Source organism: Pogona vitticeps, chromosome 3 (assembly GCF_051106095.1).
Source record: "Pogona vitticeps strain Pit_001003342236 chromosome 3, PviZW2.1, whole genome shotgun sequence".
Classification (NCBI taxonomy): domain Eukaryota; kingdom Metazoa; phylum Chordata; class Lepidosauria; order Squamata; family Agamidae; genus Pogona; species Pogona vitticeps.
In genome coordinates this window covers 196071462-196143550 of record NC_135785.1, presented here as the reverse complement: position 1 = coordinate 196143550, position 72089 = coordinate 196071462, and the positions used below count along the sequence as shown (strand labels likewise).

General features: G+C 41.3%; 2 protein-coding genes and 1 long non-coding RNA gene across 12 annotated transcripts; 1 reads left to right on the top strand and 2 right to left on the bottom strand.

Moving 5' to 3' along the window:
* Positions 1 to 1469: 1469 nt before the first annotated feature.
* NYX (nyctalopin) lies at positions 1470 to 9643 on the bottom strand. Its single transcript, XM_020783859.3, has 3 exons — positions 9224 to 9643; positions 8687 to 8761; positions 1470 to 4972 (listed from the first exon to the last, which is right to left on the bottom strand). Exons 2-3 carry the CDS (start codon positions 8706 to 8708, stop codon positions 3576 to 3578), a joined length of 1419 nt encoding a protein of 472 aa, XP_020639518.1. The 5' UTR covers positions 8709 to 8761; positions 9224 to 9643; the 3' UTR covers positions 1470 to 3575.
* Positions 9644 to 21649: 12006 nt separating this feature from the next.
* On the bottom strand, positions 21650 to 43044 carry DDX3X (DEAD-box helicase 3 X-linked). Of its 10 annotated transcripts, none has more exons than XM_020783882.3 (18): positions 42628 to 42821; positions 41087 to 41144; positions 40407 to 40457; positions 35829 to 35960; positions 34764 to 34887; positions 33434 to 33598; positions 33252 to 33351; positions 31790 to 31925; positions 31248 to 31333; positions 27402 to 27500; positions 27160 to 27320; positions 26904 to 27048; positions 26450 to 26639; positions 26053 to 26234; positions 25846 to 25963; positions 24947 to 25103; positions 24306 to 24457; positions 21650 to 24138 (listed from the first exon to the last, which is right to left on the bottom strand). In XM_020783882.3, exons 1-18 carry the CDS (start codon positions 42670 to 42672, stop codon positions 24059 to 24061), a joined length of 2181 nt encoding a protein of 726 aa, XP_020639541.1. In that variant the 5' UTR covers positions 42673 to 42821; the 3' UTR covers positions 21650 to 24058. The 10 variants fall into 10 exon arrangements, with proteins under 10 accessions (XP_020639541.1, XP_020639543.1, XP_020639542.1 ...); XM_020783884.3 differs by having other exon boundaries at positions 26495 to 26639; positions 42628 to 42817; XM_020783883.3 differs by having other exon boundaries at positions 40407 to 40454; positions 42628 to 42817.
* Positions 43045 to 51308: 8264 nt separating this feature from the next.
* Positions 51309 to 71553, top strand: LOC140705422 (uncharacterized). The gene is made up of 3 exons (XR_012084804.2): positions 51309 to 51793; positions 70742 to 70849; positions 71155 to 71553. It is a non-coding gene; the product is annotated as an uncharacterized LOC140705422 (long non-coding RNA).
* The last annotated feature ends 536 nt before the right edge of the window (positions 71554 to 72089 follow it).

The following is a 72089-nucleotide window of genomic DNA, read 5'->3' as shown; positions in this document are numbered from 1 at the left end:
GTGAGAGGCAAAAGCTGTCGAAAAGATAGATCTCACCCTTGTTTACAGCCATCTAAACCAGTGATAATCATCACACCAGGTGGAAGCAGAGCTTGGAAATGACAGGAATCAAACTACAAAGTTCCAGAACCCAAGCCAATGGGAGTTGCATTCCGAAAAACTAAGTTTCCCAAGGTCTTCACAACAGTTCAAAAGGTTAATTATGATACAGCAAGGAAATCCCAAAGCTGGAAAGTAACAATTAACTTGAAATAGACAATTAAGTCAGTGCTTTGGATAAGAGAGGAGCAATTCAGATTAAATTTTATTTAAATTTAAGATTCTTCAGAAATATGTATTTTACTGAAAAATAAATATCTTCACAAAAAAATAGTTTGGAAAAAGGCAAGCTTTATATGTAACGAATAAATAAACAAGCTTTTGTTGTTATACACTGTTATACAGTTGCTTCTGATTTACAGCACCCCTATGAAGGAATAGCCTTCAAAGGTCCTGCCGTGGACAGTCCTGCTCCCAGCACACATAAGTCAGAAGCAAATAGCAAACACCAATAAACCTATGTATAGGAATAAGAATACAGGGGGGACTGTACTATTAGGCAACTGTAATTCTGTGAATGTCTTAATTCTGTGAATTTCTTTGTCTTAATTTCTTAAGACAAAGCCTCTTTCAGTTCTGATGCATATATACTGTAGAACAAATGAGTGTAAACATGGTCACTTTGCTTTCTTTATTTAATTAGCCTTATGGAGCAAGGTTTAAAGATTTTTAAACAACAGATAATAAAGACTGATTGGAAGGAGTTAGTAGTCTTTTTAAAATATCAAGATGGTGGTTTTGTGTTCTGCGCTACACAGGGACTCCTCATCTGTCCCCAGAAACTGAATTTTGACCAGTCCCTGGATATATTGCTGGGATCCACTTGAGTATCAATAAGTTATAAAAGGATAAGGAAAAGAGATGGGTTTATAAGAGGGGGACAGAGAAACCAAGGGAAGAATTTTGGGGGAGTGCCCGATGGGTTTCCAAAAATTCATGTGACTGCTTCCTTCTCTCCAGAGTTCAAAATAGAGAGAGATGTGGTAGAGGAAAGGCATAAACTTAATAGATGAGATATTTCAACTTTTTTTCCTTGTAAGACTTTGCTGTAGCCATCTAACTTACACAGCAGTTTAGCATCACCCTAACTGTTAATTTGCCCACTCCAACTTTAATGTAACTGAATTAAATTTGGGGGCACACTAACTACTAACTGAAGTGTTGACCATTTTCTACTAACACCAATCAAATTCCAGATTATAATGGTATCCATCCGAGAGTTTTGAAAGAACCCAAATGTGAAATTGTTACCTATTTTGTCAGCTGTTTAGCAACACTCCTAAGATGCCAGAGGACTGGAGATTGGCTAGTGTAATACAATTTTTAAAAGGGGGGGTTTAGAAAGGTACAGACCAGGTAGATTAGTCTCATTGCCAGTTAAATGAGCAGAAAGCTTTATTAAAGATAACATTATCAAGCAGAGAAAAAGACGAGCCTTATTGAAAGAGAATCAGCATGGGTTTTGCAAAAGTAAATTCTGTCTTACTAATCTTGTAGAGCTCTTGTGGGGATCAACAAATATGTGGAGAAGGGTAGTGCAGTAGACAGTAGGGATGAGCACCATATTTGTTCAAAGGCTGAAATGCTAACTGAATCAGAGTTGTTTAAGTTTTTCCAAGGTGGCCACATGGCTGAGCAAAGCTCCAAGGGACACTCAAAGGGCGAAGCAGCATCCACTCCATGGATTGTTCATTTTAAATCTAGCAATTGGAGGGTTGAAAATGTGAAAATTAAATGGACATGGCATGAAACAAAAGTGGGGAAAGGGGAATCAAAGCTAACAGTATCTTATATGGAGGATGTAAATCTTGTGCCAAAGAAGAAGCCTGGCAGCTTCCGCCCCTGCAATGAACTCCCTAGCCTCACCTACCCACTCTGATAACTGGGGCAGTGTGGAGGTTCTCTGAGTCTCTCTGCCAGTTTGGATTGCATTGGAAGGTCTCAGGGTGGGTTGGGCACCAATTTGTGCTTCTTTGTTCAGAATTAGACCAGTGCACATATGTAATAGGCACTGTTCACTTTGAACTTTCACAAGGCCTTTTTGCTGGTCCCCTAACCCCTGAACAATTCCTAAGCAAGCCAAGATGTCAGAGAATAAATGTTCTTATGCTTTGTTGACTGGTTAAATGAACAGGAAATCTGGAGGGGAAAACCAAACAGACATTTCTTTAAATGGAGCAAGGTAAATCGTTGCATCTTGCAACCTGTGTTTTTTGTAAACTTGTTTGCAAATGTTCTGGATTCAGACAAGAAGTGTAGTAGTCAGCTTTGCAAATGACACATTATTTCTAAAAGTCATACAGATTATGAAGAACTCTGAAATACAGTGATTTCTAAAGTGGATACATGCATATTAAAATGGAAAATGCAGTTTAATGCAAGCAAGTATAAAGTGCCACAATTTTAAACAAAAGATCCTAACTTCACAATTATTCTAATGGCATCTGAGAGACCCACGACTGACTAACCAGGTTAGAGGTGTGATAGACGCAGAATGAAAACCATGCATAGTAGTGACTGTGAGACTCTTTGGGATCATTAACAAAAGAATCAAAGCTAGAGCCCTCCATTTCATACCTTTACACACATGTATAGTGTGACCATACTGGGAACACAGTGTACTCCCTCAAAATACTAGAACCTACTGAAGTGAATAGTGGAGTTTCGTGACAAGGAAAAAGTACTTTTTCTACCACAAGATAGTGATTGCTGCCAGTGTGGATGGTTCTTGAAATGGGCTTACATAAACTAAGAAATGGCAATATGTTACCTCCACTAACAGGGGCAATACACCTGCAAATATAATTTGCTGAGGAACATAAGTTTAAGGTTGCTCGTTTTAGAATAAATTTTATGGAATTCCTGAATCGTGAGAAAGACAAGCAAAGGCAGCTTTGATTGCATTTTATCATCCTCTGAGGAGACTTGAATTAGATCAGTAAATATGACAGGGCTTTCTCGGTAGAACCAGTCTCACAAGTGTGGTGTATTGTAGTAACGGTGAGATTTCCTCCACAGTAAAATGAGGAATAATGCAAAACATAGACAATGAAAATAATTATTTGAAAATTGTGGAATATCCTTGTCAGGGGCTGTGTTTATAAGAGCTTTGAGTGGAAAAGAAAACATGATAAACAACAACTAGATCCTGCTAAATTTGTGATTACCAGATATAGAGGATCCATGCAGAATAATTTTCTCCTTGTTTCTCAGCATTTTAACAGCATCAGGTTTCCCCTCCTTTTATGCAATTATAATAGCACTCTATATGTAAAACAAAATGTTTTACTGATCCTATATAAAAGCCTGCTGCTTTAAATTCAGGTTGACTAAGACTGTTTTCCAAAATCTTCCTAGTAGGAAAAAAAACCTTCAACTTTACCATGCAGCCACTTTTCACTGGTCCATGACTGTCCATAATGGCTTTTATCCTGTACAAAAACTAAATTCTTAATTAATCTGAGAAATGCTGTGAGCTATTTACCCTCTACTGCTTGAGATATAATGAGTAGCCAAAGGTTAAAAGAACACAATAGTTTGATACTGGATTCCCCTAGTCCAAAGGATGCCTGATTAGCCAATCCATCGAACAAAGTAGTATTGATAAAACTCTCTGTGGTGTTTACTACTTCTTCTGAAAGGCCCTTCTGGAGTAGAAATTTGGAGATAAGGCTGTTAAACCTGTTCTCTGTGGTCGACTGTGGCTCTCCTGTTGGAAAAAGACTGTAGGCTGTGGCATTTAACTCTTCTGGATCGAGACAGAAGCCATCGAGTGTCCTCTCAAAAGCAACCTCCGTTAAGTCAAGACCAGCCACAGAAGATGGGGAGGCACAAGGAATATCTCTGACAAGTCTGTAATTTTCCATCCACTCCTTAAGCCACTCAATCCTGCAGTCACATTCCCAGGGGTTCCTGAAAAGGTAGAGTCTCCCTATGAAGTAGACAGGCTGGAAGACTGAGAAAGGCAAGGTGGTTAAATTGTTACTGTTCAAGTGCAAAGACACCAAGCTTGTGAGGTTTTCAAAAGCCCCTTCCTCAATGTAGCTGATCCGGTTTCTGTCCAAATACAAAACTTCCAGTTCAAACTGGTCCCGGAACCAAGTATGGGAGACATTCCTGAGGAGGTTTCCACCAATGTTGAGCATCTTCAGTCGCTGCAGACCATCAAAGGAATTTTCAGGGAGATCGCTGATAAAATTGTCATTTAAATAAAGGTACTCCACTTTCTTACAATCCTGAAATGCCCTGTCATGGATTACATTTATTCTGTTGTCTTGCAGATTGAGATATTTCAGTCGGGTCAGACCCAGGAGGGAATTATAAGCTACAGCTTCTATCCTGTTTTTCTCCAGATAAACATGGGTCAAATTCTCCATCCCTCTTATAGCTCCTGGAATCCTTCGGAAGTTGTTCTGAAAGCAAAAGAGTTCCCTAAGAGATGGAAGCTCTATAAAAATCCTGTCTGGAATATTGAAAAGGTTGCAGTCTGCTAAATCCAGTCTTACTAGCCTCTTGAGCGAAGTGAATGTCCTCGTATGCAGATACCGAATGTATTCGTTATGGGCCATTCTTAGCTCTGTCAAGCTAGCTAGCCCTTTGAAAGCTCCAGGAGTGATGAAAGATATATTGTTGTGACTTAATGAGAGTGATCTGAGGGATGGAAGGGTACCGAATGCCCTCTCAGCAAGGAATTTGATGCTGTTTTTATCCAGGTTAATAGAGTAGGCTTCACAAGGAAACTCACTGGGGATCTGCGTAAGGCCAGCTCGGTCACAAAGGATGGAGCAGCTCCTCTCTTGAGTGCACACACAGCTGACAGGGCAAGAGCGAACACAGGCCCACACAGAGCAGACGCGGGGGATGCAAAGGAAAACTGGGAAGTAAGTGTGTCACCACAGAAAGCAAGGGAAGGAGAAGAGAGAAAGCAGAGATTAGTGAACATTAGGGGCATTGAAACACAAAAGGTTCTGAATCATCCATGCAGCAAATGAATCTAGAAACCAATAATCCAATGGAATGAAACACTAATGGAGAGAAGGTTCCATACATTTTGGAAGAATGGAAGTATACTAAACCTTCCCTAGATCTTGTGACGTGATAAGAGTTTAGCAAAACCAACCATTCCTCTTGGCATACTTTTGATACGGAAGGAAGTGCCCTCATTTACAGAATTAGAACATGTCCCCCATCCTCTAGCCATAATTCCAGGGTGTTGCTGGAACCAAGCCTAGGACTCTTTGGCCTGGGCAAAGCTGGGAAGGGAACAGGGAAGTGTGCCATGAACACTCTGCAGGCTAGCCAATGGATTAGGACAGTGATGAGACTGTGCAGACAAGGCGGACATTTAACCACCATGCAAGTCCATAAATTGCACCAGCTTATCTTCTGACGGGACCATATGTTGTTTCACTCTGAATAAGTCAAAAAGATTATTCTAGTTAGTTTGAGCAAATAATTTAGGATCTTAGGTTAAGGAGCTATGGGCGAGAGAAGACAACACCTAGTGCATATTTTGTGACAATGCTAATGCGTATTGACTTAAGTCACAGTTCAACACACAGAATTGTGCACCAGGTCAAACAGCTCTCTAAGGAGTCCCAATTTGCTGGCAAGATTTATGTATTCACTCCCCCAAAAGTAAATCTGCCATAGGAATATAGCCATTTGATGACAAACGCCATCTGATTAAAACAGAATGACTCTTTTGACTATAACTTTGAGCAGAGGAACTGCGTGGGGTGGGGTTGCTATTTAAACTCTTTCCCTCCCACTATTTCCACTCAAAATTGCCCCCCTTCACATCAGACAAGGAATGTACAGTATTGTCTTTGAAGGTCTGTCCACACTGGCATATAGATATGATATATGGATCACTGAGGGCATAGTTTGGCTTGGGGAAAAAAGACTTCATCCTCTGGAGTTTCTACTTTGAACAATCCATCCTTCCCCTTTAAGAGCTGTCACACAACTTTCTGGCCCAGCAGTAAAGCATGCATTCTTTTCAGCAAGCTTATTGTTTAGCTGGAGGATAGCAGGCTCCACCAGCTGCAGATTCTGAGGGAGAATTTGAGAGAGAAAGTGGGAGGAGTAAAAGGGAAGGGAAGCAGGGAGGAGGAAGGGAGAAAATGGAATGGTGTCAACAGAGTGAGAGAGGAGCAATGTAAAAAAAACCAAATTCGCTGTAGAGGATCAGGGGGAATTCTTAACTGACAGCTGATTAGGCTACAAGGTGTTTTGTTTTGTTTTTTCTGTTCAGATAGGTGGAGCACACCAAATGGTACATCACTACTCCCCACAACCTCAACAGACCCTTTGTAGCCTGATTCATCCCACATTCAAAATGGCCAGTCTGGAGAGGCCCTCTGTTCCTTTTAATCTGCAGCTAGAAAAGCTGCAGGAGAGCAACTTTGAATAGAAAATTGGCAGAAACATACCCTTTTTCAGGCTGTTCTTCAAGGAGCTATATTTCATTTCATCCCTACATGCTGTATTAATATTGGCATTTAAAGATATTTCCAATAGAAAATAGAATCTGACTTTTTAATCTTTTTGTTGTTGTCTGGGGAATCACAGACATCCTAGATGATGCTCCAAATTGCTAATGGATTTTGGGGGACCCAAGGGAAAAAAATCAGTTAAAAGCTTTACAAATTAAATGTGTGTCTGTATGTAAGCTTATGGAATTTAAAGGACTGCACTACAGCAATTATCTTATTAAGTGCATACATATACCTTAATTTTACATTGCCTGTAAAATTCCTCCTGTAACAGCTTGGAGGTGAGATAGGATTCTTAATCAAGTGGGTTATAAGACTAAATTAAAACATCTCACTCAAAACCTCTTACTCTTGTTTTTATTAAAGTATAAGGAAGTGAGCAATATACTTCCAGAAACTCTCCTCAGTCCTACACAGAAGTGCAAAGGAGACATGGTAATATAAGTTTGAAGTCTGCTGCAGTTCTTTACATTCCGAAACTCACGCCAGAGTTACTCGTTCTCAGTAGGCTAGCCCATGGTCCATTCAGACCATAATTTACCCCCTTCTGTTTAAATAGCTTGGGGACAATTAATTATATGATGATTCACAAACCTCACAACAAATCACAACACTCAGGATGAGCAGGGAGAAGCTAGAATGGTTTCTAAGGTCCCTCTTGCTGAGACACCGTTGTTATCATTAGAATGCCTCTGGCAGCAGAAAGAAAGGCCAGATTTCATTGGTGACTGCAAAGCTGGACTTATAGACAGAGACCTATAAGGGTGGGGAATCTTTTGACCCTGCAGATGTAAGACTGGAGGTTCCATCATGCCTGGCCATTGGCCATGCTGGTTGAGGCTAATGGGAGTTTGATACCTGGAGAACCACCAGTTTTACACCCCCACCAATTTAAGAGGATTAACCCTGGACCATCTAGCTCAGTAATTACATAGACTGGTGCCAGCAGCACCCTGGAGTTTCAGAAAAGGGGGAAGGTCCTTGTCAGCTCTACCTGCATTACCCTAGTGACTAAATCTGGGATGCAAATCTTTGTTCTACCTTCGAACTACAGCCCTACTTAAGCTAAATTAAGTGTGGACAGATTGCTCTGCATCCCCTTCCCACCCCACCATTGCAGGTTACAATGTATAAATAGAAATATATACATATATATGTGAATATACAGTATTTATATTTTTTAGCTTTACTGTGTCAGCTCACCAGCTGCATATAATTTTGGGGAGGGAGCATTTCATCTCCCAGAAGCTCACAATATATGCAACTGGATAGAATACACATTACATACATTTGCTGGTCAACTTCTCTTGGCACAATAGTCTGCATTCAAAATCACCTGCCTGCACAGTTACAACACAATCTACTACTATTTCTTTAGATCTCAATTCATACAAATCATATCCACAATAAATTCCCTGAAAAGGTTAGGCATGCCATGCAAATAAAAAGAGGATAAACTGAGTCAAAGGAACATTAGCCTGAATGTTAGGTGCTTCCTTTACCCCATTTTACCTCACTGTATGAGGGAATTGGCAATGTTTTTCATTCCCCTTTTGCTCAGATAGTTAAAGTAATTAAAGCCAGTCTCAATATAACAAAGTGGTTCTGTTCTTCACATCCTGACTTGACTTATGCAGCAGGCATCCATATATTGCAAATTGTACAAAGCAAAAGATAATTGAACTACATCCATTTTGGAAATTTTACACTGAATGGCAGAGTACAGATACATACTGTACTGGACTAGCAAGTCAGCAAATGGATACACAGGTTTGGGACGACCGGATCATGTATTTTCTCTTGTATAAAAGAGTTCAAGAACTGGCTCTATTTGTCTAATCTATATACCAAGCAAGATTTAGAAAAGTAAAAAACAAAATTGAAGCTGAGGTGTTATTGAAGGGCAGGAGAACAAAAAAGGGATTTTGTAGCTATAAGTGGTAAATGATACTCACCTGGCAAATTTTGGATTAAAAAACGGATTAACTGCACTGAGCTTTTGGCAGAAATGTGACAAATTATTTCAGAATAAAAGAGCTGCTAATTATAGAAGTTGCTATTGAATCCCACAGAATGAATAGTACACTTACCATTTAAAATGATGACAAACATTACCCTGATTATTCACTAGCGGCATCTCAAGTCTGGCAAGCAATTTTCCAAATCTAAAATCAGACAGAAGCAAGAATGGATACCATTCCCATGTAAGCATCACAATAACTTACCATCTTAATGCTTTTTAACATGCCATCTGGTGATTTAAAATGCATTCTATTCCCAACGTCATGCCATAAGTGATTTTTCTGTGTCCTACTTAACCTTCCCAGTCAGTTTTTTTTGGGGGGGTTGTTTGTTTGTTTGTTTGTCAGAACAAAAGAGATCCACCAACCCATTTGTCCATGTTTATTAAAACATAAAGCATCTCCCCTTGAACCCACTGGGAATTACTCTCAAATCATTTTGGATAAGATTCAGTCTTCAACTATGTTTTTAGGAAATACCTGCCCAATTCAGTGGATGGAAACAATGAAAATCACTTTTGCCTCTAACAGCTCACAACAAGACTGCCAAAGAAATGGAGGCTCAAAGGAAATTAGAGAAAGAAGAAGTGGAGGCGCCTTGCTTACCTGTCATGGTGGCAGCTGTGCTGTCCTTTGTTCCTCCAGCGCAGCTCTTCTGGAGAGGATGCATTTTTTTCCCACTCTCAAAAGCTATCATTTAATGGCAGGGAAATCCTCCGTATCAGGCGAGGATTAACAGAGATGGAAGACTTTGTCTGTTCTGTAAAGCTCCTGGATTGCTGACAAATCCATCAGAAAATATCAGCCAAAAGCTGGCCCTCAGCCACCCTCAGCATCACTAGGAATAATAGTAATAATAAAAATAAAAATAATAAAAGCCTTCAGTCTCCGTGCTCCATTACATAATGGAAGAAGGAAAGGGCTTAATATAATTATGGGTGAGGAAAAAGATGTATGATTTTAGCGGACACTATGATGGAAGACCAACACATCTGCTTTCTTCCAACAAGCAAATTTTTAAAAAACTGGGGGAGGGGAGGAGAGATTCTGAAGAGATTAGGAAAAATATTATGAAGAGGCTGCAAGTTACAGTATAGAATGACCTGACAGGGGAAGACAGTTGTCATCTCTCTCTCCCCTACCTATGTACCTACCTACCAATCACCCCACTTTTGAATTTTAAAACTTAAATTTTAAGGAATGATGGGCATGGAAGGGAAGTGGGCCAGGGCATAGATCATGGAAGAGAAAGATGCCACTCTTTCAGCGGGGGTTCAAAATGCCCTTAAGGCTACAGCTACAAACCCACCCAACCCCTTTCCAATTGGCATCTGCTTCAGCCTCCCTAACTTGCTGTCCTAAAACTGGCTTGGCTGGGCTGGGCTAGCAAGGGGCTGCATGAGGCCTGTGGTGGTTGCAAGGAGGAACTGGGTGAATCACAGGGTATGGCAGTGGACACAGTCACTACAGTCCAGGCAGTGATGAAAGAGGCTCTTTTGGACAGAGGGACCAACACAGATTTCCTCTCCTGGCACCCTGCTGCTTGAGACATCTGCATCACTCTGTCTAATGGTAAGACCGGCTTAGGCTTTTTAGCTGTTTATTCTTGTTGGCAGTTTCAACTTCACACCTGTTTTATCATACCTTAGTGGTACAGCTTGCTGCAAAACAGTGTTGTCCATTTACTTAACGGTTTGCATTTGATCTGAACCACACAGTTGTGTTGCCATCTTGCGATACATCAGAAGTACCACTTCTTTTTTTTAGTGCATATGCCAGGAACAGCTGGGGCATTTAATCAGGAAGGTCAATATATTGTGAAAATGAGGAATTGTGGTATCTGTTGTTCTTCTGGAAAATCAGGCCTTGTAGTTTGTGCCTAGAATTAGCTGACCAAAATGTAATTGAACGTTGGCAAACACCTGTGCATTATCTCTGTGAGAAATGAAACTTCAAGGCTAGATTGAGGTCACTCCTTGCTACAGAGTAAGTTAGCAGAATGGTTTCAGCTGAGTGAAGGGAGGGGGAAGACGTTACTCTGTTCTTTGTGAAAGTTCAGAGAAACTTGATGCCTGATTGGCAGACCTTCTGGAAGAGTCTGGCACAGATGGAACAGATGTTTGAAGGCTGTTCACTGTTCTGGCACTGTGACCAACTGCCAGTCTCGAGGTAGTCAGATCAGCCGGCCCTCCACTCTAAAACTGGTGCTGTTGAATGCCAGGTCTGTGTCCAATAAGTCCCAGATTATACAAGATCTTATTCTGGAGGAGGATGTAGACCTGGCGTGCATATCCGAAATTTGGATGGGCAGGGAAGGGGGAGTTCCTTTGACCCTTGCCTGTCCGCCCGGTTATGCCGTCCAGCACCAGAGTAGACTGGAGCGGCAGGGGGGAGTAGCCATTGTTTATAAAAATACCGTGGAGGTTATTAGGCACTCTTTGGTGGTGAAGCTGGGTCTGGAGGCCCTCCACGTGTTGATTGGGGCCAGGGATGGTATTGGGATCTTGCTGGGTTACCGCGCTCCCCACAACCCAGCCACCTCCTTACCAGAGCTGGCAGACTTTGTCTCCGTGGCATTGTTGGAGTCCCCACAGCTTCTGGTCCTGGGTGACTTCAACATCCATGCGGAGGCAGAGATTGCCAGTCCAGCTCTTGAGTTCTTGGAAACCATGGCTTCCTTGGACATATTCCAACATGTTAACAGCCCCACCCACGTGGACGGTCACATGCTAGACCTGGTGTTCTCCACTGAGCGGAGCGAGTGTGGTCTGATGGTGACTGATCTTGTTTCAGTTCCCTTGTCATGGTCAGATCACCACCTAATAAAATGTAACCTCTCAGTGGCTCTCCCGCAGGGAGCAGGGACCTATTTTAATGGTCCACCCTCGAAGGCTACTGGATCCATTGTGATTCCAGGATACCATGAGAGGGATTCCAGCTGGTCTGTCTGGCTTGTTGATCTGTCTGGCTCTGGTTGATGGCTGGCTGGCTGTAGATACGATCGCTCCTAAACGCCCTCTCCGTCGCAGAGCTTGGCCAGGGCCCTGGTTTAATCAGGAACTGCGAGCTATGAAGCAAAACAGGAGACGGCTAGAGTGCAAATGGAGACGAAAACCAATGGTCTATAATAAGAAAGCTGTCAAGATCGCGACTAACCACTACCTTGCTAAGGTGTGGGCTGCTAGACGATCATATTTCACTAACCAGATAAGCAAAGCTTCAAATCAGCAGGTGGAACTCTAACGTATAGTTCGTGATCTATCTGGAATTGGTCTAAGTGACAGGCTCCTACTAATATCTCACCTGACCAATTTGCAGCATTTTAAAAATCTAAAGTGGAGGCCATCCGCCAGGATCTCTCTCCTTTTTTAAATACAGTGGATCAAGCAGAGATGTCCAGCACTCCATCCTGCCCAGTGAGATTTGAATCCTTTCAGTCTGTGATGCCAGACATGGTGGACAAAGTGCTTGATCGCTGTCAGGCCACCACCTCTTCCCTTGACCCTTGCCCACCCTGGCTAATCAAAGCAGCCAGGCCTATAAAAACAGAATGGGCCATAGTGATAATTAATGGGTCTCTCCAGGAGGGCAAGGTTCCCTTGGCCATCAAGGAGACGCTCATTAGGCCCATCAGGAAGAAACCAAATTTGGTGGAGGAAGATATTGGCAGTTAAAGGCCCGCCGCCAAAGTTTCTTTCCTTAGCAAAGTGGTGGAGAGGGTGGTGGCTGATCAGCTTCAGGCTCTTTTGGACAAAACCAGTGCGCTGGATCCATTCCAGTCAGGCTTCAGGCTGTGCCATGGCACAGAAACAGCACTGGTCGCACTGTTGGATGAACTGTTGAGGGAGGCTGACCGGGGCGAAATGTCCTTGTTGGTCCTCCTCGATATCTCAGCCGCCTTCAATACCGTTGACCACAGTATCCTCCTGGGGAGGCTCTCTGAGCTGGGAATTGGTGGCCTGCCGCTTGCCTGGTTCTGATCCTTCTTGGAGGACCGTCCCCAGAGAGTACAACTTGAGGAGAGTGTTTCGGCCCCGTGGAGTCTCAACTGTGGGGTTCCTCAAGGATCAATCATCTCCCCAATGCTGTTTAACATCTACAGTATATGAGGCCGCTGGGTGGGGTCATCAGGAGGTGTGGGGCTTCGTGCCATCAGTACGCTGATGACACTTAGCTCTACATCTCCTTTTCACCTACCTCAGTGGATGCCGTTCTGTCCCTTCAGCGCAGTCTGGAGGCTGTGCTGCAATGGAGGCAGCTGAATGGGTTGAGGTTGAACCCGGACAAGATGGCGGTCTTGAGGGTGGGTGGCCCCTCCATTGGCAGTTTGGGAAACTCCCTCTCTTTTGGGGGGTGACTCTCACCGCAGAGAGTGTGGTGCACAGCTTAGGGATACCTCTGGAGCCGTTGCTTACCATGGAAACCCAGGTGGCGTCCATGGCCCGCTCCGCCTATTTCCATCTGTGGTGGATTGCCCAGCTGTGACCCTATCTTGATGGTGGGGCTCTCAGCACTCTCATCCATGCGCTTGTAATCTTGAGATTAGACCACTGTAATGCGCTCTACATGGGGCTACCTTTGAGATTATGCGGAAGCTTCAAATGGTGCAGAATGCGGCGGCCAGACTCCTTAGTGGGGTGAGAAAGTACCAGCATATCTCTCCCACTCTGGCTGCCTTGCACTGGCTGCCCATTTGTTTCCGCATTGACTACAAAGTGTTGATGATGACGTATAAAGCCCTAAACGGTTTAGGACCTCGATACCTGGCAGATCGCCTTCTCCCACCTAGATTTACCTGAATCACTCGCCATAGCCAGGAGGGACGATTGAAGGGCCTAATGCTGAGAGAGGCCCGGAGGGAAAGAACAAGAAACCAGGCCTTTTCGGCAGTGGCCCCTCGGCTCTGGAATAACCTCCCATCAGTGATCCATCTGGCTCCCTTGCTGGGTGTTTTTAAGAGCCAATTAAAAATTTGGCTCTTTCAGCAGGCCTTCCCTCCTGTCAATACTTGACTTTATTTTTACTATAATTTTCTGTTTTCCTATCCGGAGCACTACTATCATTACTAATTACTAATGTTTAGAATTGTTTTTAATTGTTTTTAACTGTTTTAGCTTATAATGTTTGATGGAACCCACCCAGAGTAGACTTTGTCTAAAAGGGCAGGATAGACATCTAATCAATAAATAAATGACAACTGGAATTTTAGGTATAAGAATGGGAATAGAAGTTGTTTAGTTTAGCCTAGTTGTCTCTTAGGAGAATGCTATGCTCATTTGCTGTTTTGCTACACAACTTGCACTCTGAAGTAATGCTGAAGCTATGCCACGATGTAAGTGTTACCATAGATTACCTAGCTTTCTTGGTTTATGGGGGGGATTGTTCTGAAACTGTTTTGTCTCAATGTTTTGGTTACTCATTTTCCTCCATAAGCCTTTTTGGTTATTCTGCAACTGGTAAAACAGTTGTGAAGTTCTTGTTCTTTTTGATTTTTTACTATCTTCAGTAAAATATAATTTTTGCAGCTGTTTGGTTCTTCTAAATTAAGAGGATTGATGGTACTAAAACCAGACTTGCATTGACCATCTATTTGTGCCCTGTATATTTTGTGGGTATTTTTAGCATTCCTATCACACAGAATTGGCATAAGGAGTTCAAGTGCTTAATCTCGTGGATTTTTCCTTAACTCCCTGCAAGCACTGCTTAGTCAATGGACTAAGGTGTTGGGAATGTACCAGGCACAAAGATTTTTCTCTGCCATCAGCATGTTTGGCACTCCTGGATTTTACCCACACTAGGACAAACAGGGTAGTGTGGCTAAGTGGTTAGTGTGGTATAATCTCTCTGACCTGACCTAGGATAATAACAAGAAGGACTCTGCTTCTGCATATGGTACATTCAAAAGGTATGTGTATTGGTAGCTAATCGTTTGTGGGCAGTCTCCCAGCCCATATTTTCACACTTCATGGAAACTGGTCCTTTTTTGTACTATAATTCCCAAAGTGGCTAAACTATCAAAAGACATAATCTGTTTTAAAATTGAAGCAAGACAATAAATCTACCAATTTAAAAGAAAAACTAGTATCAGCGCTTCTTCCAACAGGATGTATCACTAGAAAATCATCAAAGTCAGGCCACTGATAAAGTTGTTCTCAAGCATTTGAGTATAGCTTGGGAAAGATACTTTTGGGGAACAGCTAAATCAGCCCAAGTACATTCATTGAAAAAGAATGATTTGTATGAGAACAGGACAGAAGCAAAAATATTGGATTGAGATCTGAGTCAAAGACAATTCAAGTATCTAAAATGAGCAGGGAAAAGCCAAAGTAGACAGATTACATGAATGTGAAATAGTAGCATGACAGAGAAGGCAAGAAAGGTAACTGCTTTGTTCATTGACGGCTGTAACATGCAATTTTGTAACAATTCTCCAATCATAGTGCTTACAGAGAGGGATTATATGAAAAAGCACAGGACCTCACAGGTGCTTAACCAGATGATTAAGCTTTATCTTATAATGGAAGTTGTGGCTAGAGGGAACAACAAATCACAGATCAGTCTCCTCAATCATACTGAACATTCCACTCACATTTAATTGAAAATTAGAACCTTTGTTCAGCACATTTCTCTGTTCAGTGTTGAAGATCAGGGGTGAAGTTGGGCCAGACACACAAACACAGTGCGGTGGTTTGATGGAGAGCTTGTTACAGTTCAAAAGTGTTTCAGGATCATAGAATTGTAGCACTGGAAGGAACTTGAGGTATCATTAAGTCCAGTTTATTCAATTAGAAATCCATAGCTGAGCAATCTTGAGATAATCATCCAATTGCTGCTTAGAAACATCAAAATAGGGAAGATTGCCATCTTCTGAGGACTTCCATTCCACTGCTCTATTAGTTTTCTCTTTTATTTAGTGAAAACCTATTTTCTTGTAATTTCAGTCCATTGCCTGAGGAACTGCCCCGCCCACACCTAGAAGCACAAAGGACAAGCTCTCTCCATCTTCCACATGACAGTCTTTCAGATATTTAAAGATGATTATCCCATGATCTCTCAGCATTCTCTTTTGTAAGCTAAATGTACACAGTTCCCTCCATTAATTTGCATAGGGGCTGATTTCCAAACCATCCTCGCTGCCCCCTTCTGGACATGCTCCTGCTTCTTGTTCTTAAAAACTTAAAAGAGTGCATGTTATACTACAATCAGCTTTTCCTTTCCTCAGCAAAACAAATCCCAGAAAGGTATGGTCTCACTATGTCCACCTTCTTGACCAGTTCTTCTGTTGGTACAGACTGAGAAATGCTGACCCCTTATTGCTTCTTCCATCTCTGAATGATTAACACTGCTGGCAAGGCAAACAGAGTTCCTTAGATCTTTATTTGCCCAGTTGCACTTCCAACATACATCAGGGTAGATGGAGTCTGTCATTAAACCTCTCCTCTTTGAATGTTTGGTAATCTGATCTAGGAGGGCATCATCCAAATCTCCAGTCTACCAAGGAGGTCAATAGCATATTCCTCAGTCATGTCACTCTGGTTAAGCACCAGAGTTCTTAATTTTTATTCCATCTTCTCTACTTGTGTGATTGTTCTCCATCCCACCAATCACCACAGTTGTAAATATCCACTACATGCCCTTCAATAGTCTACCTTTCCTGTTCAGTCTATTTCTTTCGAATACCCTTCAATCATTACATTTCAGTCATGACTCCCCTCCTACAACGCTTTTGCAACACCTGTTACATCAGATTTACTTTCCTGTGCCAAGAGTTCAGGCTCACTTGCTCCCATGCTCTGGGCATTGCCATAGGAATAATTGTAGCTGAGGGTCATCCCTGACTGCTTCCTTATTGTCTTTCCCCCACTGATTGAAAAGGGGTGGAGAAGTAATTGTATATGTACTGGATGTATACAACTGCAAGGTGATCAACGACATGGGGGAGAATTACAGTAGTGGATATGGTTTGAGTAAAATCAGAGGGAAACTGTGGAGCTACTCCAGCCCAGACTCTCAAAAGTTATCAAAAATTGAGAATAAAGTCTGGCTATGAAGCCTCAAGGAACCAAAATCTGGTAATTACTTTCTTTCCTGCCCCCTCTCATGGCTCACCCCACCTTTGTGAACCTCTCTTACAAGGTCATAGCAGGCAGGGACAGTCTATATGGTACCCTCAACTCACTGGAGAAGAGGTCTAATATAGACATAAGAAACCATTCTAACCGTGAACTGTCCTCCTCTCATTATTTTCCTTGTCCAGAATAAGGTATTGTTGCAGCATGAAGACCAATGTAGACATAACTCTTAATGTCAAGCCTTATTGGCACGGTCCATTGTCAAAAAGGGGCAGCAGGTACTCTTACCTGCCTATTACACCCCAAACTTGATTTGGGAACTGCAACCAACTAGCCCTACCCACAATCAGTGGAAGTGGTGGCAGCTGCAGCAGCTGCTCATATTGTGGTTGAATGTATGAATCACAGCCACTCCTACCCATATAGCATTCATTCCCTGAATGAAAAAAAATATATACTGGGGAATTTCAGTTGGTGATGCAGTGCAACAGCAGACAGGACGAATGTGGCCTGCACAGCACCTCCTGCTTTTGTATCCTTAGCAATCGGAGACTGTTCTCCTCCCATGATTTACAGCAATCCTAATAGGGCTTTCAAAGTAAATTAGGTTTTAGTCTATTATTCTATCCAGTACACATGCAGGGTTGCCACTGAAATTTTATTTTTCATTTCCCTAACATTCCTTGACCACCATTGAAATATAACCACAAGTTTTAAAATGAATAGGCCATGTTGCATTAGTGCAAGTCTTAATGAAATGTTCCACTCTACAACTACATCACTCAACTGCAAAAATATTTGTCAGAGTAAGAGATTTAGTATCAGCTTCTTTCAACATTAACTGCAGCAACATCTGTTTTGCAATTGTACCAAAAATTACACCAATATACAAATTTCTATTCAAGTAAACGTGAATAACGAATGACATATTTTTGTTATTGTTTTAAAAGTACGCTAAACATTACCATGTTTCCCCGAAAATAAGTCAGGGTCTTATATTAATTTTTGCTCCAAAATCCACATTAGGGCTTATTTTCAGGGGATTTTTTTTCATGTACAATAATTTATGTTTATTCAAATACAGTCATGTCATCATCTTCTGGTTGCTGCACAATGGTAGAGGGCGGGGTTTTACTTAACTATGGCTTATTTTTGCGGTAGAGCTTATATTAAGAGCATCCTGAAAAATCCTACTAGGGCTTATTTTCAGGTTAGGTCTTATTTTCAGGGAAACAGGGTAGATAAATGTTCTATCTAAAATGGTTTCTCTGAAGCCACATTACAAAACTTAAGTTCTGAAATTGCACTAAGTTAGAATTTAGAATATAAGGAAAGGTTTTACAGAATAAAGATTTAAGATATGAAACTATCACTTAATTTCTCAACAATTGTTTCTTCTTCCAATTTGACTTCTTCTCTGTCTTTTTAGCATTTTCGAGATGTTTAATTTGTCTAAGTTTCTTCTTTTTTCTTCTGAATTTCTTCTTGCTGCTTATGGTGTTCAGCCTCCCTCCAAGTGTTCTCTGTAGCGTGCATAAGCATGCCTGACTGACTGCAAATTCCTATCAATGACAACAGATTAAAGTCCTCCACAGTTCAAGACAGCATCGTTAATCTGATGTTGACAGACAACAGTTTCTTCATGCAAGTTCTCAATTAACATTGACTTATTAACTGAAAGTCCACTTCCAACAGAAGGATTACCATGAGACAGGGTAAGGCACATTTTCACAACAGTCCACAGGTCTGAGAAACCTTTGTTGGACATCAAAATACCACTGTAAAAGATATACCAGACCATCTTCATTTTGTTTTCAACATATGCTTGAAATTGAGCCTTGAAATCATTGTGGGCAGCTGTGGTTAAAGTAGTGTATTGTTGTGCTCTGATTTTTCTGCTAGTGTGCCTGTCATTGGTTGGAGAATGTTAAGTGCCTTGATAGAGGTATGACTTGGCTTTGAACCTAAATATATTGCAATGGACTGCTGACTTAATTTTCAGGTTCTTCTGACGTAATGGTCCTTGTGCATGAGATTCCACAGCTCTAAATCCCATATTACTTAGTTCAAAGGTTTTGCAGCACATTTTACAATAACCTTTGCATTTGTCTCCATCAACTGGCAATAGTAATGGAACAAAGTCAGGATAGATTGAAATCCAGCCACTGCATATTAAAAACCATCCTCTTAGAAACCATCTTGAAAATGTGGCTTCTAATACAATGGTGCCTCGACTTATGAACATTTTGAGTTACGACCAGCTTTGGCTGCAAAATTTTGCTTCTACAGTAGTGCCTCGCTTGACGATGTTAATTTGTTCCAGCGAAATTGCTGTACAGTGTAGAGCGAAAATGTCGTCAAACGAAATTAAAAAACCCATTGAAACGCATTGAAAACTATTCAATGCGTTCCAATGGGCTGAATACCTGCTCGTCCAGTGAAGATCCTCCATATGGCAGCCATTTTCGGTGCCTGTAAAGCGAGGAATCTGTCCTAGAAAACAGCGGGGGGCCATTTTCTTCAGCCGGTGGCCATTTTGAAACCCGACGATCAGCTGTTCCCGAAGCAGGGAACCGATCGCACAGCAAAAAAAAAACTCATTTAAAACATCATTTTGCGATCGCAAAAGGAATCGCAAAAACGTCAACTTAAAGCAGATTCATCCAGCGGGGCACCACTGTACTTGCGACTGGAGCTTTGAGTTACACTCAGAAAAAAGGTAGGGGAAAAAGGCGGGGAATTCAAATAGCTAACTGCTCATGGCGAAGAGGCTGCTTCTTTGTAGCACTTTCCCCCCAGCAGTTAGAGTGTGCGCAGTCAGAGGCGGCTTTGGACTGCTTGGTAAGATGCTGCTTTCTACTTTTTTAAAAATTGGCTGTTCTGGGTGGGTTTTGCAGCGTGGTTTTGGGCTGGGTAGTGGGATTGTTTCTATGCTATGAAACATATGGTTTTTTTTTGTTTCTGGTTCCAGCAAGGAGGTGGAAGTTTAAATGCTTGCAGATCATTTCTGCAATCTAGAGAAGCAGACAACCCTCATTTGCACGCTTTATGCATGGGATAAGTCAGGGAAGAGGGTGAGAGAGCTGGTACTCTGTGAACTCCAGCAGGAGCAAGCACATTTGAAAAATTTACTTGGCATGGTGCAGAATAGAAAGTGCTAGCTGATTGTGAAATCCAACAGCAGCAAAACTCATTTGCAACTCTGTGCTAGGTTTAGGAGACAAAATGTCCATTCCATACACAAGCACGACCCAGAACATGCTAATCTTTATATGTAAGTTAAATGCAGTACTCACAGGTAGGGATGAAAACAATTACCCTCCCCCCCAAAAAAATAAGACCTAACCTGAAAATAAGCCCTAGTAAGATTTTTCAGGATGCTCGTAATATAAGCCCTCCACCCAAAATAAGCCTGTTAAGTGAAACCCCACCCTCCACCATTGTGCAGCAACCAGATGACATGAACGTATTTGAATAAACATAGATTGCTGTACATGAAAAAAGAAAACATTCCCTGAAAATAAACCCTAATGCGGTTTTTGGAGCAAAAATTAAGACCCTATGTTATTTTCGGGGGAAAAGTTGTTAAAATTTGCACCTTGTTAAACATTATTTAAACTAGCCTTGTTCTGCGAATGCTACAGGCAGACTTGGAAATGCAGGGACAGACCTCAACAAACACATTAGGCTGGTTGCTGAGAAAAAGCTGGAACTGGGAAAAGCCATCATTTAAGTTTTACTTGTATTCTGCTGCTACTGTATTCCAGTTGCCACAAGAACAAGTCATGCTCTAGCAGCAGGTCATGACTTCCAGAAAGTGGTAACCCTGAAGGCCAGACCATTGCATGAGTTAACAGCACAAGGAAGCCAAGATACTTTTAAGCTATTTAAGATAGCACTGAGAATAAAGAGCTGCCAGTTTTATCTAACAGCCACAGCTTTCAATTTGGAAAACCCGAGCAGGGGGTTCTAGGTGACAGAACACTTAGATCATTAATTCATAGGGTGTCTGTAAATCAACAAGCAGCTTATCAGCAGTACATATTCTACTTCAGACAAATTCCTTGTTGGTTGTGGATGGAAATTGATTTTTTTTTGTTATTGTTTAGTTGTTAGGTCATATCAGACTCTTTGTGACCCCATGGACCAGAGCACACCAGGCTCTCCTGCCTCCCGGAGTTGGGTCAAATTTAGCCTTTTGTTCCCATCCATGGAGTTTTCTTGGCAAAGATACTGGAGTGGCTTGCCAGTTCCTGCTACAAGTGGATTGCAGGAGGTGGTTTAGTCAGACCTCTCCACTCTGACCTATCTTGGGTGGCCCTGCACGGCATAGCCCATACCTTCTCTGAATTACTCAAGCCCCTTCGCCACAAGGCAGCAATCTGTGAAGGATTTTTTTTTTACTACCTACTGGGAAATCTGAACTCACACTATTGTGGAATTATTGATCCCAAAATTGGTATTAACCAATATATTTTGTTTTGCTTTGCTGAACTAAAAGTTCCTTTTGTCTAACACGTTTAGCTTTCCTTTGTTAAACTGATGTGGGAAATACTATAGGACACGATGTGGGCTTCGACACAAAATATCCAATCACGGTATCTTGTGAAGTGTCGTAAAGAAAAGAAGGTAGCAAGCAAAACAGAAGAGCTTTTTGTAGGTTAAACTGGGAAAAGAACTATGATCAGAGCATGTGGCTTATGACCCCTTGCCCTTCCTCTACATAAACTAGGGAGTTCTTATTCTTGATTAGCACCTTTGCCAGAGATAAAGAATATGGAAGTGTGTATTATATAGAAATGAATTAGAGAGGACATTGTTTCTAAGTCACTGCTCCACATTCATGTAAAAATCAAAAATAATTAAAAGCCTGATCCATGAAACCAGTTCTTCACTGATCTAAATTTACTCCATTGCCTGTACTTCACTAAAATAAACAAAAACTCCACACTGCATAACACACATTTCAACTTTTTATTTTATTAAAATTTTGAGTAATGCACAGCACATGCAGTGCCAGCATCTAAACTAATACAATAAGCAATTACTAAACCTACAGTGACCTGACGTTCAAATCCTTTACACTCAGCAAGTTTATATCCATTCTTTGCATATGATTGAATCATTATCTGAACTGAAGAATATTGCTGGCTGTAGAACTTGCTAAAATGCTACTGCTGAATGTACAAGTCACTGATTATGCCAATACAACAAATATAAACCACATGTTTGAGGATTGCAATGTGCCAGACATTCACTGAAAAAAAACACACACAACTAAACAAAAACTCACGCAACAAACATCTGAGAATCTGGACACTTCACATCAGTGTTTTGAAGTGTTTCATTAATATCTTAAGACAAGTGTATCAAAACCTTGGCATGTTCAATTTTAAAGTTGCCAATTTTTGTTTACTATCAGAAAGTTATGGCTACATTGCCAATGCCGGGTCTGCTTAATTTGACTTAAGAGTTTAATATGACTTAAACATTAAAAGCTCACACTACCCCGAAATATATAATTTCACGCATACGGTGACATTCAACATTCAAGTGCCAGTGTTTTTGTACTGTCTTTTGGTCAAGTTTCTTTAAACTTTCAAAGAATCACTTTTAGGCTTACAAAAATAAATATTTGTCAAAAATGTTCAATAAATATTACACAAAACTAGCAGCAAAAAGTATCTAGAAATCTGTCGTGTGCAAATAGTTTTCTTCCCAACCATTATTCCCATGGTCCCAAGTTTTAGAATCTAGTTCCTTCTCCTTAGACAAGCTGCGTTCAGTCTCCCAAGAGACAAAATAAGATTGGAAGTTAAGGACACGCACACAAGACATATAAAATTCTCTGAATGTGCAATAAAAGAAGTACTTTGTAAAAAGTTATGGGCAAAATGTACAAGGGCCTAAATCTAGACTAATTGAAATAGCACCATAACAAATGACCTCAAATACTGTCAAGTGCACCTACTTAAAGTTTAGAACAAGGCACAATACACTTGAAAAGATCTATTGCACTTTAGGAGATTTTGCTGTTGTTCTATGCCACTTAAGAATTGGTAACAGCTCTGACCACAGAAGCCAAGTCAGAGAAAACTAAGTGGCAAAAACATTTTACTGTTGGAAATACTTTTTTCTTTGGCCAGATTCAGCATAACAGACTAAATACAATGGAAACCTATGCAACTAAAACTGACTAAAACTGCACTTGATAGCAGATTTGAAACCTTGTGCAGTTATGTACATTCCAACCTTTGTGATCTCAGAATTTGTTACTCTTCTGGAGCCATTTTACAAGTCTACAGTAAGCCAGTTAACACTTCAACGCAGCTTGAACAGAGTAATGTGAATCTGCATTAAAATAAAGCCTGCTGCATAATTCTTCCTGTTCATTCCCCCTTGACCAAAAAACATCAACACTAGCATGCGTTAAGACCAAAAAAATCAGTCAGGCCCTTAAAAAGTGGACCCATCACTGTTGTGGTCAGCCATTCTACCATTTCAATTTTATATGGCAGGCAATTTTGAGAAGTCTAAGTAGATGAATTCTCCTAAAAACTATTTCAAGTTCAGACCTTTAAACATTCCCTGTAATGTTCCGCCTCCATTTGGCTAGCTCGCATTAATAATCTGCCTAAACACTGGAATTGCTGTTTTCTTGCATTAACTTTTAAAACAACACTTGTATGTATGCATGTATCCATACATCACTTCATCATCATGACTGGAATGGCTTATTAAAGACTATCAGGTTCTAAGTACCTATCCAGGATAGAGTGAGCAAATCAACTTTAACTTTGTACAGTTTTGCCACATTAGAAATAAATTCCATTGATATGCTTCAAGATGTTTTATTTTTTAAATCTCCGAGTTATCAAAGCCCTAATGCCGGCCACCGCACAAGTTTTTTTTTTGTAGTATAAAGTGGATGAATCAATGATTCCTGTAAGTTGTATCATACCTGCGTGCCAAGGTTTGATTTTTTTAAAGCCCAAGTTGAGTAATTCTGTCAAGACAATTGATAATCTTGGGCATTACTGAGCCAACAGGACATCAAAATAAAAAGTTGTCTAAAGTTAAAGGCACAGTACATTAACAAATGATCCTCAGTCACAAAATTATAAATACAATCTGGGAGTAGGAGTGGGAGGGGAGTTAATCCTGACTACAATGGAGTCGTTAAACCTTCTTCAAAGTAGGGCTTCTGTTCCTTTCCTTCTTGTGACCTTGAGCTCCCTTAAAAAAAATTCAGTGGAGAATCACAGCTGGTAATGTACTGCGAGTTCTTGAAGCTACACAAGGTATAGTCTGGCTAAGTTACATGTGGTTTCCATATTAGCTTGTTTGGTAAGAATCTGTGGAAAGCAGATCAGTTGCCCCACCAATCTACCCCCTGAGAGTTATAGTTTCCTCCATATCCATCACTGTTGTAGAAGCCACCATAGCCACCTATCAAGAAAAGAAAAGGAGAGAAACAGTTTATGGCTGGACCAGTTTACGTTTAAAATACGTTAAGAATGTTAATAAGCAAAAAAAAAAAAAAAAAAGGTTGGTTTCCTTCTTCCCATCTTGCCAACATGCTTCTAAACACACACAACCAAAAAAAAGAGGTTCACCTCCAAATCCTCTGCTACCTCCATGGCCGCCGCTGCCGCCACTGCCACCACCACCACTTCGTCCACTACTTGCACGGCTACTGCCAAAACTGCTGCTACTAGTGCTGCTGCTTGTTCGATAGTCTCTGGCACCAAATCCTCCACTGAAACGGCTGAGAAACATAAAAACAGAAGCAGTGCATAGACATTACACTTTTTTTGCAGTACAGCAAAACAGGAGCCATTATTACCCTTTTAAATAGGTGCACTACCACCCCCTGTGGCTTTTTAAATAAAAGGGCTTCTCACATTTTATCTTCCCCTTGACAGGGTGATTGATCCTGCTAGGTTTTGGACTCTGCAATATGCTCACTCTGGTGTTATAGGGTAAGTAGTAGACCAAGCAGGGCTTTGGCTGACTTTCAATGAGCAATTTAAAAGCACTATTTACTATCATTTTCTAAACTTTCAACTTACTAATCAAAACACAAAACTTCGCTTTGCAACATCCCATACTCTATTCAAAACATGAGAATATGGGCTAGCAGTTACTTCACTCTTTGTTCTAAATATATAGGAAGTGCAATACTCTTGGGGCACTGGGAACAATTAAAACTGAAGTATTACATAGCTAGAGATAACCAAGCTTTTTTTAAAATTACCCTTTAGAGCGTCCACGACTGCTGCCACCCTTATGATGCTGCTCATATGCCATGTTCTCTAGCCAAGACGGTACTTCTTGCTTAGCCTCAACAAGCAGATCTAACAGGTCTTTTGTGATATTTATGTTCCTCTCATTGAAGAATGATGTTGCAAGACCTGAGACAAAGAGCACATTAAACAAAAATCACATCTTTGGGCAAGGACAAAAATGTAGTACAGCAAGCACATACCCTCGACATTTTGCCCATTTGCAAATTTACTTCAAGCTGTCTACATACAGACAAAACAATGTAAGAACCTGGTCAACAGATGCATGCCAGGAGTGGCAAACAGAAGAGAAATTGGAAGGCCCCTTGTTAATTGAGGGAGTAGAAGAAAGTTCAAGACTGTTGGTCACTATGAATCTGGATTAGGCAGTTTCCTTGGCATGTCCATGTAAAAAGCTTTCACAGTAGTGTGCATATGGTGACATATCACTGTCCATAGGAATTTGATTTTGATATACAAGGGGCATCTCCCATTTTTTTTCCTTCCTCCACTTGTTCTACATGTGGTAAGTAAAGTTTCCTCTGCACATAACTGTCCTAAATCAATGGCGGAAATCCTGTTGTGCAACTATACATGTGCAACTTAAGGTTTCATGCAGAATAGATGCACTACCACCAAGGCAGGAGTGCTCTCCCCAAAGCACATACAGTTAACTGTGTAATGCCCAATACATTCATATCACCTTAACTTTTTCAGCATGAACAGAGTACTGGCCAATGAATCTCCATTACACTTAGCAATTATCAGCCTCTACCACGACTATTTACATCCAGACATTTTCCTAAATATAGTATACACGAAGGCTTAAATACCACTACAGTGGGAAGGTTTTAAATGAGGACTGTCTTACCTAGATTTCCTACACGACCTGTGCGACCAATTCGATGTACATATTCTTCTATGTCACTTGGCAAATCAAAATTTATTACATGTTTTACATTTGAAATATCCAGTCCTCTGGCTGCTACCTAACAAAAACAAAAGTTCAGTCATCAGTCTCCATAAGTTCAGCCTATAGTGACACAGGTACTTCTACACACAAAAAAGCTTTACTCACTGCAGTGGCAACTAAGATTGGGCTTCTGCCTGAGCGGAACTGGTGCAATGCTTCTTCTCTATCTCGCTGACAGCGATCACCATGGATACTTGTGCAAGCATATCCTTCACGGTACAGGAAATCCTCCAAAGAATCAGCCCCCTTTTTTGTCTCCACAAAAACCAAAGTCAAGGATTCTTTGCCTACACAAGCAAACAGGTTCATTAAAAAACAACACCACACCTCCTGCTACAGCACCATCAAGTGGTACAAACTAATACTATGGTGCAACAACAACAACAACAACTTTACTGGTCAAGCTAACTGCATGCAGATTTAAATAAAATATTCAAATATAGGAGAAAACAAAGAGGAAAAGTCTGAAGCTTTTCCTCCACCTAACATAGATTCTCATTACCTGAGCCATTAGAGTTGTGTTGGAATTCTCCCAAACAGTCTTTACCTGTGGCATTAAGGAGGTCAAGCAGAAATGACCGTTTGTCTGACTCTTCCACCCACACTACTTTCTGTGTGATATTCTCAGATGTAGAGCCAACTCTGCCAACAGCCAGAAAGATATATTCCTCCAAGAAGTCACGAGCAAGCATCTAATAAAAATAAAAAGTACTTTATTGAGAATACAAGGCACACATGGATGCACGCAATGTAGGGGGTAAAGTTCTCACCAGATGTGAATTCTAAGTTCTTCCAACAACTCAAGTGGAACTCTGATTATTACTTCTGTTCCAAAAATGTTGGCTACCTACCTACTTGTGAAAACCAAGTATGAACTCTTTAACCATCACTACCTTCCATAGTTTGCTGGATATCCCTGGAATCGTAACACCACACAACTCTGGAAAATCGAATACCTGGATTTCCTTTGGAAAAGTAGCACTGAACATCATAGTCTGACGAACACCCTTGGGTGGCATAGTATCTTGTTCAACAATACGGCGAATTTGTGGTTCAAACCCCATATCAAGCATACGATCAGCTTCATCCAATACCAAGTACCTGGAAAATATTAAAGAGGACATCAGAATTTCAGGGTATCATGGGAATTAGCATCAACCAAAAACAAAAGGATTGTAAGATTATCTAAATTTCTGGAACCATTTAACTTACTTGCAAAAATCTAATCCAATCTTTCCTCTCTCCATCATATCTACAAGACGACCTGGAGTTGCCACAAGCAAGTGACAGCCACGCTCCAAGTCACGTATTTGCTGCCCAATATCAGCTCCACCATACACAACACAAGGACGAACTCTGGAACGATATGCAAACTGTACAAACAAGATTAAGACTTTTAGAATGAACTCCTTAATTATCCAACCAATAAATACATAGAAGCACATAAAAGTTACCTTTCTGGCTTCTTCATATATCTGAACTGCCAGTTCTCTTGTGGGAGCCAATACTAATGAGATTGGGTATTGCTTACGGCGCCCATAACGTCCATTCTCCTGCAACATTAAAAGAAAAAAAGGGGAAATCTGCCATGATACATTTCTTTTGTACAGGAGTAGGACATCCCTACAGTCTGTGTGCTATTCCTCTCATTTACCTTGGTATCTGTTTATCAAGGTAAATGGGAGGGAAAAATCAATGAAGAATGTCCTTCTGCTCCAGTAGGAAAATGCCCATAAGCTTTTGGAACAAATTATACTGCTACAAGAGCAACCTCCCAAACTATTACCCCCCCACTGCCCCAGAACTTGTATGACACCCGTTTCCCCTTTAGAAAGAAAATTACAATGTAGTCCATACTTCAACAGAACATGCTATGCCTGTATGTACATCACAGATTCCTGTCCACACGCTGATACTGATACAGTGGTTCTTAACTTAGCGATGTTAATCCGTTCTGGAAAAAAACATTGCTAAGTGATTTCATCGCTAAGCGATTTAAAAAAGCCCATAGGAACGTATTAAAACGGGTTTAATACATTCCTATGGGCTAAAAACTTACCTTAAAGCAAATTTCCTCCATAGTGGTGGCCATCTTGGGCGCCTCTACAGCGAGGCAAAATAGGGGTGGCCATTTTTTTTGTGGTAGCCATTTTGGAACCACCAATCAGCTGTTTAAAAAGTTCGCTTTGACATGATCGCTCCCCCGCGATCATCGCAAAGCAAATTTTAGCCATAGAGGACATCACTAAGCGATCGCTCCAGCGATGGCCGAAAGTCCATCGCAAAGCGATTTCATCGCTCAATGGAGCGATCGCTAAGCGGGGCAACACTGTACTTCAAGTAGTGTCTGTGCAAAATCAATTCACTTTTCATTTACGGTGGCCCTATGAATTTAACAACCACCAAAGGGTCTTAACGCCAACACGCCTCATCTTGCAAAGTAAAAGACAAAATTTCCCTTATTAAAATAATCATGTCCAGCGTCTTAGAGTATGTCTATAGGGGGATGTCACAGTTGGACTTTTTTTATAGATGAAGCATGAAACACACAGCCTTAAGAATGGGTTGTGGTAAGGAAAGTTATCTTTCAAGAAGCTATTAATGCAATCTGCAAGGTAGGCAGGAATATGTCAACAAAGATCCTATTTGACGATCTTTTTTCTTATTCTGTTCTTTATTATTATTATTTTTTATTTAAGTTTCTGCTGTAAAGTTTTAAAATTACATTGTTGTTTTTACTGTAAGCCGCCTAGAGTGGTCTAATATGATCAGATAGGCGGGATAGAAATAAAATAAATAAATAAATAAATATAAATAAAATAAATATTCCTATAAGAGCTAATGTAATTTAGCCAAAAAGCCAAAAAGGCATCAAGACAGCAACACAGAGATCATGCATTTTCCTGCATAAATGGAAACTAGCAAAAGCAATGGCCTGAGTGAGAAAACCTAGTACTCCTCAAGAGTATTTGGATCTGCCAAAGGCTAAACATTACTTTTTAAGAATGCATTTTAGAGACATACTCTATTTTTTGATTATGCTTCTTGAGACAACAAGCTCCTGTATTTTAAACCTAAAATATGATTTACGTTATTGTCTATAGCTTTTATAGCTAAAAGCTTGTAATGGAAATATATGTTTCCAATTTAAGTATTTGCCTGCAACTTAAATCCAATCTTCATATATTTATTTCTAAGCATTTGCACCTTTAGCTTTTTCTAGAAGCTGTAAGATTGTGCTTTCAAAACCTTTGGATTCCATTTTATGGGAGTACAAAGCAACATAGATGAATAAAGTTTGCAAAAGTTCTGAAGCTACATTTTTGACAAGCTAAACAGGAGCAAAAAATTGACACCCAGAGGAAATTTTGATATGACTGGAAAAAGTTATCTGATTTCACATTGCAATTAGTCCTTTCGGAGATACAGAGGTGCCCCGCATAGCAACGTTAATCCGTTCCGGATTAATCATCGCTATGCAGAAACATCGCTAAAACGGAACAGAAAAAGGCAAAGGAACGCATTAAACTATGGCTCCCAAACTCACCGTTCAGCAAAGTTCCTCCATAGCACTGCCATTTTCACGCCCTCGGTAAGCGAGGGCAGGGTGCGAAAACACTTGCGGCGCCCATTTTGGGCACCCGGAGGCCATTTTGGAACCGCCGATCAGCTGTTTAAAAAAAATCGCAATGCGAAGATCGGTAAGCGAAACGCTTACCGATCATCGCAATGCGACATTTTGCCTATCTGAACATCGCAATGCGATCGCATTAGCAATCTAAAAAAATAGATCGCTATGCGGATTCATTGTTAAACGGTACGCTCGTTAAGCGAGGCACCACTGTAAATGTCAGCTGTAAAGGACCATCAGAGACTCAAAACTACCGAGGGGTGTTGTAAATCTTATAATGCTCTGAATACATAGTATAATACATGTTTACAGCAGGCTCAGTTTGATCATTTTACTAACGCTTTAAAAATGAGCATGTTTTATTTTATCTAAAACTTATTTATCTCTCTGGCAGTCCATGTTTTTGACAAAACTTCCCTATAACACTATACAGTGGAACTTCGACTTACGAATGTCCCTACCTACGAACCTGTCCATTCGCAAAATTTTGCTTCGACTTGCGAACGGAGCTACGACTTATCAACACAAAAAGGCAGGGGGAAAGGGCGGGAAATTTGAATTTACTGTACTAACTGTTCTGCCAAATAGAAACCATCCTCTTCCTCTTTATTCTATCCTAGGTAGCATTTTATCCATTATGTATCAGCCAATCCAATGCTGTACTGCGCTGTTTCTTTTGCAGTAAGTTTTTCTGATGCGAAGAAAAATTATAGCAATCTAAAAAGCACAAATGTTCCTGAAAATATTTGTTATCCAAAAACCATTATTATACCTTTTAAAAATAATCTCAGATGCTGTAATTAATCCCATTTTCACATTATATTTGTTGCTTCACATAGGTTCTTTACTGTAAAATTCTGATAATCACTTGGAAAATTAATCAATCTTATTTATCTTCTTTGAGATTAGAATGTATGCTCAATATGTCCAGTCTGGGAGGTCAATTTTCACTTTTTTTTATTGTCAGTATTGTCATGATTTTGATATACTCAGGCTCTGGAGACTGAAGCAGCCATATTGGTACACCAGCTACTCTATTTCTTCCAAATGCTCTAAAACTGCATTTCGCTTCACCTTCTACAACTGCATATTCTTTATCACAATGTTCTTCAAAGGAACATCAATCCTCCAAATTTCTCCATACAGTTCAGTCTATTATTTCCATCTTTTCTTTATTTTATCTTGATATAGTTAGGATATTCTACAATTGATATTTCACTATCCCATTCTTACTGTGCTGTTGTTTAACTGTTCCAAACAGCAACTCTTCTCTCAAAAGGAAATTGGTTTTTTAATTTTCTAGTATGGGGGCATTTATATTTACACTCTTGAAAACCAGTTTATCCTACACTGAACTACTACCATTTTATCTGAATTACCAGTAGCTGAAAGTTAGCAATGAAGAAAATTGCTGAAATTCTATTATACAAGCAAATGATGTAACTTCTAGATGCTAATTGCCATTAATAAACTTCCATGGTCATTACTTATTGCACACCAAGTTACACAACTCAGAAGGCAACAGATAATGTATAGAGATTTCTTAAATTACACCAATTCACTTCCAAAAGTTAGTTTGCATAACTGTAAATAGAATTTAATCCAATGCAAAAGTGAAATACTTATCAGATACATTGCAGAAACAATATGGCATGAAACAAACATTTACCTTCATAGCTCTCAAGGCATCACCTGGGCCATCTGTATATATCTGACTCAATATGGGCAGAAGAAATGCAGCTGTTTTCCCAGACCCTGAAAGAAACATTTTCGCCTTGAAAACAAAACACACTTCTGTTCCTTCAAACTAGCCCCAAATGTTACTCCTCCTGCAAAACAGGATACCACCACTGTCTGCACTATAATTCCAAGTTACCATGAAAAAAATTAGTTCTGTATTTTTATTTCATATCTAATACACAATACCATGTCACGCTCGTGATAACCAAGCTTTAATACTTAGAGAACAGATGTTCATCACTTAAAAACACCCCATCTCAGCTGCAGATTGCCCTCTTAAAAACTATTATTTATGTATGCAAGTATGCTGTACATCAGTACAGTATTTGATAAAAGAAATTGCTCTTCAAAAATGTGGCTGATCAGAAAATTTGTAAATCTTTTAATATTCATTACCTTCATGTTCACAAGAACCTTTTTTAAAGACCACTTGCAGCTTCAAAAACTGCACTATCAGCAAATTTGACTTACCTGTCTGGGCACAAGCCATCAAGTCTCTCTTGTCTTTGATGATAGGAATAGCGTATTTCTGCACTGGAGTGGGCCGAGTGTAACGAGTAAGCTCAATGTTCCCCATGATGATTTCCCCCATATCAACATCACTGAACTGCAAACCAATTGAAGTTGTTAAAGTATAGTCTCGTACATCAGCTCTAATATTACTAACTGCCTATCACTTCAAAGAGCTGGTGGGAAATGGAGACACCCCTACTAAAAATAAAAGGTAATCTACTGAAAGGTTCTTTGGTAAACTGACTGACACTGGAAGGAAAGAACTTGCTGCTTCTTCCAGGGTTTTTTTGTTGCTGTTGTTCTAATGATAGACGTGATGCCTCAAAGGAAGCTTACCCTCATCTATAGCCAGCATGTGGGGGGGAGCAGGGTTGGGAGGGAACAACCGAGTGCTCCAAGCACCCTGAAAGTCTCATTTGTTTCTGAATTAGACATGGAAAAAGTGCTCTTCTTCACAGGTTGTGAAGAAACATAGTGGGCTCCCCATGGAGGAACCAAGCACTGTTCCCTTCTCCACCAACCATATCTATAACAAGCACAAAAAAGTTATTGTGGCACCTCTCCTATCAGAACCAAAGAATCGTGGCAAAATTCGTTCTGTAAGTTGCCTGGGGTAATTATCTCCATCTAACATTTCTAAGGCTGATAATGTACAAGCCCTCATCCCTTAACACATGCATACATGGATTAATTTTAGTTTTTAGTGTCTCAATTTACAACATTTTAGAACAGGAAATCTACTCATTTTACATAATACTTTTTGCAAAGTAGATTCTATACCTCTATTTATAAAAGTCAAAATAATTTCCCCAGTTTTTCAAATTCTCTTAACTGATCTTCTATTTACATTACTTGTGAGTTTTGCCACTGTGGCATGTTCAAGCATTTTCTCTCCAATCTTCTTGCTTACATTTTTGAGAAAAGGAGCAGTCTATTTAACCAACTAGAAACTACATCAAATATCAATTTCAGTCCGAAGAGAGTAAATTAATTTACTGCAAAAAGGAATCTGCATTAAAGGTTTCACCACCAATTCTAACTCGTCACTGTTCTAATCATGAATTCTATAACTGAGAAGAGTTAAGCCCTTTGGAGCAGGGGTCCCCTACTCCTGGCATGCGGCCCAGTGCCGGTCCATGGCCTTGGCAGGACCAGATCATGGAGACAAATCTCCCCACCCACACCCCATGCAAGCGTACCCCCACCCACACATGCACCCCACCCCCACAAGCATGCACTACCCACTCATGAGTGTAGGGGGGACCCCACCCCACCAACCGATCTGCAGTTTGGAAAGGGTTAGGGACCACTGCTTTAGAGGACCACCAGATCAACAATATCCCCTTCAAAGATAAAACCATCCTCTTTTCATCCTAGTATAAGAACCTAAACACAGTATTTAAATAAAGAAAACACTTACACTTTCAATGTGGGGAGGACAATTGTTGCCCGTTGCTTCAACTGGAATGTCATCATATTTTTCAAAATTAATGCCAGTGTTCCCACCAGCAAACAGCTCCCTAAAAAAGGACATTCAACATACTATTACACTGCACTGAATTCCTGATTTACAAACTATAAAATATATATGGCTGCACTTACTGTTCCATACGCTCACTTGGTGCAAGTGGTTTGGACCAGTCATCTTCGTCACTTTTATCAGACCAACGACTGTTTCCGCCACGATCGAATCTGCCAAAACCACCCCTATCACTACGACTGCTAATACCATCGAAGTCACTGCCTCTTCCACCACGGTCATCAAACCTACATCCCACAGGAATATATTAAAGCTGAATTTAACAATGGATTTAGTAACATGCAGTAACATTCTTAGCACTGCCTGCATCTTAAGCAGCCCTAAAATATTCACTGGCATATTATAAAGACTTTACAGATTTCAACGTCTTAGTCAGAAAATGATTTTTCTTGACAGCAAACTACACCAAATAATTTCGCCTTCCCTAACACACTTGTAAAATGTGGACCCAACCTGCCCCTTAGTTTTCTGAAAAAAAGCAACAAGCAGGGATTGGAATAGTTCCCCTTGACATTTAATCCAGTCGTATCCGACTCTAGGGCGCGGTGCTCATCCCTGTTTCCAAGCCACAGAACCAGCGTTTGTCCGAAGACAGTTTCCGTGGTCAAGTGGCCAGTGAAACTAGACACAGATCGACGCTACCTTCCTACCAAGGTGGTACTTATTTACTTGCATTTTACATGCTTTCAAACTGCTAGGTTGGCAGGAGCGGGGACAAGAGACAGGAGCTCACTCCGTTGTGTGGATTTGATCTTACAATGGCTGGTCTTCTGACCTTGCAACACTGAGGCTTTTGTGGTTTAAACCAGTGCCACCACGTCCCCTAAAAACATGGTACTTTTAACCATTTGCCATGTTCCTTTTATCTATTTACCAAATAACTAGTACAATACACAAAAATATACAGAACAGTTGAGTTAGTCTATGATTTCCCTCCCTTTCCAGTGGGATCTCTTTAAATTTACTATGGCAAACTAGGTTGGAGAAAGTATCCCCCCCTCTCTCACACACAGTGGACTAGTTTGTGGTCAGCACTAACATGTTTTGTCTGCACTTAGTTTGTAACACACTCAGACATAAACTGATGATACATGTAAAGCAATATGCTGTGCTCTAAATCTCATACCACAAAATCTTGCCCATATAAAAACAAATCCATGAGGCAAAATTAATTCAGAATCAAATCCAATTATCCAAAATTTATTTTAAAATGTACTAAAATTAGTATTTTTCTACATCTATTAAGGAATTCCTATAATGGTTATCTAAACTCAAAGTCTAACCCTCTAGTGAGCATCAATCAGAATTAAACAATGAGCTGAAGCATTAGATGCTGGAATAATTAAATTCCAAGTAGTGTTTCATTATTTTACTGAGGAGCAAAAATTTTACCTTCCTCTTGAGCCATTGCCACGGTCACCAAAGAAACTTGATTTTCCTGTTCCACGATCACTCCTTGCACCAAAGCTACTGTATGCATCCCTGTCTCTGCCAGCACTCCATCCACCATCAAATCCTAGAAACAATGCAATATTCATTAAATTGTTATGCAAAATCTCGCTGTAGGAAAGTCACAGAACCACCTAAAAGGAATCAACCATGAAAGTGTTTCGAAGTAGCATTCCATTTTTGAGAATCATCCCCGCATATTTTACTGTACGTTTTATGCAAGGTAATGAATGCCCTTAAAAATCTTGTAGTGCCAGTATCACAAAGTGGAATTGACTGTAAAAACCTGGCTCAAGTTAGCCATGTAGTGATACCAAACATACAGCAACAGTTGGATCTTCTTTCAAGCTGCAGTGAATCCAAAAAAACACTGTCGAGTTACATCCAATGAGGATTCTGCACACCTTCGTGCCTATGGCACAGCACTGGAGTACGCCCATTAGGCAACCCCCAGAAAGTAATCGCTAAATTCTTAACTGTGATCTTAAATTAACAAGTCTCAATCTCATTAAATGTTTTAATTTGACTTAGCAATTGAGCATCCGTTGAAAATGAAACTGCTCCCACTAGCCATGCCCTTGCACAGTGAAGCAAACAGAAAGGAACAGCAATTGGTGAAAAGACCTAAAGAATGATAGGTTTTCTTTAACATGCAAAATTGCCTTAATTAGGCTGCTGAGTTTAGAAGCTACCATATAATTCAGACACTCATACAAGCATAGAATTTGTATAGAATTCTGTCTCCAGAATTCTGAGGGAGTACTTTATAATAGTTGTAACTGCCAAGTCAAACCCCCATTGAAGTATCAAACAGAAAGAAATACTAGCTCCATAGTAAGCCTTTCAATATGAGGGAACTGCAGCAAAAAAAGTGTCTTAAGTTCCATTGGAAGTCCTAGCAGTAACCTGTTCTAAGCTTTCTAAAACAAAACTACTTTGATCTCTACTGGAAGGAGCATTGGTCACTGAAGGAGTGTTGGATGAAAAGTGACAGATCCCCACGCCCACCTCTGTCATCACGTCCAGATCCTCCTCTGGATCCAAACACACCGCGATCACGATCGTAGCCATTCATCCGGCTGTCACGATCATATCCATTCATATAGCCATTACCTCCACGAGAGTCCCAGCTGGGGGAATCTTTGGCAGAGAATAAAAAGTTAAACAATTAAAGGGTAAAATGTCACTTGCGCTGGCAAATCGTTTTGGCAAGCTCCATGGCATCAATGTGATTTTTACTGCCAGAAATTTATATCAAGGGCACCTTCCTCAGGAAAAAGGAGCATGGCATAGGGCCCAAGTTGTTCACCAGAAATTCAGGCCCCAACTTGTAAGATGCTGCATTAGTGCTGCCACAAACTACAAAACTTAGTTTAGACAGTTACACGTTTAGCTGAGCAAAGGGTTTCTGTGGAAACTAATGCAACTTTTTGTGTGTATTATTAGTGTTCTGCAACAATACTCATTTATCACTATCATGCTGTAAGCAAAAGCATGGCCCAAAAACAGGTACTGAAACAGCATGAAGCAGTCTTCAAGATCTTGTGCTGCACTCAGTAAAAATTAAACTTATACATATCTACGGTACTGTTACATATAAGTCTGCTAATAGGCAGACCTTTGCAATTTGTTTGAACTCCAAAACGTATTACTTATAAAAACCAACTTAAAAATACAAGACTAGCTATGGGAAAGCAATGTAAAATTCTAGCCAAATAATACAGCTATTTTTATTAAGCTTTTAATGTATGACAGGTTCTAGAGGCCAAAGTGTGCCATCACTGTGCAAATCCCAAGTCTCTGTAAGAGCTTTAAATGGGTTACACTTTTACAGGCCAGGGCAAGCAATCTATAACAAATCAGAGACTAAAAGACTCAAACCCCAAAAGGCTGAGGGGGGAAAAGTTCATCTCTTTCTTGGTCTGGAGGAAGAGGCAGGAAACAGCATCCACTGCAAGTGTACAGGGGTAGCATGAGGGGGGTGATGTCTACTGTCAGCAAAGTTATATGACAGACTCCTGCCCTGCTTAATTCCAAAAAGAGAGTTCAATGGCTTCAAAAATGTTTGAGAATGGTAGATATCAGGGCTGCGCTCCACAGAAGCATAATGCATGTGTTAGTTGTTTGAAGGGTCATAAAATTCAACTGTTTCAAACCCAAAATTCTGACCAGGTAAAGCAAAAAATAAAAAATAAAAAAAATCTAAGATTCTCTTTGGATACTTAAAACAGCTAAAATGCTTAACACAAAGATCTGGGGGAATGGGGAACATGGTATTATGCACTCTGTTTGAAGGATCCTGCACACAATGTTCATGTGCAATTATACAGGAGATTCCAGCATATACACAAGGGGGGGAAATATCATTTATGGGTAAGTTATTTATGGGAAAAGCAAAAACAACACCTGAATGTTACATTAAAAATATACTGTGTTTTACCATAAATTTTAAAATGCTACGTTCTTTTCTTCTTCCAGTATGTTTGTTTCTACAAATATTAAGTTAATGCTTGTAACATAGTACGGCACCCACCACTCTAATCTACCAACCATTATTACATGTTGACATTACAATACAGCTACAAATACTTGAAAAGTGTGGGCCACAGCCAACTAGTTAAGAAGTATTAATGAGATCTAGACACGTTTTGAACGTCCTCTTGGCAAGCTACTGTGATGTTATGTTATTAGATTTTCACCTTGTTTATTAACTACTAGATCCCAATACTTGGTGGAACTGAATATGAAACGGGACTACTGGGTACAATTCTCAAACAGAAGCCACTGCTGAGGCTGCCATTTCTTCTACACAGTGTTTTCCTAAGACATGCTAGGTAAATATTTAAATCTATCTTATTCATGAATTCAGGATTTCCTATATATTAAACTGCAGGAAAATAAGGTAGGCCTGAGAATCTGCCTGAAAGAAAAAGCTCACACTGTTAGTTGATAGCAAGATGCTGCTATGAAGTATGCTTAAACACATGCTCTCAAATGACAAACTGCAAGATCACTCCAGCCTGACACCAACTTACAGCTTCGTGGTGGCATCGCCGTACTGGAATAGTAGTTTGCTGTATAGTTATAGGCACTGCCTGCTGCAAAAAGAGTCATGAACACTCCCAGCATTATGATTCAATTCAAACGTTTAAAACATTATAGCGTATTGATACTCTGAAATTTCTTCAACCTGTAAAAAAATGTTTTGCTCAAAGAATACTTTCAACATGAAACTAACAGCTGATGAAGCTTTTACAAAAAACACAACAGCTCCCCACTGGTGATAATATGGCTATCCATTATTTACAGGAGAATGACAAAAATCTGGAGACATGGCCCTAAGCCAAAACCTCTACAGAGTTTAGGTGTCTTACAAAGAGATAGGGATATTCCTGTTCATAAACAAATACAACTATCCCTATCACAGCTGGTCCTCTCAGGAGGCCCAGACCACCCCTCATGCGTCCCAGTTTCACAAATATCCCACTCTTCCTGCTAATGGCACCAAGAGCTCCGCTGCCTTCCTGATCGGCTCACAGGGATAGGAGGACTAGGGCTTGAGAGTGGCCAGCCGAGCAGGGAGACAAGAGGAGCTCCTGGAGTCATTGGCCAAAAGAGTGGGACCTGTGATGCTGGGACACATGAGCAGATGGTCAGATCCCAGGGGCTGGACCCCCATTAGGTCCAGCTGGTGCAGTATACAGTATCCACATCTCTATTTCCCAGGTTGGGACATTCTCAGAAGCGCTAATGAATTCTCATTATTGTCAAGATTGTCCCATTCCTAAAAGCATCTGATCTTTGAACCAAAGCACTATAATGTTCTGTATTCCCACAATCCCCTTATAAGGTACCATCCCAGATGCCCCAAGAGAATGCAATATACATATGCCATTAAATCTGGTCAGTGATGAATTCTGCCGTCAAAAACATTAGGCCACCAAAACTGGGGATTGCTTTAAGGTAATTCCTGTGTCTTTGCAAGACAAACTCCTCTCACACTTGCCATGAGAAGGGTGAGGGATAAGACAAGCTTATCAATACTAAGCAGTATTACCACACTTCTGCATGACTCAGGAGCACGACTCATTTTATTGTTGTGGTATACAAGAGGTATACCAAAAAAAAAAAAAAAAAAAAAAAAAAAAACCCCACACTGAATTTAAAGGATATAAATTTTAAGTTTCCAGCTTCCAGTTATAAAAAATGTGAAAACACAGCTGAAATACTTTAGAAATCAGAAGCTCAAATGAGCAGCAACTTCTCTTATCCAAGAATAAGTTCAACATACTCTGTCACAAGACCCACCATTTGGTATATTTCAATGACAAGATGCAAACCACATGCAAAAGTAAACCCTGTACTCTCTGCTCTCCTGAGGTTACCCAGTTACTATTACTAAACTGGTTCACTTTATCACCAAATTCTCACCTCAATAAAATACATGTGTTTTACTCAGAAAAGCTATTTGCGGTAGAACAAAGAAAGATAACTATAATAGGGCAAGAATTATCCCCAACCCCCTCCACTGAATTCCTTGTAAGAAACTGAACCTCCAAATATTTTGGAATAAAATTCCCACTGCCGCCAGCATCAGCTGCTCTGGATCCTGACCTGCCTGCCTGTCCGGACACTAGCACTGCGGTTGCAGCCGCCTGCTCAGGTTTGGCAGCGGGCAGGGGGGGGAGTAGCGATCCAGTAATTTATGGCATGTGTGCCATAGGTTTGCCATCACTGACCTAGGGTTATGCAAGCTGTTCTAAACATCTGGAAGATTCCAGATTGCTTGCCATGTTTAGTTACAGAACCAATCTGACTGTTCAATTTTAACCACTGAGACCAATATGACTATATATAAAGTAAGGCCACTAAGACAGAAAATTAAACTACCTTGCAAAGTATGAAGTTGACACCCAGATCTATTTCCAGAACACTTTATATGATTTACCATCCTATCCTACAAAAGTCTATTATAAAAAATATGAACCCTCTGAAAGCATGACAAGCCATCACCTACATATTTACCACTATCATGCAAAAAAGAGAAAGTTTTGGTTTTTTGCAATCAACACTTGTTTTATTCAGTAACACTAAAAACCTCTTCTAGTTTCCCACTTGTTCAGATTTGAAAAACCAGGTACACTTTTACTTGACAACTATAGTTGTTCATAGTTTCACTATAAACTTATAGAACAATTTACAAAGTACTTTCCACTATTATTTCATGACAAACAGCATTGTTTCCATTGTAGCAAGCCACACCATTACTAAAGGAGTTATGCTAATCAGGCCCAAGATACCTTTTCTCTACTCACCAGCCATTTGCTCATATTTAGTGAACCTGAATTCAGTCCATCACCCACCCACCCCATGCAAAGATTACTTTTCATACACCCCAAAGTTAATGTGCAATGTACCTACGCACCTACCATTACCTTCACTACTCCTATTTCTAAAAATGAATTCATGACTTATATGAACCAAAGCACCAAGCACTTGAAAATCTGCCAACTAAGTTGTGAGGCAGCATTAAAATGAAATACTTATCTCCCAAAACTAAAATATTAATGCACCAACGGCACATACCCTGCTTCGAAGCTTCTCTATTTCTCAAATGAGGAGGAATGTAGCGTCCTTCTGAAAATACAGAACACTTATTAGTTTAGAACAGAAATGTAACATGAAGATTTCATACCAACAAAATTATTGCACTTAACATCTGTTATCTTCCTGTCTTAGCTAAATCCTCCATAACTAAACACAAAACATATCTCCTACTCCCTAATAACTCAATACTTGCACACACTCACCCATCCATAAATTACATTTATACAATACAGGTAAAATTTTATTTTAAAAACCCTAACAACTGTGGTACATTACTGCTTTGCTACTTTGTACACATATACATTCCATTTTAGCCACAACTAAGTAATAACATTTTAACTGAACCCAATTCACTCAACTGTGCCTGTAATATATTCTCATCCCATGTTTATTACAGTTGATGTGTTAACCTCAAAACTAGTTTAAGCAGTTAGTGTCTGAATTTTTTTTTCTAGCAAACTAAAAAAGTTCTACTGTGTAACAGTTGTGTCAAATGCCAATTAGATTCATGACTCCTGAAGTTCTCACAGCAATATTTTCATAGTACAATTTGTCTCCTTCTCCAAACACCAAAACATGCTAACCTTTTCTGTTGTGCCACTAGACCATGTCAAATCTACATCTGTAACAAAATATTTACTTTTGAAAAATATACTTACTACTTGCTGTACCTCCTCCACTCTGAGAGTCTGAGGAATTCAAGTCTAGACCAGCAAACTAGCAAAACAGAAGGAAGAATCAATTACTTCTTGTGACCAGTAGCAGAAATTGTATCAGTTACTTTTGGACAACAGTTATGCTTGTTATGCTTTCAACATTTAAAACTCACCAATTTAACATCTAGTCTTATAAAAACCTGCCTCCTACAAAAAAAACAACAACCCTCAAACCCTTTATTCCAAGAAAAATATTTCATGACGTTTTTAAACATAATTGAAAAGCATGTTGGACGGTTAGTTTTCGCCGGCTGAAAAACAAAATCACTACTTTGATTGCAGAGAAAAGGCACGACGCCATTTTAGGTCTAGAAAGAGGTACCCTGGCAGGCAAGCGGAGCGCGCGGAAGACCAGGAGGCTTTCCAGGACCGGCAAAGGTTGTTCCCCCCCCCCCACCCCGCGCGCGCCGAGCCAAGGCATGCTGGGGCCCCGGCTCTTCTCTCCCCCCTCCTCCCCCTTCCCCCTCCGGGCTGTTTACGGCCCACTTCTACCGCAGCGAGCGGCAGCCCGCGCTCTCATTGGCCGCCGCTAATCCGGCACTGCCGGGGGTCACGTGATCTCCGACTCCTCTTTCGCCTTCCCCCAGCCGGCTCCGTGACCTACTTCGGGAGCCGCCTCTCGCGCACCGCAGAGGACAAACGCGCCCCCCCAACCCCCGCGCGCGCCTGCGTCAGCCCCGAGCAACGCCAAGCGAAAAACGGCCACGCGCAGGGCGGGAAATCCCTTAGGATTGAGGAAGGAAAAAAAAATAAAAGGCGAAAGGAACTGGAAAGTTGTGGGGGGAGAAGAAAGCATCCTGCCCTGCCCTCCTTCACAGCCGCGAGAACAAAGGAACATGGGGGGCGCGGGCGCATCCTAAGGAGAGGAGAGCTGGGGTGGGGGGGAGGAGAAAACCGAAGACTAGGAGCAGTTGCCGTCCCCGATTCCTTCCCCCCCGTAGGGAAATGCGCACGCGCTGCCACCGCCTCTCCCCCTCCACACACACACACACACTATATTTTCGACATGCGCACAAGGGCCGCCGTTGTCTGCCCATCCGCTGCTGTTCTCAGCCACCGCCACTAGGGGGCCCGGCAGATCGAGCAGCCGCCAGCGCCGCACAAAGCCCGGAGAGCAGGCCAAGGCCTGCCCACCGGCCCTCGTACGGCCCGGCGGCACTTTCTCCGAGCGACCCTTCTCCTTTTCCCTCCCGCTCTGTATCTTTTCCCCAGCTTCTCAATTCCCGCCGCTCTTCCCCATGGGAAAAATTTTCTCTAGTAACGATCACGCACAAGGGGAAATCGATAAAAGGGCCTCTACAAAAGGAACTGCGTCACAATTAAATACGCCACTAAAAGGATAGCACCAAAACAACCCGCTACGAAGAGAAATGGGGAGAACAAGAGAGCCAGAATCGCCGGGAGAAGCTCCAGGAAAAGGGAAATCGGAAGGGGGCATAACAACCTACTATTGTAGGCCTATTTTATAACTCGTGGCTTCTCACCTGCTGATCTAGACCGAGGGCATTTTCCACTGCCACATGACTCATAACGAGAGATCGTCTCGGGATGTCCCGCTCCGCGTAGAGAAACTCAGATTCAACAGACGTAGAACTAGCCTCGGCTGCCGCAGCTTCCTCGGTTTCGCCTCGGAATCGCTTCTCTAACTGAAACCCCCCCAGTACGGCCCGGGCCTTTATATATTTCTCCGCCCCCTCGCAGTCGCCGTGCTGACTTCAGCGCGCAAACCACGCCCCTTCTTCCTCCTCTCACTCCCCTCCCCCCACCTCTGCTTGCAGCAAAAGATATCGCGGGGAGAACTCTACACTCCGCTTAAAGAGGTGGGGGGAGGGCCAAGACACCCCAAGGCTACCGCGAGAACTAGGCAGGCTGCGGGCCTCTCCCAATCCAGGAGGCCTCTAGATGGTATCGCGAGGCTTCACTATACAATGTTTATGGCTCTGTTCACGCGAGATTTCTCCCTACTTGCCTCCCCCCCTTCAGGTTTCGTAAGAATTCTGGCGAGTACCCTTCCCTCCTTGATGACTTCAAGATGTCGCGAGATTTGTCTCCCCCCCCCAAAAAAAGCCTGCCGCTGCAACAGAAAGAGATGGGGGGGTCCTTAGGTCACGTGAGCATCCCTGCTGTGCCTTGGCGCCATCTTAAGTGGGTTGCTGCTGTTGGTTAGTAGAATGGTTTACATTTGGTTGGAGTAAAAAAAGATAGGGAGGGGGAATTCGGGCATAGAGGCTGAAGCAGCTAGGCTGTGACCTGAGAATTATGAAAAACGTCACAGCAGCCTGAAGTGACTCACATCTGATATGTCTGTGATCTATATGAAACGTAGCCTAGCAACGAGCGGGCGGGGCGCCCCTCCCCCTCTTTCGGTGGCCCAGCATAATTACCCAGCAGCAAGGAGGCGATAAGAACTGGTTGGCTAACTCAGTGGCTTTGGTCTCGGGCTGTGGACCAGCAGATGGGAGTTCGGTAGGCCACTGGATCCTCCTAGGAGAAGAACCAATCTGGGTGGCCTTGGGCAAGCTGAACAATCCCAGGGCATCCGCTAGAAGAACGGGAATGGTAAATCCTTTCGGAGTATGTTCTAGTGGTTCCCAACCTTGGGAAATTCAAGTGTTCTTGGACTGCAGTTCTCAGGAGTCCTCACCACGGGGTTTGTGGGAGTTGCAGTCCAGGAACACCTGAGGTATCCGAGGTTGGGAACCACTCTTCGACCTGGAAAACCCTGAAGAGGATTGCCTTCTGTCAGAATTGATTTGATGGCACACAATGATGATTATTAAGGAAGTAGTAGGTCCAGCTCAGCTCCTGTTCCGCCAGTCACTACTGTATGACTCATAAAAACCAATTTATTATCTCCTTTCCCTCACCCTTTGCGCTTTCTTTGTTCTTTTGCCTGAATGTCCACAAAATCAACTTAAACCCAACCCTGTTAAGATTCAGATACATTTCTTCCATCTGAGAAATTATCAGACATCTTGGAAATGTTATGTTATCTCCTTGAAGGGCATCTGACTACATCATTGGTTTGCCTCCAAATATCTAGATGTTACATTAGATAATACAGTAGGCTGACCTACATACTATCCTTGCAAGAAACACTGCCAAAATACTTAACAAAAGATCTGTGCAAGAATAATATTCTTTGAAAACTATCGGGAACCAGGTGGGGCACACAATAACAAATACTCAGGACTATAGCTTTGGCCCTATTCTACCATGCAGGTGCATACTCCAATCCAGCATGGTATAGTTTAGCCCACTGGTTCTTAACCTTGGGTTACTCAGGAGTTTTGGACTGCAACTCCCAGAAGCCTTCACCACCAGCTGTCCTGACGGGTTTCTGGATGTTGCAGTTCAAAAGCATCCGAGTAACAATGGTGAAGAACCACTGGTTTAGCCCATGCAAAATAGGTAGATGTAGGTCCAATGAAAGTTGTAAAATCATTACTGGATGTCTTAAGCTGGTCCCTATTGATAAAATCAGTTACTTAGTAAGTATTCCTCCCGGTGACATATGGAGCGAGAGAGAGAGAGAGAGCACTTAACTAAAAAAAAAAAACAATTAAAATCTGCATCAAGTGTATATCCAGTCTTCAGCTACCATCCCACCTCTCCCAGACTAAAACCAAGGAAGTTTTTTTCCAGAACATATGAAAATGGCATATAGTACTAGGTCTACCCACCTAAACGGGTGGAACCTCATGAAAATGTAGCTATTTGTCATATAGAAAAGTAGATTGCTTGGAGGTCACTTAATAGGCATTGGCAGAAGTAAAGTGAGCCTAAGAAAATTGAGCTTTTGCACTGACAGTTCTCTGCAAGTGAACAGAACAGGCATAATTGTCTATTTACAAACCAAAAGAACTGAACAAACAGGTCATAAATTACTGCACTTGTAAGATGCAAACATACAGCACTGACTCTCAAAGCCAGCATGAATATTTTACTTGTGAAGTCCATATTTTGCTGTATTTCACTTGATATGTCTGAAGAACTGGACTTGTCCATGGAAGCTCACATTAAAATATAACAGTCTTTAAGATGTCATAGGCCGTTTTTTTCACCTTTGGGTTTTGCCTGAAGAACAGACAATGTCTCCCCTGTGTCAATATACTCTATGCTCCTCTAAAGTACTAAGGAAGAATTCAGATTAGTTACCTTGATGTTACCTGTTATTGAACAAAAATTATTAATTGTAGTGTGGTTTTCCTAACATGCACAAAAAAATAACAGCATTGTCTATGTGGTCTCCTTCACCCATGTGAAGAAATAAAATACAGTAGAGGGGAGTGGTACTTTCACTTTTAGATACACATGCAAGCAGAATCATAAAATAGATGCTCTACTTATAATTTATTTATTTTATGAAACTTATATACTGCCCATCTAGAACATGTCTACTCTGCATGGTTTAAACAAAATATAAAAAATAAACCAAGAAGGTATAAATGAACTAAAGTTACAACCCAAATTAACAGCAGAATGCAAGAGGGGGGGGGATAGCCTAGTTGATGGCTGTAAGGAAGGCCTGTCTGTATACCCACGTCTTCAGATTGGTCTTAGAGACCCTTAGTGAGGGGGCCAGGCAGATCTCTGCAGGCACGTTGTTCAAGAGACAAGGGACCACTGCTGAGAAGGCCCAGTTTTTAGTTTTCTCCCTTTGGACCTCTCTTGGCATTAGGTCCCTCAGCTGCCCAGCCTGACTGGAATGGGTGATACGGGCAGAACTAGGCGGAAGAAGGTGCTCTGCCAAGTATCGAGGGCCTAAACTGTTTAGGGCTTTGTATATAATAGCACCTTGAAATTGATGCAGAAGCAAATAGGTAGCCAGTGTAAGGCAGCCAGGATGGGGGATATATGGTGGAATCTTTTCACCCCTCTTAATAGTCCGCCCGCCATGTTCTGGGCCATTTGAAGCCTCCGCATCAGTCTCAAAGGAAGCCCCATATAGAGAGCATTACAGTAGTCTATTCTTGAGACTACGAGTGCATGGACCAACGTGAGGAGTGCCCGCGCCTCTAGATAGGGACGCAGCTGGGTGATCCACCGAAGATGTAAGTGGGCAGACCAAACCACGGATGCTACCTGGGTCTCCATGGTGAGTGCCGGGTCAAGATGGACCCCCAGACTGCGAACTGCATTCTTTGTGGTGAGAGTCGCCACCATAAAAGAGAGGGAATTCCCCAAACCACTGACATCGGGAGTGCCCACCCGCAAGACCTCCGCTTGTGTGGTCAACCTCAGTCCATTCAACTGCATCCATTGTAGTACAGCCTCCAGGTATCACTCAAGGAACAGAAAGGCATCCACTGGAGATGGAAGAAAAGAGATGCAGAGCTGGGTGTCATCAGCATATTGGTGACATGAAACTCCACATCCCCGGATGACCCCTTCCAGTGGCCTCATGTAGATGTCAAACAGCATTGAGGAGATGATCGAACCCTGCAGGACCCCACAATTGAGGGGCCAATACATTCTCCCCAAGCTGGACTCTCTGGGAATGGCTCTCCAAGAAGAACCGGAGCCAAGCAAGGCCACCGATCCCCAACTCGGATAGCCTCTCCAGGAGGATACCATGGTCGGTGGTATCAAAGGCAGCTGAGATATCAAGGAGGACCAGCAAGGACATTTTGACCCCATCGGCCTCCCAAAGTAGATCATCCAGCAGGGTGACCAATGTCGTTTCCGTGCTGTGGCACAGCCTGAAGCCCGACTGAAATGGATCCATTATTACAGTAAATGCAGGCATATTTGAGGAAGATAGCCAAAAGAGTGCCCCCAGGTCCTTAGCATAGTATTAGAAAAGGCTACTTGCCTTTCAAAACTCCCAGTTTAGCACATGGGCACAGAAAGGGCAAGTATCCAAAATCAAAATGCAACACATATATACCACTGTGTGGTTGAAACTGGTTAAAAGTGATGCATTAAATTGCAGCACTGTGCTTTCAGTATAAGAAATGTAGAGCCAAAGCCACAAATTGGCTGATAGCATGTTATAGCAAATCTGTTAGTGTTAAGGTACTGGAAGAGTCCATTCTTTTTCAATCTAAGGTGCAGACTTTTACCAACAGAATACTGCTCATGGATCTCTAGTTGTCAGCTGTGGTAGTTATTTGTCAATCTCTTTTGAGCTTCAGCCCACCTTCTAATCCTGATTTGCTACCCAACTCAGCACCAACCATCTGTTCCACAGTAGAGCTTGTAATATCCTTGTATGCAGTCATGGATAGAAATGCTGTGTACAAAAGTTTGGCACAAATAACAAAAATGTTAGAAGAACAAATAGAATGTCCCAGGAGTAGGCATTCTAAAACAATAGAAAAATGCAGAATAATAGAGTAACTCTTCACCTGATCAGGCTGGAGATTGAAGGGGAAAATTGGGAACAGTCACTGCTGTAAATTAATGTAAATCAGTGAATATCCTCAGGTGGTCATTAACTTTAATAAGGGAGAAATAGAAGACTGTACTTTAGGATTCTATTGCTCCCTGGAACTTTCTACACTGTTCTGAGTACACAGTACATGGCCAATAGGAACTAAAGATGAACTACTGTACTCACGATTTTCTCTCTAATATTTGTGATTGCCCGAAATATATGTAAATAATATGTGATGCTTTTAAGTTGGTGCAGTATTATCTTGAAAAAAATGTGAATTTTAATGACAAACACTTTGATTTTTTGCAACTATTTTCTGGGTAAAAACAAATTCTAAGAAACCATAGCAACAGCTGAAAACTTTTCCTCAGCATTTCTCTCACACAACAAGAATAGCAGTGTAGGAACAAAAATTAACCCAAAAATATCACTGTTGTCTTAAGCTCAGGAATGGATCTTAGTTTCCTAAAAGGTAGTAGCCACAACTCATGTACAGTATTTAAAGCATTCCCTACTCTTCTGTTGATTTCCAGGCAAATCATGCACAATCATTTCCAGATATCCAATTACAGTAGATATTTACTGCATGTACAGAAGTCTACTTCTCACCATGCATGACTATTAATGTTACAGAATAGTACCATAATATGCAGTGCACAGCTCTGCACATTGTCATGGTGGTAAGTTCCTTAGAATTACTCAGGATGACAATGAAGTAACCCTGGATGAAAATATTTTTTCTCTCCATTTTTCCTTCAACATCATTGTTATGAGTTGATATAAAAATAAATGTCTTGTTAAAATAAAAAGAACTTTGCTGTCTCTCAAGTGGTTTGGATTAACATTTTGGAATACTTTCTTTGTTTTCTTTCTTTCTTTAAAATATTTCTTTAAAAAGGACCCAAGGTGACTTGCATTGCATGTGTGGAGAAGGATGGTATGTTACTCAATCTTCAAATTGCTAGAGCATCATTTTTAAAAAATTCAAGGTATTTTTTTCCTCAACCCTTGAGGCAGGGGGAAAAAAAAGAGTCCCTGGAGCAGCAACTTTGAAATATCAGTAATAGAACAGTCCCTGCTCTCTGGTTCTTTAAAAACAGGATATAGAAATAAAAAGCACAGTATTGGAAGTGGCAGGAAGCAAACTTAGGTACTAATTTGTAGTTACACAGTTCAGTAGATAATACAGTGTGGTAGTAATGCAGCAGGACATTAAGATAGATCTAAGCACAAAGAAAGTGGGACTGTTCCCTGTTTGTTTGATGACTGTAATGGCAGCTAGGAGCTGGAAGAGGAGACTGAATTTATTAACTTTTTAACTATAGCCTGAGACTGAGGTTGGTAGGACTGCCTGCTTGCTGCCCAGAGATCTCTGGACATTTACCTAGTGGCTGGCTGAATTCCCTGAGAAGCAGGGAATAAGAATGGGAAAAATAAAAGACAATGAAGGTACAGTACTATGCTGCTTATAGCACTCTTGCAGCAGGGCACTAAAGCTCAGCAGGGATGCTGGTTAGGTGACTTCTCTCTAATTATATATATATCCTATATATTTCAGAAATGAAATGAGAATCATGAAGCTGTTGTCCAGAACAGCTTTGTATTATGCCAATTAGAACACAGATTTTTTTATAATGAAAGCTGAAATCATGGATGCTTAGGTGAGAATATGACATACTGAGATTTTCAAGACTAATTGCATCCAATTGTGGTGCCAGACTTCCTTGTTACACATAGTCAAGGAGTGCTATTCTTGGATATTACCAGGACATTTTTGGCTTTTTAGATTTCATAGAATCATGAAGTTGGAAGGGACCTATAAGGCCATCAAGTCCAACCACCTACTCAGTGCAGGAATACAAATCAAAGGATATCTGCCAGGTGGTTGTCTAAATTTCCCTTGAATGCCTACAGTGTTGGAGCACTCACCACCTCTCAAGATAATTGGTCCCACTGCCATACTGCTCTAACAATTAGGAAGTTTTTCCTGGTACTCAATTGAAATCTGGCTTCCTGTAACTTGAGTGCATTGTTGCGTGTCCTGCACTTTGGGATGATTGAGAAGAGATCCTGCCCCTCCTCTGTATGACAGCCTTTCAAGTATTTGAAAAGAGTTATATCTCCCCTCAGTCTTCTTTTCTCAAGGCTAAACATGCCCAATTCATTCAGTCTTTCATCATAAGGCTTGATTTCCAGCCCCTGATCATCCTTGTTGCTCTCCTCTGAACTTGTTCCAGTTTGTTGGCATTCTTCTACATTCTGCTTTGATTTCCTTTGAGATCAAGAATTCAAGTAGAATATGGTCACTCTCACCCAGAGTTCTATTTACTGCCACTTCCTCCACCAAGTCACCTCTACTGGCTAGATTCAAGTCAAGGATAACTAGTCCTCTAGTTTCTTTCTCTACTTTTTGTTGGAGAAAATTATCAGCCATACAAGCCAGAAATTTTGTGGCAGAATGTGCCTTCCAACAGATATCAGGATAATTTACTATCACTACTACATCATATCTCTTTGAAATCTTTCCAATTTGTTTTTCAAAAGTTCCACATCCGCTCCTTGACTGGGCAGTCAGTAGTAAACTTTAACTACCATGTTCCTTTTGTTTTTCTCCCCAACTACTGTACATTGATCCAGGTGATCTCAATGAGACAGCCAATTTCCGCCTCCTTTATTTCTGTGCAGGAATGTGTGTTTTTGACATATACTGCAACTCCAACTCCCATTCTATTCTTTCTTTTCTTTTGGAACAATTTATATTCTTCAATTGCTATATTCCAGTCATAGGAATTATCCCACCATACTTCAGTTATTCCTATCAAGTCATATTTACCCTCCTGAGATAAGTTTTCAATTTCTTCTTGTTTGTTTCACATATTGTGAAACTTGCTTTTGCAAAAATTAGAGGAACACATAGCCTTTGTTGCTTTCTCAAAACCTCAGTTTGCATCTTAATGTCATTTAAATCATTGAAAGTATGCTGAAGCATTGACAGGCTTCTCAGAAGTACTTACTACTCAGACACATACTCTTGCTGCTCCTTAGTAACTTATTGGGTTAAGAGCAGGGTAATTCAAAAGGAGGATTTCATTTTGCAGATTGCAGTTGGTATCAATAAGACATACCTTTTGGTCTCTGTTCATTATTGGCAAGTTTTTTCAAATACCCCTGGATAGATTGAAACCTATTTGGCATCTCTTTCTGGATAGATTGCTTGAATACCTGTGTATATAAGAAAGTAAGGATTACGATAGGAACCCAGTATCCACAGGATCAATATCCACGGTTTAATTTATCCTTAGTTGGGGACCACTGGTATATGCCTCATCCCTATATACAACATAAAAGGGTGCCCCCTTGTGGCCTTTGTCCTGATCCTTGTCCTTCTCTCGTGTATGTTGTATATAGCAGGGCCCAGTGCCATGGAGACAAATCTTCCGCCCCCTCGCATGCGCTCCCCCCAGCACTTCCACCCACACAGCCCCTTCGTGCATGTGCGCGAGTGCATGCACATGCCCCACGAGGACCTCCCGCCCGTTTGCAGATGTGCACGAGTGGCCCTACCTCTTTGCGCAGGCACACAAACGTGTGCGTGGGCTGCATGAGCGCCCCCACCCCTTCACCCATGTGTGTGAGCATGGGGGGGTGCCCCCCTGCACACAGACTCTGTCCTCCCCAGCTGGGCTGCGGTGTCAAAAATGTTGGGGACCACTGGTATATAGGGTTCCCTCATATCCATGGTTTCGGGCATCCATGGTAGATCGTGGAACTGATCCCCCTTGGATACAAGAACCCGACTGTAACTTCAACTGCAATTCTTTTCACGAGTGAGCTTTATCATACAATCTCCTGATAATTTTAATTTCATCCATACACTCATGCTGAATTAACTTTACAAGGTCATCCTGATTTGAAAGTTTTGATGCAACATTATAAAATAGAAAACAGACTGAACATGGGAGTTCTACTTCAGATTAGAAGGGAGCAACTTTTAGACGTTGTACATCACATGTGATTGGTAGTAAGTGGAGAATTCTTATCATTTTCAACTTTGCAATCAATATATCCTTTACTTGCTGGTGGTGATTGGCAGTACTTGCAATTACAAGATATTTTGGTGTTTGTGGGCAGAGTGTGCAACAACAACTTCTGCGTTGCTGGGTGTCCTAATTTAACTTTTAGAGAAATTGAATCCTACAACTGCTATTTATAAATGTTTGTTGGAAAGCAGCAAAATGATCTCCATGAAGAGTTAGAATGCCCTTCATAATGTAATCAAAGAAAAATGTCTTTGCTTCTGTATCCAATGTTTCTTTAGATTTAAAATTGCGGTCAATCCAGCAAAAGATGTAGAGTTCGGGATAACATGGCTAAAACTTAGCCTTAAAGGTATCACAGGATCATTTGTCATTTTTGCTGCAACAGACTACATGACTACTTCCTTGAAAACATGTTTAGAATATAACATCTGGATGTTTCTATGTGTTTTCTGGGGGGTGGGATTGCTAGCTCAGTGAAATATACATTCGGTGATCAAACCACGGGCTAGTATGAAACCAGAATAAAGGCTATCCCCTGTGAGTTCACCCATGCCTGTTTGCCTCATCAAATATTTGTCTTCAGAAATATTATACAGGATTCCAACATACAGTACTTTCCTATATTTTCTCTCTCTGTATTCTGTGTCAAGGAGATTTTACTCCACAAATGACTTAATATTTGCCTTGGTTGAAATATTTCCTCCCTGTCACTGCCTCACTGCCAGAGAGCTGGCAGGAGCACTGCTGGTCATATATGTATGCAGGTGGGGGGGGAGATCAACTATGTTAGTAACCTGCAACAAAAGGAATATAGAGTCTTGTGGAAACTTTTATTATTACTTCTACCCTGTTTCCATGAAAATAAGACCCAACCTGAAAATAAGCCAAAATAAGACCCACTTAAGTAAAAACCCGCCCTCCACCATTGTGCCGCAACCAGAAGAAGATGACATGACTGTATTTGAATAAATGTAGATTGTTTGTATTCATTAACAAATGTAAATTGTTCTTTAATTTCTCCTCGCTTTCTGCCATCAGAGTGGTATCATCTGCATATCGGAGGTTGTTGATATTTCTTCTGGCAATCTTAATTTTGGCTTGGGATTCCTCCAGGCCAGCCTTTCGCATGATGTATTCTGCATATAAGTTAAATAAGCAGGGAGACAATAGCTACTAATAACCAGGCACAAAACCAAGGACAGTAAAATACAAAGATACATACATGTGGTGCCGTGAGCCTTTAGTTCTCAGTGCATTGCCAGGAAGTAAATGTACTTTCAGAAACCTAGCTCTCATTTCCCATAGCAGCTCTGTTCGTACAGTGCAAAACTCCAGGTAATTTGTGCAGGGTGAGAAAAGTATGATGCACACTGACATGCGTTGTTTCTCAAGGCAACATGTGACCCGAAGCACCAGGCATATGTGCATCCAACAGATACCAAAAACAAAGTTTCCTTTTGATAGGTGTGTATGCAGATTATTCCACCACTGATCAAATTGCTTGTGTTATATACCCAACCCAGCATATTTCTTAGTTGCTCACAATTTTAAAGTGAGCCTTATAGCCAATGGCGTTTATACCATACAGTTAAAACTGACTTATAATGACCCTAATAAGGCTTCCAATGTAAATAAGATGTTTAAGGAGTGGTTTTACTAGTTCTGTACCCACAGCGAGCTTCTGTGGCTGAGTGGGGATGTGAATCCAGGCCCCCTCAGTCCTAGTCTCTCACTGTATCCATTTCATCACACATAGGGACTCTGCATTAAAAATCACTACTGCAGTTCTAGATAAACCTGAAGCAATAACTGTGGTGATGTTAGCTACTGCTATAATCTCACTAAAATTATGTCCAGTAGGACTCTGGCATTCGTGGGATCCACTGTTCAACTTATCTGCGGTTTGCCACAGCCCTATATAGAGCACACAAGGGTGCCCCCTTGTGGCCTTTGTCCCACCCTGTTTTGTGATGTCTATAGGGTTCCTTTGTATCTGTGGTTTCAGGCATCCAAAGACGATGGTGGAACCAACCCTCAGTGGATATGAGGTTCTTACTATAAGGAATAGTCTTCTTTCACTACTTAAGGGAGTACCTCTTCTAAAAATACAGTACGTTAACCATATAGTCTAGTTTGACCTTCAGAAGCCCCCACCAGCTAACAACTTTGAGGCAAGAGAAATACATGGAAAAGTTGGTGACTAGACTTCCTCACAATGCAAATCTGAAATTTTGAAAGGATCTTTCTTGTCCTACCATCCTCCATCCCTCCTCAAAATAGCTCTGTCATAAAACAAGTTGGTTATCACAGCCCTACATAAAACAGTAACTGCCAAGTCCCTATTTTGTTCCCTCTATGTGTGCATTGGAACTATGGAGATGGGGAAGCAGGCTAGTGCTGCATATGGTACTTGCTCAGCCATGTATGCAACCCTAATGATATTGCTGCACATGAGACTGCCACAAGCACTGGCTGTATCCAGTAGGCTCATTTACACAGTTCCCTTCAGGTGACCGTGGGGTCATAAATACTTGCAATTACCGTGTTTCCCCAAAAATCAGATAGAGTCTTATATCAATTTTTGCTCCAAAAAACCATTAGGGCTTATTTTCAGGGGATTTTTTTCCATGTACAACAATCTACATCTATTCAAATACAGTCATGTCATCTTCTTCTGGCTGCTGCACAATGGTGGAGGGTGGGGTTTCACTTAAGTGGGACTTATTTTTGGGGTAGGGCTTATATTACGAGCATCCTGAAAAATCATACTAGGGCTCATTTTCAGGTTGGGTCTTATTTTCGGGGAAACAGGGTAGGTGAGCCTGGCTGTGTAAATAAACCATCAGGTTCAATATCTTGGCTTCCTTGTTCTTCCATATAAACAGATACATCCAAAGCTGCTAATATAGAAAGAAACTGATGAAATCATGCTACCTCTTATTTTGAAACAAAGAGTTTCATTCAGTGGCAACAACCTGCAATGCTACTGAGCTCTGTCAAGGCGACTTAGAACCATACTGCAGCAAGGGAAACTAGGTTAGAGCAGCCTATTCTGACATAATTTGCACACATACCCAAGGGGAGTATTTTTCAGCCTTCCTGCCTTTTGTATCTCTGTAGAACTTGCGCCCTTTCTTGCTTTCATTACCTCACAGCCGTAGCTAGCACTTTTGTCGCCCAGTGCAAGCAGCCCCAAAATACAGCCTCAAATCAAGTTTGTAATATATTATGTAAAAATAATCCAGGAAGTACCAATTATAGCACTGAGCAACTTGCCAGCACTTTCCATCTCCACAAGGGATCCTCAGCACTGTCTGAACTACAAAACTAAAAGCACCCTCCCACACATACATGTGTGCATATATATATTTATTTATAGTATGCATACTATATATTATTAATAATTGACTTCCTCTATTGTCCAGCCCAGAGGAGAAGGGGGCTGAGCTACCCACAATCCAGTTCAACTTGCCATCTGTCTAGATTCCATCACCTCTACTGAAGCCTTGTATATTGCTGACTATCTTTCTTAGTTCCCACACAGCAACTTGGTCCTGTCCTTTGTTTCCTACAAGGTGGCCTGGCCAATCCTGGACGTCTGGTTGCAGATGACTTTACCCTAGGCAGTTGGAGATAGGGCAGGGCAACAAAGGGCCCACCCTAACTGCAGTATTGCATTACTCTGTGCATTCCATCTCCATTCCATATCATTGTCAGTCTTTAGTTGATAGGTTCATAAAAAGTAGCATTATAGTGAGTCATATCTTTGGTTCCATCTAATTCACTATGGCGGGCAAAGACGGAAGAGGCTGTTGGGTTTCACCTAGGATTCTATTCTGTGTATGTACAGACTAAAGACGAAGTCTGGCATCTTGTGTGTATAAAGCATATGTGGTACCAAACCATGGTTCTTCCAGAGGATGTGTCAACTGCAAAGTCAGTTTTGGTGCAGAGGTTTTGTTACAGTACTCACCTGCAACCTGACTTCTCTCCTTTTCACATCTTACCATACAGTCTCACTGTAATGTCTGAGAAAGTGGGCTTGATTCATGAAAGCTCATGTTAAAATATAGCAGTTAATCTTGAAGGTGCCACAACGTTTTTGTCTCTTTTTGTTCTTGTTTGTCTAATATGCTTGCACAGACTAGCACAGTTACTTCTTCTAAAACTTCTCCTACTATAATTGCTACTCCTTGTCCACTGTGGGCTGCTGTTGTGTTATGAGATGGAAGTCAAGAAATAAACCTATAATGTCAGTAAAAAGAGGCAAGTTCTACTGCACATCACAAACGGAAATGGACAACCCTGCACAGGGTTGCTGTATTTGGCAACAGACACTCATACATACAGTTATTGGGCAACATCAGCCCACTGTTTATATGACCATTTGATACTGCAAAAGGCATTTTAGATATAGTTTAGATTTAAATCCCAGACAGTGTAAAATTGTTTAAATTATAACAAGGAGGAGAATTATAATTTGTTTTCATTAAAGGTAGACACCCAAGGGATAGATTTCATGAGGCCTTGAAGTACACTAATGCAGGCTTATAAAAGGACTCCATCTATATTATAATACAGGTTAGTAACTGTGTAGATACCTCAGAATAATTCTGTTATATCTGTGAGACAATTTATTGCAGGCATTCATCATGACTGTCCCCATAACCAATGAAGGAGAGTCTAGAACTGTAGACAGGAATGTTGATTGTTATCAGCACACCAGTCCAAGCAATTGTCATCGTCACCCAAGAGCACCCAAGGTTAACTGAATTTTGATCCATTCAAGATCAAACTATCAAAAAAATCGTTGCAGTGCAAAAGTGTAACTTCAACAGTATACCAGTGGACCCTTGACTTACAGACGGCTTGACTTACAGACTTTTCGAGTTACAGACTTCTTTGGCCGCAAAATTTAGGTTCGACTTGCAGCCAGAGAATCGACCAACAGACCAGAAAAAAACCAAAATGGAACAAAAATGGAACAAAAACGGCCAGTTACGGGATTAATCGGTTTTCAATGCATTGTAGGTCAATGGAGACTTGACCTACAGACTTTTCGACCTTCAGCCACAGTTCCAATATGGATTAATTCCACAAGTAGAGGGTCCACTTAATGTTTCTGGGAATATGGGTTTTCCCTTAGCTACTGCAAGGACTATGGCTACACTCAGAAGGAAGAGGGAAGAGACTCAGGGAATGGGAGATTATTTTATTGTTCCTATTAATTAACAAAGATATCCTGGTGCTTTAAGATGCTGATGCTTTGATCATGCAAACTCTGTCTAGCTGCTCCACTGTACGGTATTCCACCAATGCAAAGTATCCAGCACAGGAGGAGTGTGAACAAAAAAAAATGTAGGACTGTATTGACCTTTTTCTGCCTTAACACAGATGGGAATGTATGTAGCTGGGGGAGAATGTTATTTTAGCGGGCACACTGAAGCCTCTAACAACTTATGCCTCCAGTATGTGCTCACTCCTCTTCTCAAGTAGCTGCCACCAGGTATTGCTGATCCAATACCAAATATTCACTGACACTTGTATTTACTGTAAAACTTAAACTTGTTTATTTGATTACATAAAAGAAATGAGTAAATCACAAGCAGATAATCAATTTCTTTCAATGACTGAACTTTCTAATACACAGACCCTGCTCTCACTGACTCATTAACACACTGCCTTCTCACTCAGATCTCTACACTCTCTCTCATCTCTCTCACACCCCATCTTCCCCCACATACTTCATACACCCTTATTTATATCCCAGCTCCTCCCCCTTTTGCACCACCTTCCGTCCCCTCATTGGCTGCTTTTCCACTGCCCAGTTGTGACGGACAGGTGAGGGCAGGGCTGAACGCTACTGTTATGTTCTCCTTTTAAACCTAAGGTTCTGTGTCCATCTGCTCTATTATACAGAGATATGAGGGGGATAGGAAGATGAAACTGTTCCATGATCATATCTGCATATTCTTCGTGTTCATCTATGCCCTCCGCAAAATAACCACTATAATGTACTCTGATCCAGAGCAGGATCAGTGCCCAAATTTGTCCTGAGAATAAAGCTGTTTTGGGTACAAATAGCTGCTCTGCTCCTAGCTGATAATAACTTCCTTTCCTTTCAACTCCAGCTCCAGGTTGGACTTCCTACAGCTATTGCTTAACATGCGTAAATGCAACCATGCATTTAAAATATTGTTTTGTTTGGACCGGTCTTTCTCCTATTGCAAGCTGTTCTCTATTAATGCATGTCATTGTAGTGAAAAGGATCAAAGCGACACAGACAGGCAAAAGGGATGCAGACAAAGAAGAAAAATCCCGAATATTCAATAGCAGTATGCATAACATGCAACTTTACTTTCCAGATACCCACTGCTAGTCTAATTTCACATCACACAGGGCAAAACAGTTTTTGTGGATGTGCCATTCACCATCATTTAGTTTACATGCACTTTTGATGTCCATATGCTTGCCTTTCCTTAATTAAAATAATTATTTGTGGTCAAGTAATTTCTGATTCCTGATGTCCCTCATAGGGTTTTCTAGGTACTCGAGTATCTAATTACTGGAGTGGCCCATGTGTTTATGGCTTTGACTGTATTCCCCCCCCCCCATTTAATTTTGATTTTAAGATTTTCCACAATTTTTTGATATATTCCCTTTCTGTCAGTTCTTTAATTTTTGTGTGTGCAATGTTATCTGCTTCAAGTGTTCCAAGGTATTTATAGTTTTCACCACTTGATAATGATTTTATAATATTGCCATTTTTAAACTCTATTCCACCTAGTTTTTGGATCTTGCCACAGTGAATAGACAGAGCTGGACATTTGTCAATTCTAAGTTTAATTTGGATATCTTCACTAAATATTGGCACTGTGTTTAGCAATGATTCTATCTCTGTGGAATTTTTTGCATATAGTTTTAGGTCATCCATTTATAACAAATGATTTATTTTTCCTGCTTGTTCTGAAATATGGCAACCCAATCCAGTTTTATTTAAAAGTATTGACACGGGGATTAGTGAGATGTTAAACAGCAATGATGACAAAGTATCTCCCAGAAATATTCCTGCTAACTTCCCCAATTTCTTCACCATGGGCCATTAAGACAGTTTCCCATTTTTCCATGTTTTTCTTGAAGATCTTCTTAATGTTTTTACATTTTTAGGCAGATGTTAATCCTGCTGTGTGGCAATGAGTCAAATGCCTTTTTATAGTCTATCCAGATCATGTTAAGTTTTGTTTTTCATCTTTTGTATGCACAATGTTATCTGCTTCTAGTATTCCAAGGAGAAATGTGCAACTCTGCCTGTATACGGTGGCAAGATCCAAAAACTAGATGAAGTCGTGAAGGACGGAAGTTAGATGTCTTAGGACGCAGGATGTACTCTTTTGCATTTTTTCTCCTGAGAGTGTCAAATTATCAGGCTGCTCTAGGAGCTTATCAAAGACAACTTTGGGCTAAAGTGTTACCTACCCTTCAAACCAAGCAGCTTCTGAAGATGCTAGAACAGAGCTCCTCAATGCCCATGTTGAAGCATCTACAGTTGCTAAGCACGCAGCTGAGATTGCTTCCAAATCTTTAGCCTCAGCTATTTCTTTGAGGCAACATGTGTGGCCGAGGTCATCAGGGATTGTAGAAGATAGAGGAACTATCTTTTGATGAAGCTGGTTTGTTTAATGACAAAACTGACAAAATTATGGAAACCTTCCACAAAATAAAGAAAACAACCAGATCCTACACTATCTAACAGCAACCTAAGTTCCAGAGGTACCAATGGCACAAGCAGTTTGGTCAACATCAGTACCAACAGCAATACCACCAATCTTGCCGTGCTTATAGACCTCCAGCTCAGGGTAAATCAGCATAGTCTTCTTCTGCCAATGTCTCCTTCAGACCCCAATCTTCATCCCAGCATCACCAGTCTTACCGTCAACTCTCTAAGAAAGGCAAACAGTACCTTTGACTCGTCCACAGCCCATACCAGCGCTACAGGAAGATTATCCATCCTTCTCCCAGCCATATTATTAGTTATTCCAAAACCCAGATTAGCCCCATTTCTATAAAACTGGAATCTGTCCATCATCCAATTTGGTTATTGGCTAGAGTTTGCAGAACTTCCTCCTATCGGGCACATCAAAATTACACCCCACTCACAGGTTTTAGAGGAAGAAATAGCATCTCTCTTAAGGAAACAGGCCATTCAATGGTTTCCCTCTCAGGACATTCCCGTTACTTCGTGGTACCCAAAAAGATGGTGGCATCAGACCCATTTTGGACATCAGGTTACTAAATACTTACCTTCCACCAAGGTGCTTCCGTATGGTCACTCTCGAATCCATCGTTCATCTGTTAGGACAAAAAAAAACCTGGTTTGTCGTTATAGACCTAAAGGACGCTTACTTTCATATTTCTATTCATCCACATCATCAAAAAATACCTCCTTTTTTTCTTCGTAGATACTGCCTATCGATTCTGCACCCTCCCATTCGGTTTGTCTACCACGCCAAGAACGTTTACCAAGTGTATGGCACCAATAGCAGCTTACCTTTTTCTCCAGAACATCACAGTATTTCCATACATAGATGACTGGTTAGTAGTGGCTGGTTCTCGTCAAAAGGTCATATTAGACACCAAGTTTGTTCTGCAAAGTCTAACAAACCTCGGCCTAAGAATCAACAGAAAGAAATCCCACCTTCAACCAACTCAGATCACAGATTACATAGGTGCATGTCTGGACTCTTATCACAGCAAGGGTGTTTCTTTCAACAAATTAAAGCGTGCCATCCGTCCATTTCGACCATACGCCAAAGTATCTGCTCATCACACACAGCATCTCCTGGGCCTGATGGCATCAACTACGTCCAGCCTCTCTCATGCGAGACTGAAGATGGGTGCTCTGCAGGCTTGGTATCTGTCGCTATTTGACCCTCTGACAGACAATCCTTCCAAGCATCTCCAGGTTACTCCAGTGTTGGCAAAACAACTGAAACAGTGGACATTCATCCCATTTCTTTTAATGGGTTGCCCATTCCACCCATTGCAACTCACAATTCAAGTAACAACAGATGCAAGTCCTACTGGGTGGAGAGCTCACTGTGGTCCTCACAGAATCCATGCTCTCTGGTCCAGGAAGGAGAGTTGGTTACATATAAATCATCTGGAAATGTGGGCTGTCATCAAAGCTTTTCATGCATTTCATCCTCTGATAACAGGTTATGGTATTCAAGTGGTCACCGACAACACCACGACTATGTATTATTTCAACAAACAAGGGGGAACCTGCTCAATGTCACTCCTGTATCGAACAGTTCATCTATGGGAGTGGTGTTATGTGCATCACATTTTCCCTGTAGCCATTCATGTGTCAACAAAAGGCAACGTAGTGGTGGATGCCCTCAGTCGAATGAATGTCCAGACACACAAATGGCAACTCGACGATGCTGTCTTTGCGATGATTTGCAACAGATGGGAATCTCCAGTAATAGACATGTTCGCAACTCACCTCAACAACAAATGCGACATGTTCTGCCCTTGGGCAGATATGGACAAAACATCACACGGAGATGCCTTCATGGTGGAGTGGATGGACTGCCTTCTTTACCTGTTTCCTCCCATACCATGCATTCAAAGAATTCTGATAAAAAATTCATCAGGTTCTGATTGTGCCATGGTGGCCTTGGCAACCATGGTTCACTACTCTCAAGCTAATGGCGTCAGAGTTCATCAAGCTTCCTCATTTGCCATATCTACTAATGCAGAATGCAGGCAGCATCTGTCACTCAGATCTAGATTCCCTGCACCTGACGGCGTGGAGGATTCTCCCATGATTAGAGGGGTGTTGGAAAAAGCTAGGAAGCCTTCTACAAAACTTTCGTATTCATACAAATGCTCTAACTTCTTAAAATTTACTGAATCATGAGACTTCCGTCCTGTGCCAGTATCTATTGACACCTTGCTCACATATTTGCATTACCTGATTGACCAGGGCTTGGCCTTCTCTACCCTTAAAGTTTATATTTCTGACATTGTCTCCTATCAACAGTTTGGGTCGGAAGCCTCCCACCTATTTTCACACCCTACTCTGAAAATGTTCTTGAAAGGTCTAGAAAATGTTCATCCATCCACCCATTCTCCTCTACCTCAATAGTCCTTGTGCATAGTTTTGCAAGCGCTTACACATCCGCCATTTGAACCCATGGCTTCCTCTGATTTTTGACTTTTATCGTTTAAAACACTCTTTCTAGTTGCAATAACCTCTGCTAGAAGAGCAAATGGGCTGGCTGCACTTCGAGCTTATGCACCCTACCTACAATTCTTCCTGGACAAAGTGATTCTGTACCCGGATGTCTCCTTCCTCCCTAAGGTTGTTTCAAGTTTTCATGTCAATGAACCATTAACTCTACCTACATTGTTTTCTAATCCCTCTTCAGATGTTGAGCACATGCTCCACTCGTTAGATGTTCGCCATGTTTTGGATTTTTATATGTCCAGAACTAAGGACTTTTGCACCTCTCCCAGTTATTTGTTTGCTTTCATGGTCCTCATAAGGGCTCTCTGGCAACCTCACAGACAATTTCACAGTGGATTTTGTCTACAATTAGTTTGGCCTATGAACTGTCGGGCAAAACCCCACCAGAGGCACTAAAGGCACATTCTACTAGATCTGTGGCAACTTCAACGGCCCTGTTGCGTGGTATTGGCATCTCAGACATCTGCCGAGCAGCCACATGGTCCATTCTGTCCACCTTTGTGACTCACTATTGACTGGACCTTAGGCCCAAGAAGGAAGTGAGTTTTGGGAGAGCTGTGCTTACATCACTACTGGGGTGATGGCCCACCTTTCGGTAAGTGAGCTTGCTAGTCACCCAGTTGTGTGGATTCACAGAGACCATGTAGAAGAAAGGGTGGTTACCTACCTGTAACTATGGTTCTTCTAGTGGTCCTCTGTGAATCCACACATCCCGCCCGGCCCCCCTACTGTCCGTCACTCAAAGTCTTCGTTCTAGAGCTCTGACGACGGTGGACAATTGTAACTGAGGTTATGAGCAGGCAGAGCATGTGTGATAGGGGACAACATACTACTAATGTTTCTTATTTTAAGCTCTAGAATATTCTGAGGATCCAGCGCAAGCGCAGTTTATACCCAGTTGTGTGGATTCACAGAGGACCACTAGAAGAACCATAGTTACAGGTAGGTAACCATTCTATCATTGACATTGCAATTCTGAGGGATGCCAGAGTTGAAAACAAAAAACTGGAAAAACTAACAGAGTACAGAGACCCGGCAATCAAAACATCTTGCCTCTGGAAGAAACACATTTCAGTGGTCCCCATAGTCATTGGCGCTTTGGGAACAATATCAAGAAATTTCACACAGTACTATAAGCAGTTGCAGATCTCAGAAATCACACCATCAGAGCTACAAAAAAAGGCAATATTGGGAACAGCATACATACTGTGCCAATATGGTTTAATAATAATAACAACAACAACAACAACAACAACAACAACAACAACAACAACAACAACAACAATTTTTGTTAAAAACTGAGATTAAAATAACAGAAATCTAGAATTTAAATTATTGAAGGAAATTTATATTGAAATCTTAACAATGGGGGGAAACCAGCTTCTTAAAATAGACTGCTATCATTGCCTGCAGATTCAGTCAGAGGAGGGCTTCTGCAGCTGAGTCTTTCATGAGAGAGTAGCATCTTCTGAAAGGAGAAAATAAAATCAGGCAAGATGATATAAATATTTCTGGTGTTTGAAGAAAAGGAAGAAAGCAAACGAATCAGGCACATTCCTTGGATGGCTTGATATTGGGAGCACAGTGTTTGGAAGCAAGCCAGCCAGGAAGTGTAATCAAATGACACAAATGTGTAGTGTTTTAACTCAGGAGGGGAAAAGGTAGCTAACAAGAGCACCTAGATTCTTCTTGATATAGGCTCCCCCAGTTTTTGTTTCACTAGGTACCACAGCTCCAAGGATATGTATCAAAAGTACAGTACCATGTTTAGATTATACAAAAGCATAGCTTTTTGTTTTTATATTGTAGCAAATGTTTTCCAGGAAATATACATATTTTCTTCTGCTATTTATGATAGCAAAAAGCATAGTGTAGTGGTGGAGAAAATGGCTTCATGATGGACAGCTCCCTCTCTGCCAGCAGCCTTAAGAATTCCCTCCTTCCTTCGCTCAGAAGCTTGAACTTTAATGACATCTGCTTTGATGCCCCCTCTTGGTCTGAGGCATGAGTTGAACATTTATTTGGCCTACATTCTAAATCTCCATCACTTAAGTTCATCTTTCTTAGCAAGCTCAGCTTCTTTTCTAAGGAACCCTGAGGGTTTTTCAATGCAGCTATGTTTATTTAATGAAGAATGCAGAATATTGAGATGCAATGATCACTCTGCTTCCAAATGCTGATTTGTTTTATTTTATTAATCAGTGGTTTATTGTTCTTTTTAAAGCCACCGTAACATACCATTTTATTTTCCAGTTTTAGCCTAAATGGGATTAGGATTGCTCTTGAAATGCCTATGCTAGTATAAACAACAAGAACAAAATAGTTTTGTGGCACCTTTAAAGCAACTATTTTTGGCAGGAGCTTTTATGGATTACCATCTACTTCCTCAGATGCACTTGAAGAAATAGTTTGTAATTCACATAAGTTCTGGCTGAAAGAGATTCAAGTGCCACAAGACTCTTTTCTCTGATACTGAAACAGATGACATCCCATTTTGAAAATGACCTATTGGTAACAAGCAGAATGCTGTGCCAGTAGAAGTATATCACACAAATATAGCCATATACTCCTACTGAAAGTGTTATCATCAGAGACAAATTAACAGCTGCAAACACTGGGTAGACTGGGGGCCATGTGGAACTTAGATGGTGCCCGAAGGTCATTCAAGGTGTGTCAGCCAATGTAATTTTTTGCTTACAAGACAAATGGCCAGAGCTTTGGAGTAATTAGTTGGATTGCTTGTAGTTAGTTTTCTTCTCCAATAATAAAGTTATAGCTAAATTATATTGGCCAAAATCCTGTTGCTTAACATAGCAAATCACACTAATTAGTCTTATTGAGGCAATAGGGCCTGCCCAGATAGGGGAATCTGGAGCCGGCTGGTTCGCACTTAAAATGTTCTTATCTCCAGTGTGACCTATGTTATCTCTCACTTCAGCTATTCCTCTGTTCACACTGGAGATGTTTATTCTCTTGTGAGAAGGGCCTACACTGGTCTTTGGTTACTCGTGAGCAAGGTTTATTCATCTGGAAGTTGAGTCATAGCGACTGGACTTCTTTTTCTCAGGTTGAAACGTTTTGCTTCTCATCCAAGTAGCTTCGTCAGTCTGAGGAGAGTTGGTAAGAGATCCCTGAGATATCTTCCGCAGGGACTGGGGTGGGGGATAATCCGACTTCTGCAGTCCTTCACCCATCTCTGGTGTGTGGTCCTGATCTCTCTTCCCTAGTGAACTTGATATTTGGGTCTGCCGTGTTTATGTGGTCTGTGAAGGCCTGTACTTCCTGAATCTTGATCTTCACCCAGGTGTCATTCACATACCTGAACCACTAAACACCTTCTAGGTGTTTATCTGGAACACATATCTGACCCAAATATCAAGTTCACCAGGGAAGACACCAAAGGTAACAAGCTGGCTTTCCTGGACTGTGCAGTCATCATAGGATCCAATGGCAGCTTAGGAACAGAAATCTACAGAAAACCTACACACATTGATCAATATCTGAGGTTTGACTCTCATGGTCCATTGCAACACAAACTAGGGGGTCATCAGGACATTAAACCACAGAGCAAGAAACACCCCCACCTCCACAGAAGCCAAAAAAAGGAAGATAGATATCTGAAGACAGCCCTTAAGTCCTATGGATATCCAAAATAGGCCTTTAAGAAGGCAATGTCTCAACCCAGTAGGTACTGTCTGAAATCCAGAGCTGACGGAAGAACTTGGTCATTCTTTACATGGTGGGTATGTTTGAAAATTTCAAAATAATTTTTGGTAAACACCACATACTTGTGCACTTCAAACAACAAACACACTAAGGCAGAGACTCATCCACCCAAAATACCCAGACATGAAAACACAACAAGAGCAATATAGTATATGTGGTCCAATGCAAAGAGGAGTGTTCAGAACTCTAAACTGGAGAAACCAAATAGCCAAGAGGAGAATGGCCCACCACAGAAGGGGCAATGAAGCAGAGTACCTTCGCTTGAAACTCAAAGGACACTCATTTGATGACCAAGATGTACTCATTTTGGACTGAGAAGATAGGTGGTTTGAGAGAGGAGTCAGAGAGGCCATACATGTGCATATAGAAAATCCCTCACTCAACAGGGGTGGAGGCCTTAGATACAACCTGTCCCCTGTTTATCATGCTGCCGGTTCATCTGTCCCCAGAAAGGTCAGGACCACACATCAGAAAGACTACTATTAAAAACTGTTAACGATTCATGACAATGGGTAGAGAAGGACTGCAGAAGTGAGATTTTCACTCACCCCCTATCCTTTGTCCATCTAAAGAGCCTATTCAGACCGTGTGTGTGTGTGTGTGTGTGTGTGTGTGTGTGTGTGTGTGTGTGTGTGTGTGTGTGTGTGTGTGTGTGTGTGTGTGTAAGAGAGAGAGAGAGAGATTGAGAGAGAGAGAGAGAGAGAGAGAGAGAGAGAGCAATATGGAGGATATATCAGTGGTTTCCTACCAACTCTCCTCAGAATGAAAACCTACTTGGATGAGTAGTGAAACGTTTCAACCCAAGAAGAAAGAAGTCCAGTTTCCATGACTCAATTTCCAGATAACCTCACTTGGATGACTGAGGATCTTCACATATTGCTACACAAAGGTTTATTCATGTGTAAGTTTATTCTGGATGGATAGCTCAGGTAAGGTATCTAGCTGCAGAGTCAGAGGTTGGAGTTCAATTCCTCACTGAGCCTCCTGGGAGAAGAACCAGCCTGTGTGGCCTTGGGCAAGCTGCACAGTCCCAAGATGCCTCCAGAAGAAGGGAATGATAAACTACCTCTAACTAAAAAACCCTGAAAGGGCTGCAGTAAGTCAGAATTGACTTGATGGCACATGATTATTGTTATTATATAAGTTTACCTGGTTTACTTGTGAGTAAGTTTCCCCAGAAACAGCAGCCAAGGACAGTGGTTGCATGAGATAAAAATATTAGAGTGAAGGTTGAGTACATGAAAGACAGGTAGGGCCCCCCCGCTTCACCTTTCTCCTCAGCTGGGGCTCTGCTGGGGATGTGCTGTCTTGTGAAGGCAGAGCCCATGGAGTCAACTATGGACTACCATTCCTGTGCTCAGGGTAGCCGAATACCATCTACCGTCTACAGGTCATTGTGTGAGAGACAGTGGGATTGTGGCTGGGCTGCTCAGTCTCCCTCTGCTTTGCAGGACTGGGCCCTGCTGCTCCTGGCTGCCTCACCCCCTTCCCAACACCAGCCACCTGGCTCAGGGGGGGGGAGAAGGCTTTTAAGCCGGAGCTGCTTTCAGGGCCCTGCTGGACCAGCATTCGTGCACTCAGAGGAGCTGAATTATACCATCTGCCATCTACAAGTCACTGTGTGAGAGACAGTGGGACTGTGGCTGGGCTGCTGCTGGCTGCCAGATTCCCTGAGAGAACTAGCTGGCGAATAAGCTGGAAAATGGGGGGAGGGGGTTGGGGGGGTCTCTGGGGCAACCAATAGAGACTATATATGGCAATAGAGACTATATATATGACTAGATATGGCAGTGGGAGTAGAGCATGCCCATGTAGGAGAAAGGAGGTTAGATACCTTACACCTATCCCCCTTTCTAGCTGTACTCCCCACTAAACGGTACTAGGTGACCATATCAGCCCCCCGCGGCCACATGGTACTGTTGACAGGTTGGCAAAAAATAAGATGATTTAATTTGGATGAGGGGGCTGACCTGGCATGCATTACTGAAACCTGGGTGGGAGAAGAAGTAGGAGTTCCTCTATCTTAGTTGTGTCCCCCTGGGTACTTGGTCCAACACCAGGGTTGCCCGGAGGGTTGGGGAGGAGGAGTGGTGATAGTCTACAAGGATTCCTTTGACTTTTCCAGACTCCCTGTCCCCTTGGGAAATGGTCTAGAGGGCCTATATTGTGTGATGGGGTCAAGAGACAGACTGGGGATTCTGTTAGTGTACCACCCACCCCGCTTTTTACTAACGGTCTCCCTACCTGAGCTGATGCAGGTGATCTTGGACCTGGTGTTGAGGACCCCCAGATTTGTGGTACCGGGGCACCTCAACCTCCATGCCGAGGCCACCTTAGCAGGAGTAGCTCAGGACTTCATGGCCACCATGACAACCATGGGCTGTCTCTTTAAAAAAATATATTTGTATTTTTTCTATTTTTCTATCCGTTGCAGCCAGAATGATTTATTACAATATGATTTATTACAACCATGGGCTGTCTCAACATGTCATCGGCCCGACTCTTGAGAAAGGCCATACACTTGACCTAGTATTCTCAACGGGATGGTGGGGATAGTGGTCTGGATGTGGTAGGTTTATCTTTGACCCCCTTTGTCATGGTCGGACCATTTCCTGGTAAAATTTAGACTCTTTGCCACTACTACTCTCTGCCAGGGTGGGGGATCAATTAAAATGATCCACCCCCGGAGACTTATGGATCCTGAAGGATTCCTGAATGCTCTAGGGGAGTTTCCAGATGATATGGTCGGCGCTCTTGTCGAAGCCCAGGTCGCTTTGTGATACAAGGAGATGTCCCGGGCAGTTGATATGATCACACCTAGGCGCCCTCTCCCTGCCTGCAGAGCCTATATGGCTCCATGGTACACAGAGGAGCTTCTGGCTATGAAGTGGTTGGGGAGATGGCCTGAGCGCAGATGGAGGAAATATCGCTGCGACTATGACCAAACACAGCTTAGAGCCCATTATTGGGCCTACTCTGTGGCGATATGGCTGGTGAAACACCAGGATTTCTCCAGTTGTATTGCTTCCTTGGTGTGTCGTCCAGCAGAGTGGTCCAGGACCTTCTTCAGCCCAATGGTTCGGTGAAGGTCCCGGACTGCTCAGTGGCTCACTGTAACGAATTTGTTACACACTTTGTAAAGCATGGTCTCCTCATTAGGCATCAATTCAATACATCTCGTAGGGTAGTTCTGAAATAGCCTTTCTGGAGAAAGACAGAGATGATGGCCTACTTAATTATTTTAAGCTTACAGTATTGGTACAGTATTTTAATTGTGGGTTTGGATCATGGATAAATTATTATTATTATTTTGTTTTAAATTGCAAAATGTTTTGGGATGTCTGCTTATTTTCATTGCAATTACTGTTGTCTCTCTCACAAAGGCCCTTGAAGAACAAATACATTGAAGCAGAAGCTCAGCTTGCATTGTATTTACACTTGGACATCTCAGTCTGACAGCTCTGTTTGGAGAGTGATAGCATTTAGAATCACAGAATAATTGAGTTAGAAGGGGCCTGTAAGGCCATTGAGTCCAACCCTCTGCTCAATGTGGGAATCCAAATCAAAGCAAATCTAACAGATGGTTGTCTAATTTTCTCTCTAATACCTCCAGCGTTGGAGTACTCACCACTTGCAGAGGTAATTGGTCCCATTGTCATGCTGCTCTAACAGTTTAGATGTATTTCCTGATATTCAGCCTAAATCTAGCTTCCTGTCACTTGAGCCCATTATGATGTGTCCCACACCCTGAGATAACTGAGAACAGATCCTGCCCCTCCTCTCCGTGACTGCCTTTCAAGTATTTGAAAACTGCTATCATATCTCCCCTCAGTCTTCTTTCCTCAAGGCTAAACAAGCCCAATTCTTTCACTCTTTCCTCTTAGGGCCTAGTTTTCACTCCCCTGATCATCCTTGTCGTCCTCCTCTGAACTTATTCCATTTTGTTGGCATCCTTCTTAAAGCGTGGTGTCCAGTGCTTACAAGTAAGCACTATTACTTGAATTTTTTTTGTATTTTTGATGTCATGTATGTGTTTTTTTCTGCATTTTTTGTATAAAATAAAAAAAAATTTAAAAAATCAGAACTGGACACAGTACTCCAGATGAGGCCTAAGCAGTGCTAAATAGAGGGGGACTAATATTTCAAGGCACTTGGAGACTACACTTCTGTTAATGCATCCTAAAATAGCATTTGCCTTTTTTTTTCAGCCACATCTCGTCTCATGTACATCTACAACAATTCCAAGTTCATAGTATCACTTTACATATGGATTTCTTTTTAATTCATTGCATTTCATATCAGATCCTCATACCATTTACCTGCATGTCAAAATAACCAGTTTCTCCACGTGGGTTTCTCAGAATTTGAAAACATTACTCTATAGACTACATCTCCCAGAATTCCTCATTCAGTAGTGCTATTCCACTTGTAATCAAAAAAAGGAACATTTCCAAGCTCTGGGTTTCCCCCATACAGAAACTAGCACAGGACATCACCAAACTTAGGTAAGAATGAACTCCTGTTAGGTCAGCCACTAGATACATGAACGTCTATACCTATAAAATTTGTCTTCTGCACAACCTTAAAGGGGCAAGAGGTTGGTCTTCTTTTGCATCTGGCCACTCTCATAACTGTATAGATGGGCCAAATGGATCTGCAGGTTGTTGTTTTTTCTTTGTGTGTGCTAGATGAATCTGGGCAACAGAAATATAGCACGGACAGTCACTATTTTCTCTCAGTCCCCAGGAATTTTGGGTGAGAGTAAATGGGTATCAGCATAGAACTCACACATGCATAACTGTTTCTGCACAAATTATTTCCTTCCATGCAGCTGTCTGTGAACTCAGCTGCAATATTTTTTCTGCAATGTTTTCAGAAAGGTGTTTAGGTCCTATGAATTCCCTCTCCTCCTTAGCAAATACCCTTTGCCTATTAAATTTCAGTCTCTAATGAACCATTGATAATTCCACTAATTCCCCAACTGTCTACAAAGCATACAGTAAAAACAAAACAACTGACACCAAATTAGGAGTATACAAAAAGAAGAGAAAGCAATTCACATGCCACACACTTCCACTACTTAGATTTCCCCCCTTCTTTTTCATCTCCCAATAAAATGTGTCATTTCAAAGTCATGTTTATGAAGGGAGTGAACAAAACTCTTGATGTTTTATTTGATTTTTATTATCTGTATTTTTCAGCCATCAGCCACCAGGGAAGCTACTACGAAGCCAGTGCTGTCATTAGGAGGTCTAGAAGGATATGAGGACGGGAAAAACAAGTAACCTTGAAAACAAACTCTTTAAAATGTGAGTAAAAGCTGTATTGGTGAGATTTCTGAAGGGCTATCAGTGGGATGTGTGATGAAATATCGTTGACAACGTGCGTATTGCTCCTCTTATAATTTTAGTTTATAATTTTAAAAATATATTTCACCTACCCCAGGGAGGGGAAAAAACCTTCTTATCTTCAATAGCTAGCTCATTTCAATATTACATTTTGTTGTCAATCAGTTATTACTCTTCCTTTCCTTCTACTGAATTTCTTCATAAGGAGATTTTGAAAAATGAAGTAGTATATACTGTGCATCTCAAACTTTTTTCTTTCCTCATAGGCATCCTTCAGTCTCGAGAGACTATGGTAGCATGCTCTGTATGGAGGACTTGGAACAGCATCTAGTGTTTTGACGCTGTACACGAAACTGGAGTGTCCTCTCCAGAGCACAAAGCCTGGGTAAAATAATATGGAGGATAGGCTGTTACCCAACAAGCAAATCCCCCCTCTTCACGTCACTGAAATAGTCCAATGGAAAGGCAAGAGCCAATACAACTGGTTCCAGCAACGTCGCAGGAGTTGGCAGAATGACACAAACTGCTTCCGGAACTCCGGCTCCGGATTTTTCCTTTCCTATGTATTTAGAAAAAGGATTGAAAATACATACTTTCCCAAAACATAAAAACACTACCAGCTCAATTTTTTTACAACAATAAAAGATCATTGTCTTATGTCTAAAGTAGTATGGTACTCCTAATTAATAATTACTGTATAATTATAATTGTGTGGCGTCAAGTCAAATATGACTTATAGTGACTCTTTTCATGGTTTTCTACGTAGAGAAAACTCAGAAGTGGTTTATCATTCCCTTCTACAGTACTGGGAAGAATACTGTGCAGCTTGCCCAAGGCCACACAGGCTGTGTGTACTTAAAAGCTAAAACCAGTAATTATACTCACTCTGTCTGTCTGTCTGTCTGTCTGTCTGTCTGTCTGTCTGTCTGTCTGTCTGTCTGTCTGTCTCTGTCTCTGTCTCTGTCTCTGTCTCTGTCTCTGTCTCTCTCTCTCTATATAAACAAGTATTATATTAAAATGATAAATAAAATCAATATTAAAGCACATTTAAAACAATAGAGCATCAAAATCCATTTAAAAAACCCCTCAGACCCCCAGTGACTAAGGAAAAGCCTTCTGAAGAGAAAGGTCTTTGCCTGTTTGCAGAAGGACAGCAAAGATGGGGCCAGCCTAGCGTCCCATGGGAGGGAGTTCCAGAGTC

Excerpts from the sequence above, each read along its gene's own strand:
- NYX (XM_020783859.3), bottom strand. The coding sequence starts at position 8,708 with ATGTTTGTCATCATTTTAAATG. Across the intron at positions 4,973-8,686 it reads GTTTGTCATCATTTTAAATG|TTTTCCTTTGCATCCCCCGC; the intron begins GTAAGTGTACTA and ends CTTACTTCCCAG.
- DDX3X (XM_020783882.3), bottom strand. The coding sequence starts at position 42,672 with ATGAGTCATGTGGCAGTGGAAAATGCCCTCGGTCTAGATCAGCAG. Across the intron at positions 35,961-40,406 it reads TAGAGAAGCTTCGAAGCAGG|ATTCCCCCAGCTGGGACTCT; the intron begins GTATGTGCCGTT and ends TCTCTGCCAAAG. Across the intron at positions 24,139-24,305 it reads AGGTAGCAGAGGATTTGGAG|GTGGCTATGGTGGCTTCTAC; the intron begins GTGAACCTCTTT and ends TTTTCTTGATAG.